General features: G+C 43.7%; 1 pseudogene; it reads left to right on the top strand.

Moving 5' to 3' along the window:
- The first annotated feature begins 49,441 nt into the window (after positions 1-49,441).
- Positions 49,442-49,559, top strand: LOC126177933 (5S ribosomal RNA; annotated as a pseudogene).
- The last annotated feature ends 22,530 nt before the right edge of the window (positions 49,560-72,089 follow it).

Below are 72,089 nucleotides of genomic sequence, written 5' to 3'. Positions count from 1 at the left end.
ACGACACGTCTCCATTCGTCCCTCCATTCACGCCTGTCGCGACACCACTGGAGGCGGGCTGCACGATGTTGGGGCGTGAGCGGAAGACGGCCTAACGGTGTGCGGGACCGTAGCCCAGCTTCATGGAGACGGTTGCGAATGGTCCTCGCCGATACCCCAGGAGCAACAGTGTCCCTAATTTGCTGGGAAGTGGCGGTGCGGTCCCCTACGGCACTGCGTAGGATCCTACGGTCTTGGCGTGCATCCGTGCGTCGCTGCGGTCCGGTCCCAGGTTGACGGGCACGTGCACCTTCCGCCGACCACTGGCGACAACATCGATGTACTGTGGAGACCTCACGCCCCACGTGTTGAGCAATTCGGCGGTACGTCCACCCGGCCTCCCGCATGCCCACTATACGCCCTCGCTCAAAGTCCGTCAACTGCACATACTGTTCACGTCCACGCTGTCGCGGCATGCTACCAGTGTTAAAGACTGCGATGGAGCTCCGTATGCCACGGCAAACTGGCTGACACTGACGGCGGCGGTGCACAAATGCTGCGCAGCTAGCGCCATTCGACGGCCAACACCGCGGTTCCTGGTGTGTCCGCTGTGGCGTGCGTGTGATCATTGCTTGTACAGCCCTCTCGCAGTGTCCGGAGCAAGTATGGTAGGTCTGACACATCGGTGTCAATGTGTTCTTTTTTCCATTTCCAGGAGTGTATTATCCTGTCTGTTTCGTCTGTCATTCTCAAAATTACCCATATAACGTCCGTTCCGATCATTATCCTTTTTTTAAAAAATCTATTGTAATTAATGTTACTGAAAAAATTGCAAGAAGTCCCGTCGTCGTTGTCATACTCAAGTTCTTGTAGCAACGTCTTAAAAGTCTCAATGTCGTCTTTACATCTTCCGGCTAAAGCAATTTGTCTTATCGATTGTGGCAGGTTAGTTAAACAAATGCGAATTAATTCAGTCGGGCTATAAGGGTTGGAAAGGAATTGATTCTTTCGAATCATGTCTTCAAAGTATTCTGCTGGCGTGCGGAACTCAGACTGTTTAAAATTACGCTGCGTAATAAGACTATGTTTGACTCTGTCTTGCGTGTTTTCGGACCAATATGCCGATAGAAATGCATGATAAAAATCATTTAGATTATTACAACCTCTAATAAGTGCGTGCATCCGCGTCGCCGGTTCGTTTTCTAAATATCCACACATAAATTCCAGTTTGTGAATTAGTGGCCAATTTGGTGGAAGTGCGTACATAAATTGATCTAACCATGAACGTGGATGTATGTCATTCTTAGAATAGCGAAAGATCTTAAATTTCCGAACAGTTAAGAAGTGTTTATAGTCAAAGTTTTCTCCTCGTGGCGACAAAGACCTACCGCGTCTGTCCCTGTCCCAATGTCGATTATTGTCAAGTTCGCGTGCCTGGAGCTCTCTTGTTGCTCCTCGTAAATGAAATAAATTACTTTCTTCAAACCCCTCTGCTATCTGTGATTCTAAATTTCTTCTGCTGTCTTTTCCTACAATTCGCTTTCAATTTGTTTGACTTGCTTTCCTAATGCCTCAAATTCCGTTTTAATGCGTTCATTAAATTTTCCCTGATTTTTAACATGTTTATTTATGTTCTGGTACTCTTCTGTTTCTGCAAATGGCAATGGAGCTGTATCATCTGAATCTCTGTCCCCATTTAAACTAAGACTTGTCAATTTATCTGAAATCTCCTCAACTCTTTCCGATAAGTCACCTATTTGTTCCTTCTGTTTATTTACGTCTTCCGTAAGTGTCGCGACTCGAGTTTCAGTATTAACACATTTAGTAGTTAATTGTTCATACTGTTGTGTTAAGTTATTTATTCTGTCATTTGGTACGGATTCCTCGATTCTTTCAAATATTTCTTCCTTATCGTGTGCACGTTTTAAATTTAACTCTGAAAATTTTTGTACTATCGCGCGATCTCTTTCTTCCTGTTCTCTATCCTGTTCCTTTTGTCTGATTTCTATTGAAATTAATCTATTATTGTGAGCATTCAAAATCGGTTGTACTTCTTCTCTAATTTCTTTCTTTAATTCATCTTTCATGTTTTTGAAACATGTCCCTATTCGTGAGTCTAACCGTGTTTCCATTGTTTCCATCTCTGTTTTAATTGTTCCTATTTGTGAGTCTAACCGTGTTGCCACTGTTTTTAATTCAGATCCTAACTGCGATCCCAGTGAGTCTAACCGTGTTTCCATTGTTCCCATATCAGTTTTTAACCGTGTTGCCAAAGTTCCCATCTCTGTTTTTCATTCAGATCCTAACTGCGATCCCAAATTTAATATAGCACCCATTAACTGCTGCATATTAACTGGTTCGAAATTCTTTTCGCCCCTAACATTTCCCGCAAAACCAGCTTCTTTCGTCATAGCTGTAAAGCTATCTACTATTCCAGAATCTTCTGTCGTTAATCTCGTATTCTGAAAATTTTTTGATTGTGAAAAATTTTGAACAGGTTCCAAACTATTTTCCCGACTTATTAAATTGTTTTCAACTTCATTATTCATCATACTGTTGTCCTGTGTTGGCGAGTTCGCCATGTCAACAATTTCGTCATTCTGACTATCCATCATTTTTGCCTTTTTCATCGATCGCGTAATCATTTACAAAATATACAAAACTCGTCCCTATACGAAAATTACACGGAATGACACTTTATCTCCAACAATACCATTCACACGAAAAGCTTTCCGACAAACACGATTAACGAACAATTGAAATCTTCATAATTGCACAAAATTGTCAAACCCGTGTACAAGACATAAAAAATTAAATTCTGCAAAAATACCATTAGAAGAAAGACAAGACAACTACAAATGTTCATTACCAAATCTACACATGCAATATAGACTACAATTACTAAACTACAAATTACTTCAACAATACTACTGTCTGCTATTTTTACTATCAGAAGAATTCCAAGGGACGATCCGAAGCAGCGGTCGCCACGTGCATGGGGGCTTAATTAAAAATTGAATGGCCGGCCGCGGTGGTCTAGCGGTTCTGGCGCTGCAGTCCGGAACCGCGGGACTGCTACGGTCGCAGGTTCGAATCCTGCCTCGGGCATGGGTGTGTGTGATGTCTTTAGGTTAGTTAGGTTTAAGTAGTTCTAAGTTCTAGGGGACTTATGACCTAAGATGTTGAGTCCCATAGTGCTCAGAGCCATTTGAACCATTTGAAATACTGAATGCAAATAATTTTAATCTTAGTCGCTGTCTGTCCGGTTACGCAGTCTCGCAACCGGTTGGCCCTGACTGGTATTAGTACGCAATCTGACTGCATAGAATAACAACAAGAAATGAAAGAAAACTTCCGTTAACACAATTAATTAATTAAGTCCCCAGCAACTATAAAACCTACGAAACAACAAAACACAAGTGTAGCTGTTCTGTGTGTGGAAGTGTGATTCAACGTACACATCTGGCACGGTTCTTCCTCAATAAGACCAGATATTTTAAATACCATTTACACTGAATTAATTAAATAAAACTGAAATACTATAATTGCACATAGAAACCACAATACAGTCTGATACAAGAACACGAGCCAGATGCTTTGTTGACTGAACCTGTTACCAAGAGGCATTATTGTTTAAGACATTGAAACAATTAAAAAAAGGAATTTTTTACCTTCATATATATTGACGAAAAGCACACTCTGGTCATTACAGCATCCCCAGTCCAACAATATCTGGTGTCTAGCCCATCAAAACAATATGACAACATCTGAACAAGCACTCTCCATGGGAACTTCTCAACAACGACTCACCACTGCTACATCTCAACAAGCACTGCCCACTACGACTTCTCGACAAACACTGCCAGTGGAGGCGGCTGAATAATACTCTTTGGCGCAATCTCTGGCGCTGTGACTCAGTGTAGCCACCTTTCAAGATGTTAAGTCCCATAGTGCTCAGAGCCATTTGAACCATTTTTGATGAGTGCCATGTCGCTGTTGTATCCTGTAAGCTGGCTCTGAACTGTTGTAACTGGTCCTTGATATTCTGGATACGGGTACTGGGACGAATTTTAGGTCTGAGCTGCATCTACACGTGGGCTATCAGTGACAGATCTGGGGATATTGCTGGCTATGGGAATACCTCATAATCATGTCGTCAGTTTTAGAGACAGGTGTCATATGTGCATGAGCATGGTCCTGTTGAAAAATGGCACCACAGTACTCTCGCCTGATACGTGATAACGCAAGACATCCGTGACTACCATAGTACTGTCAAATTCGCTCAGCCATTGTCAGCAGTGACCAACCCGCCAGGATATCCGCTGCTTCCTGGAGTCAGGTAGGCGCGCCGGCCCCGGATCGAATCCGCCCGACGAATTAAAGACGTCGGCCGATGTGCTGGCCAACCTGGATGTGGTTTTTAGGCGGTTTTCCACATCCTGCTAGGTGAATACTGGGCTGGTCCCCACGTCCCGCCTCAGTTACATGAGTCGCAGACACTTGAAACACATTCACACTATTTCAAGATTTACACTAGACACAGACAGCTGGGGTACACTAATTTCATCACGGGGGTATGGAGTCGCGGCAGGAAGGGTATCCAACCACCCCTTAAAATTCACCACGCCAAATCCGTACTGAACCCCGCCGACCCTGTGCACAATGTGGGATAAAGGCAGTAGCAAAAGAAAGAATGTATTGTCAGCAGTGACCAGAAGTCATAGCGAATGGCTCCTCACACCATGTCGCCAGCAGTAACACAGCTGCACCTCTCCAAACAGAGGAAGAATGGCTCCTCTCCCAAGGTCGCAGCTATGGTCATCCAAGGTAGTGCAGAAAGACGACTCGTTACTGAAAGCAATGCGACGCCATTCAACAGCAGTGTATGCTTCCCAGTTATGGCACCAATCCGAACACAACCATCTGTGTTGTGGTGTTGGCGGAAGCCTATGGATGGGGCAGTAATTCCCTACTGTGGCTCTTGACGGACTGCTGTTTGACACAGAATGCTACCGGGATACTGAGCACAAACACAGATTGGGGAAGGAAAGCTTGTAGTGGAGACCAGCTGGGAGTTGCTGGCTCACCTGTTAGGTGGCGACGATGCTTGGTACAGTCGGGGTCCACGCACTCAACAGATCAGCGTCATACTTGATGTCAGCCTGGAGGTCTCCCAGCGTTCTTCGTCCAGCCAGGACAATGGACAATAACTGCTTGGTGACCCATTCTCCCAAGACGTACTTGTGGGCACTGTAGATTGAAGTGTTGTCAGCAGCCATCGACTCCACAGGGGATGATGGTAGACGTGGAGAGTCCCCCAGATTCCCAACAAGAGGATACCTTCAATTGACCCCCTCCGGAAGCGCGCTACCGCTACGGTCGTAGGTTCGAATCCTGCCTCGGGCGTGGATGTGTATGACGTCCTTAGGTTGCTTAGGTTTAAGTAGTTCTAAGTTCTAGGGGACTGAAGGCCTCAGATGTTAAGTCCCATAGCGCTCAGAGCCATTTGAACCCAGTGGGTTGTTGCTCGAAGACACTCCTCACATCGGTGGCAGCAAGGATGGCAGAAACGGCAATCCATGGCAGCGGAGTGCATCAGGCCATTTGGCTGGCGTTCTGAGAGTTAAAGCCATCAGACATGTCACAGAACAGCTCGAAGTGGATTCACTGTAACTTACAAAACTATGATACTGACTAATCCTACTAGATCGGTTAGGTCGTCCCAATGACTTTACCGAGCTGTGATGTTGAGCAAATTAGTCGGCATTTTCTAGGCTTGTCAGTACTCTATACCGCAACGTTATGTCCCGAATGTTGCTCACGCATCTTAAACCTTGCACTTTCTGCAAAGTCTGGAGATTTTGGAGGCGGTCTTCCATGTGCGTTACACAGTCTTACTTCATCTGTAAGTCTTCTGCGGCTGCATTCTCCGCTCTCTGCTCGATAGTTATTCGACAATGCCCCGGTGGTGTGCTTCGTCATTTACAGCAATGGCTTTCCTTCGTGATTCATATTTCAATTGAGAGACATTGCATTAGAGCTTGTCTTAGCTCGGCTCTGTGCCTGGTGGAGAAAAAACTTAAAAAAAAATTCACGTTCACCCACAAAACAGTGCCTCAGAGTGTACAAATGTAGATGCAGTTTTAAATTGTGATGGAAAGGACTAAAAAAACGGCGTGCTCCACTCCATATCATCCAAGTTGGAAACAGGTCTTCCCACTATGGGATTGATAAGCCTGTAAATATGGAGAAGAGGGTAAGGTTGTCTTCTGAACAATTGGAAGGGTATACTCTGTAAAAGCATAACAACATTAGTTTCCGTTCCGAAACCTGAGTCTGCTGTCAACTCTGATTCCGTATTCTTAACCTCTCTGTAACACTACTGCTACAGCATGCTCAGACGGACTTAGCACATTTCCTCAGTAATGGAGGGGAACTAACAGGGAAACAAAGCTCTTACTCGGCCATTGAGGTTCCAGTGGGAGACAATTGTCAGAGAAAGGCGTCTGTGTGTGGGTTCGAGTGTCGTTCTAGCGTTTTCTTCAGACTCGGAAAAAATCTCAGTTTTAATTGCGGTCACGAAGTCTGAGGGCCACTATCATGAGAGTCTGTTGCTGGTTTACGTTTGACTTCTACTGCCTGCACTTACGGAGAAGCTATTCGGTCTAAATCCGTCACGTTTCAAGCGAGTACCAGAGCGCTGAGACGCGTCAACCAAGGTAGCAACTCCGAGAGGTCGTCAGCTACGTTCATGACGTACTTTGTCTACTCGCACAGTGTGTGTGTGTGTGTGTGTGTGTGTGTGTGTGTGTGTGTGTGTGTGTGAGATGGTGGCGACAGTAAGTAGGCAGGGTGAGAGTGGGAGAGACGAGCCAGCAGCCAGCAGCCACTGACGAGTGGATGAGTGATGCGGCTGTTGGGTGATTGATTGATGGCCAGACCGGCCTCGTCACTGCGTGTCTGGCGCCGAAGATGGCGGCAGTGCATTTCACGGGTCACCGGCCAAACCACTCGTGTCACCGACACCCGCCTACTGCCCTGTTACACTCGGAATTAACTACGGAACGCACGGGAGAGCCGCCTGCAGCTGAAGAGATTGCCTAAAAAGTAAACCAGTGTACACGAAAGGCGTTGAATAAGTAATGAAACACATTCTTCTGTCACTCAATTTTCGCTGAAAAAATGAGGAATTTTCTGTGGGAAATCGTGAAATATTCACGCTTCAGCCCCTAGAGCTACATAAAGTTCCGTTAGGTAGCGACGCTATACAGACGCTTCAGAATGGCGTCTGTAACGGAGGTACGTTCCAGGGAGATAGCTGTCATTGAGTTTATTTCGGCGATAAACCAGAGCATCATACACAGGGTGGTCCATTGATAGTGACCGGGCCAAACATCTCACGAAATAAGCATCGAACGAAAAAGACTACAAAGAACGAAACTCGTCTAGCTTGAAGGGGGAAACCAGATGGCGCTATGGTTGGCCCGCTAGATGGCGCTGCAATAGGTCAAACGGATATCAACTGCCGTTTTTTAAAATAGGAACCCCCATTTTTTATTACATATTCGTGTAGTACGTAAAAAAATATGAATGTTTTAGTTGGACCACTTTTTTCGGTTTGTGATAGATGGAGCTGTAATAGTCACAAACGTATGAGTACGTGGTATCACGTAACATTCCGCCAGTGCGGACAGTATTTGCTTCGTGATACATTACCCGTGTTAAAATGGACCGTTTACCAATTGCGGAAAAGGTCGATATCGTGTTGATGTATGGCTGTTGTGATCAAAATGCCCAACGGGCGTGTGCGATGTACGCTGCTCGGCATCCTAGACGACATCATCCAAGAGTCCCGACCGTTCGCCGGATACTTACGTTATTTAAGGAAACAGGAAGTGTTCAGCCACATGTGAAACGTCAACCACGACCTGCAACAAATGATGATGTCCAAGTAGGTGTTTTAGCTGCTGTCGCGGCTAATCCGCACATCAGTAGCAGACAAATTGTGCGAGAAACGGGAATCTCAAAAACGATGGTGTTGAGAATGCCACATCAACATCGATTGCACCCGTACCATATTTATATGCATCAGGAATTGCATGGCGACGACTTTGAACGTCGTGTACAGTTCTGCCATTGGGCACGAGAGAAATTACGGGACGAGTACAGATTTCTTGCACGCGTTCTATTTAGCGACGCAGCGTCATTCGCCAACAGCGGCAACGCAAACCGGCATAATATGCACTATTGGGCAACGGAAAATCTACGATGGCTGCGACAAGTGGAACATCAGCGACCTTGGCGGGTTAATGTATGGTGCGGCATTATGGGAGGAAGGATAATTGTCCCCCATTTTATCGATGGCAAACTAAATGGTGCAGTGTTTGCTTATTTCCTACGTAATGGTTCAAAAGGCTCTGAGCACTATGGGACTTAACATCGGAGGTCATCAGTCCCATAGAACTTAGAACTACTTAAACCTAACCAACCTAAGGACATCACACACACCCATGCCCGAGGCAGGATTCGAACCTGCGACCGTAGCGGTCGCGCGGTTCCAGACTGTAGGGCCTAGAACCGCTCGGCCCTTGGTAATGTTCTACCGATGTTACTACGAGATGTTTCACGGCATGACAGAATGGCGATGTACTTACAACATGATGGATGTCCGGCACATAGCTCGCATGCGGTTGAAGCGGCATTGAATAGCATATTTGATGACAGGTGGATTGCTCGTCGAAGCACCATACCATGGCCCACACGTTCACCGCATCTGACGTCCCCGGATGTCTTTCTGCGTGGAAAGTTGAAGGACATTTGCTATCGTGATCCACCGATAACGCCTGACAACATGTGTCAGCGCATTTTCAATGCATGTGCGAACATTAGGGTAGGCGAACTACTCGGTGTTGAGAGGAATGTCGTTACACGTATTGCCAAATGCACTGAGGTTGACGGACATCATTTTGAGCATTTATTGCATTAATTCGGTATTTACAGGCAATCACGCTGTAACAGCATGCGTTCTCAGAAATGATAAGTTCACAAAGGTACATGTATCACATTGGAACAACCGAAATAAAATGTTCAAATGTACCTACGTTCTGTATTTTCATTTGAAAAAACCTACCTGTTAACAACTGTTCGTCTAAAATTGTGAGCCATATGATTGTGACTATTACAGCGCCATCTATCACAAAGCGAAAAAAGTGATCCAACTAAAACATTCACATTTCTTTACTTAGTAGACGAATACGTAATAAAAATGGGGGTTTGTATTAAAAAAAAAAACGCAGTTGATATCCGTTTGAGCTGTGGCAGCGGCATCTAGCGGGCCAACCATAGCGCCATCTGCTTTCCCGCTTCAAGCTAGACAAGTTTCGTTCTTTGTAGTTTTTTCGTTTGACGCTTATTTCGTGAGATATTTAGCCCGGTCACGATTAATGGACCATCCTGTATATTCGTAGGCGTTTGCATAATGACTACGGAGACTTGGCAGAGAACAAAAGCGAGGCGTCTGTCATCATACAACAGTGGCGCAAACCTGCCCGGTCTCCCGCGAGCCGGCCGGCCGCACACAGTTGTGACACGCCTGCAGTGTTGGAACGTGCGGACACTCTCACTCGAGGTGATCGACGGATCGCAGTCAAACACCTCGCATCTCAACTGGACCTTTCTGTTTCCCCTGCTGACACCAATTAGGTTACTCGAAGGTGTGTGTGGCCGCTGGGTTCCTTGCCGCCTAACCGGGGAACATGGAGAACAACGAATGACCATCTGTGCGGAATTGCTTGTGCGTTACGAAGCTCAGCGTGACAACTTTTTATCGAAAATCGTCACAGGCGATGAAACGTGCACTCGTCACTTCGAAACTGCAACAAAACGGCAATCCATCGAGTGGTGCCACATCACTTGTTCTCCGTAGGAAATGTTCAAATCCACACCTTCAGCCGGTAAAGTAACGGCGACGGTCTTCCGGACCACTGGAGGTGTTGTTCTGTTTGATTTCATTCATCACACTGCAACGATTATAGTGTATTGTGCTTTCTTTTTCTTTCTTTCTTTTGCTACCGCCTTTATCCCGCATTGTGCGCAGGGTCGGCAGGGTTAAGTACGGAATTGGCATGGTTAATTGTAAGGGGTGACCGGATGCCCTTCCTGCCGCCACCCCATACCCCCTCGGGACGGAATTAGTGTACCCCAGCTGTCTGCGTCTAGTGTAAATCGTGAAATAGGGTGAATGTGTTTCAAATGTCTGCAAGTCGTGTAACTGAGACGGGACGTGGGGACCAGCCCGGTATTCACGTATCTGGATGTGGAAAACCGCCTAAAAGCCACATCCCGGCTGGCCGGCACACCGTCGTCGTCGTTAATCCGCCGGGCGGATTCGATCCGGGGCTGGCGCGCCTACCCGAGTCCAGGAAGCAGCGCGTTAGCGCTCTCGCCTACCCTGGCGGGTCTTTTTATAGTGTATTGTGCTAACCTTAGGATATCGCAGAAACGTCTTCAGCGTGTTCAGTGCCATAAAAATGCAAACGAGCTTCTGCTTCTATATGATAACGAAAGGCTTCACACGAGTCCGCTGCCGACCGAAGTGGCCGTGCGGTTAAAGGCGCTGCAGTCTGGAACCGCAAGACCGCTACGGTCGCAGGTTCGAATCCTGCCTCGGGCATGGATGTTTGTGATGTCCTTAGGTTAGTTAGGTTTAACTAGTTCTAAGTTCTAGGGGACTAATGACCTCAGCAGATGAGTCCCATAGTGCTCAGAGCCATTTGAACCATTTGAACGAGTCCGCTCGCTCGACAGCAGCTGGCAACAGTTCATTGGACTGTTCTCCCACATCCACCCTACAACCCGGATCTCTCACCTTCGATCTATTTGGACCAGTGAAAGATGCATACTGCGGGAAGAACTCTTTCGACCAGTAGATCGGTACCATGTGGGCACAAAGGTCCTCCCAATAAGGCAGTGTAAGGCCGTCGCATTGAACGGAGATTATATTGAAAAATAGGATTTTGTAGCTTAGAAGAGTGGGGAATAGCATGGTGTATGTAAATCGTAAACAAAACCAACCTGCTTTCAGAAAAAAAATGTCTTGCATTACTCACTGAACGCCCCTCGTACTAGTGAGCAAATCTTAAGGACGTAAGTAAGGTTTGCATCATAAGTCACAGCCGAGTAGCACAGCTCGATGAAACTTGGACAGTAAATACTAAGAACTGCTACAGTATAGCACATATGATAATTCAAAAAAATACATTGTGAAACGAACAGTTACAGTCGATATGTCCTGTGGATACGCCTTATTTGTGTTTAATGCAGGGGTTTCCATTGTCTTCTGTATTCTCATGCCGTTGATCATTGCTGATTCATGTGCCTTTTAGGGGCAGTTTCCCGCCCCTGGGGCAAAATAGTGCCATGAACTTCTGCCCGCTCCTCCACCCTCTTCGAAAAGGCCCTTGCACAACAAGAATGACTTCTTGCGCCGGAAGGCTTCGGCGGCCATAGCTGATGATTTTTACTCAAAATTCGAGCAGTGGTTAGGATTGTCAGTCAAAGAAACTACCCCTAGACCACGGGTGTAACAATGGAAGGCCACGACGTTGGGATCGCGGATTTACTTCAAACTTTGTACACCTTTCGTAGGCCGTTAAAACAACGTAATCTGCAAGTAGTAAGGTGCATTACCCTGGAAACTCCGAGAAAATCGCAAGAGAGAGTTTTATGCGTCAGTTATGGGCCTGATGTGTCTGTATGTTGGTTCCGGGCGTTAAGGGTCATGGGGACAAGCGGTTAGCACTCGAGCTACCTGAGACAAACCTGTGTGAGGCGACGGTTCGACTTCCGCTCGAGTCATTTTTGTAGTACAAGTGTAAATTTTGTGATATTCAGATAATTTGTACATATACTATTTGTTCGCTACATTAGCAACGTCTCACCGCTAAGCAGGTGAACTGTCAAGCCTGCCTCTGCGGCTGTAGCTTGAAGCGTCGAGGTGCAAAGTAGTTCTGGGTACGATTCCGGACTGCATGTATATAAGGGTTTCGCAAAACACGACAGGCATAAATTTTTCAGAAAAACGCTACGCGTTTCTTTATTTACTTGTCGATAGTTATTAATATGTTTCTTCTAATAATTAAATTGAATTAAAATACTAAATAGTTAAGTAACAAGAAATTCACTAAAACGTCATGCAAATACACGTATTTTTTTATTATATTACCTCTCAAATGTCATATAAATTAAATAATATGACCAGTGATGAAAAAATATAGATAAAAACTAAGTATGAGCAGGAGTCTAACTGTTGCTTCATATACGACGCCCGAAAGCTAACCACTGTACCATCATGAACTTGAGCGTCTGCCACCAACGCACATACACATCAGTTACATAATAGACGCCTAAAATTTCTGTTGCGATTTACTCGGAGTTCTCAAAGTAGTGCACCTTACTACTTGCACATTGCGTCGGTTTAATGGTCTAATGAAGATGTACAAAGTTTATCTGATCCGAATGCCATGGCCTCCATCTGTAAGTAACATACACTATGTGACCAAAGAGTCCGAACACCCCCAGAACACACGTTTTTCACATTAGGTGCATTGTGCTGCCGCCTACTGCCAGGTACTGCAAATCAGCGACATCAGTAGTCATTAGACATCTTGAGAGAGCAGAATGGGGCGCTCCGCGGAACCCATGGACTTCGAACGTGGTCAGGTGACTGGGTGTCACTCGTGTCATACGCCTGTACGCGAGATTTCCACGCTCTTAAACATCCCTGGGTCCACTGTCTCCGATGTGACAGTGAAGTGGAAACGTGGAGGGAGACGTACAGCAAAAAAGCGTACAGGCTGACCTCGTCTGTTGACAGACAGAGACCGCCGACACTTGAAGAGGGTTGTAATGTGTAATAGGCAGACATCTATCCATACCATCACACAGTAATTCCAAACTGCATCAGGATCGACAGCAAGTACTATAACAGCTAGGCGGGAGGTGGGAAAACTTGGATTTCGTGGTCGGGGGGCTGCTCATAAGCGACATATCACGCCGGTAAACGACAAACGACGCCTCGCTTAGTGTAAAAAGCGTAGAACGATTGCACAGTGGAAAAACGTTGTGTGGAGTGACGAATCACGGTAAACAATGTGGTGATCCGATGTCAGGGTGTGGGCATGGCGAATGCGCGGTGAACGTCATCTGCCAGCGTGTGTAGTGCCAACAGTAAAATTTGGGGGCGGTGGTGTTATGGTGTGGTCGTGTGCTTCATGAAGGGGGCTTGCACCCCTTGTTGCTTTGAGTGGCACTATCACAGCACAGGCCAACATTCATGTTTTAAGCACCTTCTTGCTGAAGAACAATTCGAGGATGGCGATTGCTTCTTTCAACATGATCGAGCTACTGTTCATAACGAACAGCCTGTGACGGAGTGGTTGCCCGACAGAAACATCCCTGTAATGGACTGGCCTGCACAGAGTTCTGACCTGAAAGCTATAGAACACCTTTGGGATGTTTTGGAACGGTGAATTCGTGCCAGGCCTCACCGAACGACAATGATTTCTCTCCTCAGTGCAGCACTCCTTGAATAATGGTCTACCATTCCCAAAGAAACCTTCCAGCACCTGACTGAACACATGCCTATGAGAGTGGAAGCTGTAATCTAGGCTAAGAGCGGGCCAACACCATATTGAATTCCAGCATTACCGATGGACGGCGCCACGAACTTGTAAGTCATTTTCAGCCAGGTGTCCGGATGGTTCTGATAACACAGTTTAGCTCGACGAAACTTGGACCATACATACTAAGAACTGCTACATTATTGTACAAAACGTAACTAAAAGAAACACGCAATGGCACGAACAGAAATGATATTAAACTGAAGTCATCGCAATTTATGGTGGTCCCCTGCACATTACAAACGATGGAACATGGTTCGTAATAGGTTCTCCGATCACCACACACAACAGTGCACGAGCTGCAAGGTGCCTCCATGGTAGCCACAAGACTGGTAGGGAGTTGAGGTGGTTGAGCGTTCCATTCCTCCATCAGAGAGGTTGGCAAACCGCTGGATGGTGGTCGTTGCCCCACACGTGCGCGATGGCAATTAAGTCCGAGCCCAGGAAAGCAGTCCATACGCCGAATATACTCCTGTCCCAAGAGCTCTTCCACTGCGCTGTTCTGTGGGGTCGCGCATTGTCCCGCATAAAAATGAAGTCAGGGCCCAATACACACCTGAAGAAATGCACATGCAGAAGGAGTACGGTGATACAGTCAGTACGCCCTTGCAACTTTATCCTCCCACACCATAATGTCTGGACCACCAAAACGATCACGAGCGACAACGTTCCTGGCTCCGTTACGGGTTCCCATCTCTCTCCATAGGAGGGTACGTCCAGCATTACGAACATTATCGTTTTGGTGGCCCAGGTGTCATCGTGTGGCGATGCGTGGCGCCTTTATACCGCTCCTGTCTAGAGCATGTTTATCGGGAGAATGACCCATGCGTGCATAGTGACAGAGGTCTGAAACGGGTTCAGTCAAGTACGTTCTAATTTTCATGTGCTAGAGGACAGCAGCGTACAGGACTAAACAAAAATAATTATAATGTACGTGGGTAATCCTAAAAGTAAGTTCTCCTATTTTTTATAAGTACATAGACCTGCTTATTTCTACAATGTTTTACATCAGTTTACAGCTTAAACATTTAGCTATTTTTCGACATAATCACCATTTCTGTCGATTCAGTTTTGTAGACGCTGTGGCAGTTTTTGTATGCCCATGTCATACCAGCTCGCCGCCATGCTGTTCAGAAAGTTATGAACCTCTTCTTTCACGTGGTCGCCGGAGCTGAATCGCTTTCCGGCCAAATGTTCTTTTAACCTAGGGAACAGGTGATAATCACTGGGCACCAAGTCAGGACTATAGGATGGGTGGGTGATTATGTTCCACTGAAACTGTTGCAGGAGAGCAACAGTTTGCCGAGCGATGTGTGGGCGAGCGTTGTCATGGAGAATGTGTACGCCCTTGCTCAACATTCCTCTTCTCCCGTTTGAATTGCCCGTTTGAGTTTTTGCAGTCTCACAGTACGTGTCAGCGTTAATTGTGGTCCCAGCGATTCAGCTCCGAAGACGAGGTGAAAGAAGAGGTTCATAACTTTCTGAACAGCATGGCGGCGAGCTGGTATGACATGGGCATACAAAAACTGCCACAGCGTCTACAAAAATGCATTGACAGAAATGGTGATTATGTCGAAAAATAGCTAAATGTTCAAGCTGTAAACCGATGTAAACCATTGTAGAAATAAACAGCTCTATGTACTTATAAAAAAATAGCAGGCCTTACTTTTGGGATTACCCTCGTAGTTAAGAATTTTGACCACCAGAGTCCAGTAGAGCTCAGAGACATTCAAGAAAGATATCAATAGAATGTTTTTGTTAATTGTTTCTTGAAGGCTTATTTGTTTATTTATGTTTCTACAGGTTTGTATATGCTTTTAGTAGTGTGAATGATGCGTGAATGTGGTCTAAAGTGAATATGTAGATCATTGTTCTACTGATGAACGCTGTATGAAAAAGTCTGAAGACAGTGTGAATGTACACGACGGGGAATTTTCTATCATAATATGTTAACCAAGTTTATGGTAAAGGAAAGCTGATTCAAGAGTAAACGAAAATAGTTAATAACGTAAAGTATAAACAAAATATCAGAATGTTAAATATTTATTTCGGAAAAAATACAGTTAGAAAGTGTGTTATTTGTTGATTGGTTACTCATGAGAAGAGCGGAATAACTCAGGAGAATAATGTTTTTCTATTGGCCTTAAAGAAAACTGACAAATCAGAACGGAGTATTCTTCTGGCGTCTTTTCTCATGGGGAGATTGAATGCTTACAGCAGTCTAAGAGAGTCGGAGCCCAACCTTTCAATATTACGGTCGTGTGTAGTATGAGCTCCGAAGGAATCTATAATTTGGAGGTTTTAGCTGTGCTACATATTTCAAAAGTGTTTTAAAGTGAACGCATATATATTCCGGTGTGTTTTTTTGAAAGTAAGGATTTTTAAAGTAATTTTGTGTATGAGAAAAGACAGTAATTCCGTGACATATTCAGCAGATCTGTGACTAAAAACTTGAGTGCATTAGACACCGATGAACGTAATAGTGTGACGAGCATTTTTATTTAAGAACAATCCGTGCTTAGTAGGTATACAGATTTCGGGAAATACGTTACCATGAACTTGCTAACGTGAATGAAAGGGTCTGTCCATGACTGCGTCAAGATTAGCACGGGCTTGGCAGTGAACGTGTACATTATCAAGGTTCAGAATATACCGAACTTTTGCCAGTATTTCCACCTTTCATTCAAAATTAAGACATTTTCCCGATTCTTAGAACAGTTACGTTGTATGCAGCCTGGTTCGAGCTGCAGTACGGTAGGTTTCTGCTAAGCTTTCTTACCGCCGATCTGCTGCAACGAGTCCACAGGTAGGTGCAGGTAATGGACGAACGTAACCGGACCGCTGCATGTGGGGAGGCATAATTTTGCGCGGGCGTGCCGATATCCAAATCTTTGAACACAGTGCCTTCACCAATCAACGTACTACTTCCCCATGCTCGTCTCTTCAGGGGTGCATTCAGCCCTGACTTCACTCTTCTGGATGACAACGCGCGACAGCGTCAATAAGCGCAGGTAGTGGAGCCCTTGGAACGAGAAGCTATTCGGGGAATGCAGCTTGCCTGTACTCGGACTTAATCCAATCGATAGTGTGTGAAATGCGTTGGAGAGACGCAGTAAAGCACGTCCAGATGCGCCTATGGCCATCAAGCAGCTGGATGAAGAATGCAAGACCCTACCGCAAAAACTCCTCAACAACGTTGTCACCAGCATGGGATCACGCTGCAGAGAACCCATTGCCATCCTTTCTTTCACGTACCCTATTAAGAATCATTTCCGCTTTTTATAATGTCCAAAGAACCATCATGAATTGTGATGTCTTCAGTGTCATTTTGGTCTTGGAATACAGGTGTCATTTCTGTTCGTCTCATTCCGTATTTCTTTCAGTTACCTTGTGTACAATGATGTACTTGTTCTTTCTATGTATGCTCTAAGTTTCACCGAGCGGCGTCACTTTGACCCTTAGTCTAGGCGTAGCGTCTTTAATAAGCGGTTGGAACCTAGCCGTTACTCAAATTGATAGTAAAAATTTTCAGTAATGGCGGCCGAACTATTCCGGCATAAGAAATCACCCTCGTTCTGCCAACGACCTCGTCAAAGAGGGCGGAAGAGTGGCCAGAGGTTCATGGCACTTTCTTGTCCATGAAATGGGAAACTGCCCCTAAATGGATTCTTAATGAGCAATGATCAACAGCATGATGATGCAGAAGGTAATGGAAGCTACTGCATTAAAGATACATAAGATGTATCCACAGAACACGTGGCTTCTAATTGGAAAAAGTGACATGATGATCTCTCCATTGGCAAAAGATTCCGGAATAGTCCCTCATTCGGATCTCCAAGAGAGGAGTGCCAAGGGGGATGTGACCGTGAGAAAAAGATTGAATAACCAACGAAAGGATAACGTTCTGCGAGTCGGGGCGTTTAATTCAGAAGTTTGAACGTGACAGGGAAGCTATAAAATCTAAAAAGGGGAAATGCAAAGGCTTAATCTGTGGAAAAAATTAATATAGTATTTGAGTCAACATTTGTAAAACTCTAATTCCTCTTTCTCGCTAAGAAAGAGAGAGAGTTTTCGTTTTAGCGAATCAAAATTTACGAAGTAAATAAGTATTTTTTATTTATCCGTAACCATTTTCCACGAAAAAATGAGAACATTGATTTTCTTGAATTACAGCGCTAACTACCAAGAATCAAAACAAATGTTTAAGACTAAATGTACGTAGTTTTTTTTATGTAGAATCTGATTCTGCAATAAAAAATGGAGGTTCCATTTGAAATTTTAAAGTTGCCTCCCGCCCCACCCCAGGGGACTGGGGTGGCGGGCTAATTTTAGCACCAGGAGATGTCCCCCTCGAAAATAATCAACTTCGGACTCTACACATTTTTTCGTGTGAAGCTTATTTTTCGAGTTATTCAGGTTTGTCAAAATTTACACCCTGTATAAGCTGTCTCTAGTTCAGTCTGCGCGTTTTTACACTCGCTAAGAAAGCCTGTTACGAGTTACGTGCATGCTCCCTCGTTTCTGGGAAAGAAAACATTCGGTAAATGGATTGAGGTAAACAGTTCTGAGACTAGATGCGGCAGATTGAACCCTGATGAAAAGCGTTTATGACGACGCCGAGGTATATGCCAAGGCAAGATGAAGTTGACGTTGTAGGCAAAATGAAAATAAAGAACTTAATGAGAAGCAGTTCACTTCTTTTAGTAGACGACTCATGTCAGACGCTCTGGACATTAATACACTGCTGTCAGTAGGGTATTTCTCTGCGTAAAGCTGCAAGCCGCTGCTATGAATGGCGTGAAGCTCATTCACCGTACCACGTGCTGTGTTACACCGGTTTATGGTGCATTTCCTGGGACCCGAGGGATACGCCTGTTTACTTTGTTGTCATTAATAAGAATTATAGCGTCAGCTATAAAGATAAAAGTAAAGCAAAGCAGCGTATGAAGGCTTACAGGGCTCGGCCGACAGTTTTATTTTGATGCGACCCACACGTCTAGATTCATTACTTTGCATCAATAAGGCGACTGAGTAAGCAGATTGTTTTTACACGAGCCATACAAAAATTAGACTGGTGTCATGCAAATAAGCGGCACGTGCCGTTCACAACGAGCACACGTGTTCTCGCGGCAATGTCATGTGACAATCGGGCGAGTGACGCTGTTTACTGGCTGAAATTTGTGTAGCAGACTGCCGAAATTGCAGCACTGGGAAGGATAGCAAACAAAACAGACGTGCTCCATTCTTTAATATTTGCCTCCACCTAAAAAGAAAAAAGAAAATATTTTATGATGAGTGGACGCCAACTTTTTTTTAACAAAAAGGAGAGGCCATCTTGGCGATAAAGAATTGTTGCTACTAACATGATTATTCGCGGCACATGCAAATTAGTATGTGGAAAGTGTCATCTTTTGTCTTGCCTTGCACTTAGCTGACCTGCTGTCGCACTGGTGAGACACTTTCCGTACCTTTCGCTCGCCATAGTATTGACGATATTCTCTGGATAGTAAATTTTGACTAGGAGCGATGGGTAAGCCTATGATCTTTTAAAGTCGTGAGTATATTTTAGACATTCCTTTATTAAACTTAATATCCAGAAAACATGTGGTGACACTGTAATTTGCTTTATCCCTCGTAAGTTCATCTCATGAAACGGCTTGAAGTCGCGGAACCGGTCGTGTCTTAATAAACAACAATTTTACCATCTTTAAGCGCAGTTCTTCCTAACAGCATTTACTTGTTGCGTTAGCAAGTACTCTTTTTTGTGCTGTCCTGAGTACATGAAAGTATGTCTTTAGAAAAAAGCTTCCTGAGTATGTGCTCACTCTACAGCCGCCCATAGTGGCCGAGCGGTTCTAGGCGCTACAGACTGGAACCGGGCGACCGCTACGGTCGCAGGTTCGAATCCTCCCTCGGGCATGGATGTGTGTGATGTCCTTAGTTTTGTTTAAGTAGTTCTAAGTTCTAGGGGACTGATGACCTCAGAAGTTAACTCCCATAGTGCTCAGAGCCATTTGAACCATTTGCACCCACTCTATAGAAAGTTTTGACCTAGAATGTAATATGATCCACTCTAAAGGTGAATCGTGTACAAGAAGCACGCGTGGCTCTGCCTGATACCTTTTGTACACAAAACCTAAAATACAAAGATCCAAAGCAATTCTGTCGTTGGAAATTGAAATGCTGCGTTGCTGGGGCTTCCCGTCGGGTAGACCGTGCGCCCGGTGCAAGTCTTTCGAGTTGACGCCACGTCGGCGACTTGCGTGTCGATGGGGATGAAATGATGATCATAAGGACAACACAACACCGAGTCCCTGAGCTGAGAAAATCTCCGATCCAGCCCGGAATCGAACCCGAGCCGTTAGGCATAACATTCCGTCGCGCTGACTACTCAGCTACAATAAGATAATCAACAAGCTGTTTCAGAAGTTCCACCCAGTCACTTACATCGACTAACATTACTGCTGAAGGCAGAATACCGATGAAAGTTCATGCTTCGACTTGAGGGCAAGATACATACAGCGTCTCAGAAGCTTTCGTCCGTGTAAACATAAACTCATCAGTGACACAGGAATGTAATCATATAAGCTTCAGGTCAATATGTAATTATTTCGAGTTGAAACATAACCACTGATACAAGGAAGAGTACAGTTGTTCGTATGTGCTACACGTAGAATATAAGGCCACCAAATAGCAAAGAACTGAACAAAGAATTCTAGAGGCAAGTTTCCGTTTCGGGGCGTTGCTGCAGCCTACACAGGTGTGCAATGTAGCACAACCCCGATGCAGGTGTACAACATGGGTGTTTCCGTAACAGCGTGCAATAATTTAACAGGATATAGAGGATGCCCCACTAAACAATCTGAGGTAGGGAACCTGGGGTGGGAGAGGCCAGCTTAAGGTGATGTGGAAGTAAACATAACTACCGCTTTATCGAGGATTCCTGTCTTTGCGAGCTCCTGCGGTAAATGCGGCTATGTGAATTCAAATGTTCAAATGTGTGTGAAATCTTATGGGACTTAACTGCTAAGGTCATCAGTCCCTAAGCTTACACACTACTTAACCTAAATTATCCTAGGGACAAACACACACCCATGCCCGAGGGAGGACTCGAACCTCCGCCGGGACCAGCCGCACAGTCCATGACTGCAGCGCCTTAGACTGCTCGGCTAGCTACGTGAATTACGGCGACGTTATTACCAAATGGGTCCATACTGGACCAACCTGTTCTTATTCATTTCTTGGCTGGCGAAGGACAAACACCGGAAGACGTCCATCGGAGAATGAAGAATTTGTATACCTGCTGAAAACCACAATTGTGGAATGGTGAGCAAAGTTCCTCGCTGGTTCCTCGGCGGTCGATCTGAGAGATCAGAAGTTGCGCCAGCTAAAGTGGAAGGCAGTTACTCCTGTTCTCTTGTCGCTTGATAAAGGCCTTGAAGGGTCGACGATTCCTGTCGGACGAGAATGTGCAACAGACAGTTGCGGACTTCTTCCCGCAGCAGGGTACGGTGTTTTACTAAATGGGTATCTTCGACCTGGTACATCGTAGGGATATAGCCTGAATGTTCACGGCGGTTTTGCCTTATTGGCACGCCGATTCTGGACCGTACGGGCGTTCGAAAGGAAACTTTTTGAACGGCTCTTATGCGTTAGAAAATCCTGGAATCATTTAATAATCGAAGGTATGACGTATGTATCACGCTGTCAGTGTGTGGGTGTTATGTTGACGAGTTTCGCAACGGATTGATCTGACAAGTACCCTTTGGCTCCTGCAAGAAGCAATTTCCACCCCACACTACTACAGAAGTCAGACAGACGCTCCTAACGTACCAAAAAGAAATGCTTGAAAAACCCTCAGCAATAAATATCTTCTGAAGTCGTCCGCTGTAAGGGAAAGACACAAAAATATTCTATTTTCTTACGTAACTAGTGGGATAGTTGGGTACTGGAGTATTGCTAGTTAGTGTAAGAAAAACATTAAACGAACGGAATACCGGCCTTAATTTGAGGAAGAAATTTCTGAGGATGTACGTCTGGAGTACAGCATTGTATGGTAGTGAAATATGGACTGTGGGAAAACCGGAACAGAAGAGAATCGAAGCATTTGAGATGTGGTGCTATAGACGAATGTTGAAAATTAGGTGGACTGATAAGGTAAGGAATGAGGAGGTTCTACGCAGAATCGGAGAGGAAAGGAATATGTGGAAAACACTGGTAAGGAGAAGGGACAGGATGATAGGACATCTGCTAAGACATGAGGGAATGACTTCCATGGTACTAGAGGGAGCTGTAGAGGGCAAAAACTGTAGAGGAAGACAGAGATTGGAATACGTCAAGCAAATAATTGAGGACGTAGGTTGCAAGTGCTACTCTGAGATGAAGAGGTTAGCACAGGAAAGGAATTCGTGGCGGGCCGCATCAAACCAGTCAGTAGACTGATCACCAAAAAAAAAAAAATACAAAGTGTGGGAAAGCTCTTTTATCCCTTTTCTTTAAGAATGTTATTTACTCGGCAGAATGGCTGAGAGCCGCGCCTACTCAACTTGAATAATTATCCAACTGAATTTTTCTAAGTACGGTCGATGCTGTCGCGTGAGAAATGTAATGGAGTGACGTGAATGAAGTATGTTATTTCTAATGGAGGAAAGATGGGGCTCGCCTACGCTGTAGCGCACAATACCGTGAGCTGCGACGTCTGCTGCCTGCGTCGTTCGCACCTGAAATGCAACAAAACTATCTCTTTCTATCTGGACTGACCTTCGCCAATCAAACTCTCACTACACCTTGATGAAGTCAAGGACTCCTGTCTGCCCCTAGTCTAACTATTGGCGCGGTATACCGGTCAGATAACCAGTCCACCGTGATACCACTCAATGTTCGCTCGCTGGCGTTAACTAATACTCTGTGTTCACACCGCACATTAAGTGTCGTAGCCAACACAATGAACAAACGTTTAATCGCAAGCGACTCAATATAGAGTATCACTCCGATTCGCTAGCGACAGAGGTGCTCTCTCAGTGCAGAACTGAATAGAGACTTTGTTCCTCGCTCTCTGCGTACATGCACGAGCGTACTCGCTCCCGCTACGTGTTTCCACAACCAGGGCGACAGCGGGACGACTTCCCTCCACGCAAAAAGCGAAAGGGTATATCAGCCGTTGTCTTTGCCTCATTCCTCCGGTTCATTGCGTCAGAAATAGTCCACCAATCAGTGTTACTCTTACAAACGGGAGAATGGCTAAGTCAACCAATCTGGAAATATATAGCATCTGCGTTAGGCATTTACTGTTCACTTGGGAGAACTCTGAAACACACCAGGTCCGTCAAAAAAATGCGTATGCTGCGGCTCTCCCAACAATACAGCGGATTTTGCTTTTAAGGTGAACACGCAGACCATTATCCCTTTTCTCTGGCAAAAATTGTTTTGGTCTGTGGGCTGAACCACCCTCCTACGGACTTTCCAGCGGACTGGTTGCCTCCGCCGAACAAAAACTCATGTGGCCATCGTGTCTTGAATGTTTGTGTTCGCCGGCATCGATTTTTTAATCTCGGTGCGCACTTGCGATTTATTTATTAGATTTACATATCAATTAAATGGGAATGTGTAAAACTGACTCTACCCTAACGAGTTTGGGCTCGAATGAAACGTCTTGATACGCAGAATACGATGGTGAGGTCGGAATATGTAAGAAATGAAGGTCAGGAGACCACGCCACCTTACAACGCCTATTATTTGATGGGTTTATGAAACCCCTAATCTGTACCACGTGAACCGAAAGCCTACTACCTCACCGAACAACAGACAGTAAGTTTTAACACAAGTAGAGACACATTAACGACCTGAAAATGCTGCAAGCAAATTTTAAGCCAAGCTGACAAAATGTAAGCCGCAATCTCGCTATACTTTTTTACTCGTTGCATGAGAACGATCACCAGAAAGCAACTCCAAAGCCACTTACTACCTCAGTCGCCCATAGCAGTAAGTGCAAGCAACAGTCTGAGCAGCTTGCAGAGGACCAGCCGGAAACAGAGGGAGAAGCAGGCTAAACTGCTTTGTGTCATTCAAACAGGGCACACGCTGATGCCACGTGGTCGCTTACCAAACGACGCACCACGAAGGATGAAAACGGCACCCTGGACCGTCACTCCTGTTAGTGGCGGGCTACAGTCAGGTTGGTGTCCCATCGCAACCCAGGGCTTCTCCAGACACGTCTTCGCCAATGATCGGGACTCATCTCCGAACACAGTTCTGTTCAGATTCCAGGCTGACTGTCGCTCGCCTTACGCCCCGACAAGCAGGAGTGACGGTATGCGGTGCCATTTCCTTACATAGCAGGACCCCTTTGGTTGTCATCCACGGCACCCTTACAGCAGAGTGGTACATTGACAATATTCAACACCCTGTTTTGTTGCCCTTCATGGAAAGCCATCCTAGGCTTACATTTCAGCAAGATATGCCCACCCACACATGGCGAGACTTTCTGCCGCTGGTCTTCGTGCTTGACAAACCCTACCTTGGCCAGCAAGGTCGCCGGATCTCTCCCCAATCGAGAAAGTTTGGAGTATTGTGGGCAGAGTCCTCCAATCATCTCGGGAGTTTAGGGAAATAACAAGCCAACTGGACAGAATTTGGCAGATACCCCTCAGAAGGACATCCAACAACTCTGTCAATCAATGGCAAGCCAAATAACTGTTCGCATAAAACCCAGAGGGGTTGGACCAACGCGCTATTGACTTTCTCAATTTGTGAAGTTCTTTCTCTTCAATAAACCATCCAATTTTTCGGAAACTGTAATCATTTGTTTGTATGTACAAGTACATCACATCTACCGATTTCAGTCCTATTCAAGTAATTCCTTCGCGGTGCGTCTTTTTTTATCTTATAGTGTGTCTTCAGTAATCAATCACTTGGTACAGAACACCTTCGTTGTATATGATTCAGATTACAGAGAGCAAAGAATTATTTGAAACCTGGCAATGTGACAACCATCTCCCACTTCTGCATATACAGAATACTAGGAAGAAACCATTTTTAAGTAACTGATTTTTGGCTATACATACTGCGAAATGTAGGACACAGAGCTGCCGTTTCTGGTGCCTACAGTGCCTTCAGTCCGGCAGAGCATAAAGTCGAAATGAGCTTGGATGAGAGGTACGGGTACGTCACTGCACACTGCTGCACTCCTGTACCACGGGTGATGAACCGTAGTGGTCGACGTCTGATGGCGTGCCACGCTCTCGGTAACCCATGACCAGATGTTTCTAGTGTGTGGATGTGAAGAACTTAGTAGCCAGGGCAACAGTCGAATGCCTTCATTGTCGAGGTAGGTACATCAATACATTTTACATGTTACTTTGCGTTATTGTCTTGAAAGACAGCTTCGTGGAGACCTCGAAAATAGTGCACAGCCAATAGGCTTCATACGTCGTAAATATAGCGTTGCTTTCAAAATTGTCGGCTTCCTGAACCGTAGGCAGCTACACTGACAGAAAAAATCGCAACACCAAAAAATTAATTGTAGATTATTGAAATTTCTGGAATACATCTGAATTGGTAACGCATTAAACTGATTAACATTGCAATATCACGAGTTTAAGTGACGCCAGATAAGCCATTGCAAATGTGAAATTCTGGTACATTAATATACGGTGTAATCGCCAGAATATTGAATGCAAGCATGCAGACGTGCATGCGTTGTGTAGTACAGGTGCGAGATGTCAGTTTGTGGGATCGAGTTCCGTGCATGTTGCACTTGGTCGGTGAATACGGGAATGGTTAATGCTGTTCGTGGATGACGCTTTAATAATTGATTGCTAAGACACGGACGTCTTGATGTGGTATAGTATTGTGTCGTTCCATAACAATATTTTGTTTTGTTTTGCCCTTAGTGTAAAAAGGGGGCCCACTGTATTTTATGCCTAATTTATTTGTTAATTTTGCTCTTTTCACTCAGATTATTAAGTGTATGTCAGCATCATTTGATTTTGAAAATGACATTTCTTTGGCTCATCTTAACGTAAATTCTTCCATTAATTATTTTAGTATTATTGGATTGGTTTGTTGATCTTGCACTTTTCACTTAGAATTTTACATGTGCTTGGCAGCACCATCCGATTTTGCAAATGACATTCCTGTGGTTCATTTTAACTTATATTTTCATCACGAAATGAATGATTTTGTATGGTCATCACTTGTTTGCCTAGGAGGTTAATTTAGACATATCCTATGTTATTCACTTGCTATGTCGTTTAAATGCCATCGCCTTATGCCAAGTAGCCGCATATTTGATACACTCATAGCGGGAATATTCATTCATGCCAGAGAGCAGGACGGTGCAATGTTTTTTGTCCTTTTCTATAGCACAAACTACTGTTTGCAATTGTTTCCATTTTTCTGTTACGTAAGCATAGAACATAACATTGCTAAAAGAAATGAACCAGAATTGTCCTCCCATGAGAAGAACATTCCGGATCATTTCTTTCCATCCACGCATGGGGTGATGAAACGGTACAGTGGTTTCCGCTCTATAAGCAGCAGGTTTCGCTGCTCCGCAGCCAATTTTATAACACGACGCGGCCGGCCGCGGGTGAAACAGAACCCATGTGGACGGGTGGAAAGAAATGTGTCAGGCTTCATAATACATATTTATATGTGCCGTGTATTATGCATTTCTTGTACGTGAATGTGAATCTGCACATGAACTTTCCTAATCCTCCTCACACCTTTCCGTAAAGCGTGGCCAAATCTTTGTTGGGAAGTAGTCCTGTAGTATAGTAGTGCCAATCTTACTCCTGGGTAGAGGATCAGAGAGACAGCACAGGCAGGTAAAAAGTCAAAGACTTTCCAGTGTCACAAGATTTGGGGTGGAGAGGTTGGTCACGGCCAAGAGGTTCGACCACCCCCTCCACCGGGGCCCAGGAAGACCTCCGGGTGCCAACCATATTCGTGGAGGAGTGTTACAGAAGACGGGTAAGTGAGCAGACGTGCCCTCAGTGCGTCTGTCTCAATGTTCACGCATGGAAGAGAGGTATTTGAATATTTGTACTAATTCTTTTATTTCCAGCTTCGGATTGTGTAAGGAAATGAATGATCTCGTTAATTTAGGAAATTTGACCCCCTGTGTTAATGTATGTGGTCCCCAGTTTGCCCGTTATCCTCCTCACATAGTGGATGTCCTATGTAAAATATTGGGAGACTTTGGTGGTATACATTTGGCCAACACAATTCCGTCTTGCCCGTAGAAATGTGCGTGCAGATTAGTATATAATATACCCGAGCTATAAGTTGTAAAATTGTAATATCTGTAAAGTGGAACAATTGCTGCAATCTCTGTAAAGTCGAGTGATAATGTTTAAAATAAATAGGTAATCAACTGTCATCAATCTTTAACATACCTTAAAAAATCACAAAGAAGTCAAGTTAAAGGAGTTCATTTAAAAATAGAAGATATAGAATGCAGGGACCCACACATCAGCGTGCGAGCCCTCCAGCCCCTTGCCTAGTATCGTACAGAAAGGGCACGCTCTCTAGGTAGCGCTCTCAAGCTCCCCTCCCCAGTTATCCGTTGCGCAATTTTTCATTCAGGGCTTGACGACGTCAACTTTCATCTGGCGTCCCTAGGCAAGGAGGTTAGACGATAAACTTTCAACATCGCTGGTCCCGTTTTCATTAGAGAGGTTAAGTCACACGTCGCCTCTTTCTGCTAGCACAAATCATTGTTGCCATAATCTAGAGAGTGCTCTGTCCTATCTTTCCCTGAATATATAATAATAAATATTTTTGGACTTCCCTCTTCTGTTGATCAACTGAAGTATTTCTTCTGTTGCTCAATGTTTGTTCACAGTTACCTTCCTAATACCTGTATCTGTCGTTCCAACATCTGTGAGTGCGCTTTTTGGCGGTGTCCGCTCCTCTTCAACTAACTGTCTTCTGTGGTATACCTCATCCTAGTATCCACATCTTTAGTGAACTTATTATATTATTCGTTGGTTCTTCAGTGTCCCACTTCCATCCACACTGATTCGTCCATACGAGTCTCCTAAACTTCAGTCGACACTATCATTAATTGTGATCTGAGCCTATATCTGCTCCTGGGGACGTCTTACAATCCAATGTCTGATTTCGGAATCTTTGTCTGACCATGATGAAATCCAGGTGGTATCTTCCCGTATCCCCAAGTCCATTCCAACCATACCTCCTCCTCTTGCGATCCTTGAACAGAGTATTCGCTATTACTAGCTGAAAATTGTCTTTCCGCTCTCTCATTCCCACTACCAAGCCGTCAGAACATTTATTAGAATATTATTAAAAAATTTGAAGTAAATCGCTCAAGAACTTTTGGAGACTTTTGCTAGTATATATATATATATATATATATATATATATATATATATATATATATATATATATATATAGCCTGGGAACACTTTTCCCATTTATTGCACAAGAACTAGACATTGTACAGATGTCATAAATATTGCATTTTGAAGAGAAACTCTGAATTTTTTTTACAGACATTCTATATGCGGACCATGAGTGACCCTGCAGACATCAACACGGTAATCGAATTCCTGCCATACCCGTCCCAGCATAGCATCGTCGACTGTGGCAGCCTCTTCCTGTATTCTCTCCCAGAGCTCTGCTATACCACGTGGTAGAGGTGGTACATACACCAGATCTTTAATGTGTCCCCACAGAAAAAGTCACACGGAGTGAGATCTGGTGATTGGGAAGGCCATTTCATGACACAACTGTCCCGTTCTGTAGCACGGCCGATCCATCGATGCGGCAGCTCCGTGTTCAAGTACCCATGAACTTCACGAAGAAAATGGGGTGGAGCCCCATCCTGCTGAAAGATGAGCAGAGAGTCCGATTGCATTTCAGGTATCAGCCAGTGCTGCAACATTTCCAAGCAGGAATATACAGTGACAGTATTCTCAGTGAATAAGAATGGCCTGTACAGTTTTCGACAAGACTATACACAAAAAACATTTACATTTGGGGAACCACTCTCAAATTCAGTGCATTCGTGTGGATGCTTTGTACCATAGATTCCACAACTATGCCTATTCTTTTTCCCATCAATGTGAAAAGTGGCTTTGCCACTAAAAATTAAGTGATGAACAATGCCATCCCCAGCCTCATTCAATTGTTGCAACTGCGAACTAAAATCAAAAAGCTTGTCTTTGTCATCGTCATTGAGCTTCTGCACTAGCTCCAACTTCAAAGATTTCATAGACGGCTTCTGTTGCAGGACTTTCCACACTGCCATTGGAGCCATTTTGAGTTGACGGGTGGACGACGCATTGATTTCTTTCGACTCCTTATGAATGTCTCTCTTGCACGCTACACATTCACTTCACTCACACTGGGACGTCCGCTTCTCTTTGCCGGGCACAAGCAACCCTTCATAACGAATTTGTTGTGCCTGTGGTAAATGGCCTTTCCTGTTGATAGCTTCTTACCTTATTTTTTTTTCTAAACATCAATTGAACAGCTGTAGCATACTTATTTTTGTCGATCTCCAACACACAGGAAGCTCGCTCCGCACCTGAACTCGCCGTATTTGCGATTAGCGCTGACTTTCTGCAAGTTATTACACTGCGCTGTGGCGGTATATTTGAAAAAAAAACTTTCAGGGTTTCTCTTCAAAATTACATATGTATGATATCTGTACAATTTTTGGTTCTTGTGCAATAAATAATTGAAAGTGTTCCCGGACTTTATGATGATGATGATGATGATGATGATGTTTAGTTTGTGGGGTACTCAACTGTGTGGTTATCAGTGCCCATACAAATTCCCAACCTTTGTTCAGTCAATCTCGCCACTTGCATGGATGATGATGAAATGATGAGGACAACACAAACACCCAGTGATCTCGAGGCAGGTGAAGATCCCTGACCCCGCTGGGAATCGAACCTGGGACCCCGTGCTCGGGAAACCGGACATATATATATATGAGGGTTGGAACTTTAACAGTGGCAATTATTTATTTACAGATCACACAAAATAGATACGCATTTCAAAGTTTTACTGACCTCCAAAGTAGTCACTAGCATTATGTATAACCCGTTGCCAGCAAAGTGGAAGTCGTAGGATAATCTTAGCAGTGCCAGTTATGTTGACAATTCGAGCGGCATGGTCTATTACCCAACGAATTTGTAGCAGCTCTGAAGTGAATGCCATTGTAGCGGCACCACCGTTAAAGATAGGAAAAAGTTAGATTTGGTGCAATATTTCTGAGTGTACAAGTTGACAGTAACTTACGCTTACCAGTATTTGTGAAGTAGAATGGAGGCCAAAGGGTCATAGACCCTCTGAAAAGAGTAAACGCAGCGGTTTGCATGGCTCAAGTTACAGACAGAAAGGGCCCACTGGCCCAACCCAGGTGTTGTGAGTACATGACTCGGAGTGGCACGTTAGCAAAACAGAGGTGCACAGCCACGTATAGGTAGGCGCTGGTTCACTAACAAGGCATTCAAGTGTGACAACTCTCCTGGACGGTGGGGCATGTCACACCACTGGCTACACGCAGCAGCAGATGGGGCGTCAGCGTTCCAGTCCATGGCAGGTCACTGGTTCGACCCTCTGAGGCCATCCCGGGGCACGCAGCCAGCCAGCAGTTGGCCACGGCGCACTACTGTGGGCAGTCTTGTTGGCTCCCAACACACGCCGGAGGCATCCCAAGGCGAGGGCCGCAGATTCAGACGCTGGATCGCGCGCGCTTGTGGTCACCGCGATCTTAACCACACCAGTGAGGAAACAAGCCGTGTGCTGCCTTGAGCGGGCTGCACTCAGGTGGCAGGGGAGTTGACTGTCAGCGCACCCTGACGTCGTCGCAACTGCGTGGCCGTAAAAGGCTGACACACAGCAGGGTGTTGCACAGGTCTCTGAGGCAGCCATTGCACACCAAGCCGTTTTGCAGACAGCAAAGTGGTGTCTCAGCATTGCAGGACCCGGTGACGTAGACCAAAGGGATTGGAGGCACTGTAGCTGGAAATGATAAATCACTTGGGAAACTCGGACGGGCTTTAATATGGCGCATCCTGACAGTTTCCATCCTCGTCCAACACTACGATCTACATTTGGTGTCAGAATAGCGGGCGTCGTCAGTACAGTACGACGTTCAAGCCCAATGCCTGCATTACAGTCACAACATGTGGTGAATGTCGACCAATTTTTCTGTTTGAGTGTTGGACGTTTTCTTTCTTCGTTTTTTGTTTGTGTTTTGAGCATGGCTCCTGACAGGACATTTTAGATGTTTTGCAGAGGCACATTATTTTTTTTCTCAGAATAAGTGTTAGTGTGTTTGTGGCAGTAAGCTGTTGTTTTTCAGGGCATTTGATTACTTTTGTATTAGTGTATGATTATACTATGATGATATGAAGCTGTAGGAAGTCAAGTTATTCTTGTACTTAAATGTTGTGTTTCTGGACTAACTGGGAACAAAAGCAATGCAATGACTGAGTCAGGGATGCGAGGTGTGTCGGAACAAGAAGAGGTACGGATTGTGTTGTAAAAGGTAGCACGATTGGTTCAAATGGCTCTGAGCACTATGCGACTTAACTTCTAAGGTCATCAGTCGCCTAGAACTTAGAACTAATTAAACCTAACTAACCTAACGACATCACACACATCCATGCCCGAGGCAGGATTCGAACCTGCGACCGTTGCGGTCGCTCGACTCCAGACTGTAGCGCCCAGAACCGCACGGCCACTCCGGCCGGCGTAGCACGATTGACAGCAGACAATTCGCAGTTGAGAAGTGAATTAACATCTAGAACTGAGTGGAAAACCGTGTCAGATCAGTCGTTTTTGTCTAGGGCGCCGCAGCAGGAGATTGATCCAGCCGCCGCGAGTTTAATTATTCTGTTTTCTGGCAACGCATCTGAGTATGTGCGTTTGTTTGTGGAGGACGTGGAAACTTCAGCTGTGATGAATGGTTGGTCTGATGAACAATTGTTACACGTAGCCAAGATTAGATTAATGGGTAACGTGAAGACATATGTAAGGTGTTCATAGGCCTTAAGGAAGGCAGGACAGTTTGAGCAGTTGAAGGAGGGGCTTTTACAGAGGTACAAGAAACAAAATATCTCTCGGTACTTCATGGAGACGTTGAGTACAATGACAGAGAGACAGGGGGAGACGGTAGAGAAATTTGCAGACAGGATAAGAGAAATTAGCGAGTATACTTACGAGTTGGGTCAGAGCGATGAAGCAAATGGCGTTCTGTTGCAGGAGGCCGAGCAAAAGCACTTGATGTATTTTTGAGGGGGTTACCGGTGCACATGTCGTGGAAAGTGCGTGAAGGGACTCCAAAACATTTGCATTCGGCCATTCAGGTGGCAATCCAATGTGAGAAAATAGATGTGGCAATGGGGGTACAGAATAGACAAGCAGTATTTACAGTGGATATAAAATGTTAAAATGTTATGAGTGTGGTTGTACAGGACATGTACAGAGACAATGTATCCAGTCACCGAGTCATAGAGGAAGGGGTGGAAATCAGCAGCGTGGAGAATGGAGAAGTGGAGCTAGTAATGGTGGACAATCATTAAACGGCAGAGGGTTCCCAAGACTCACCTAAGGGAACTCCCGTTTAATTTCACTGCTACGAATGCGTAGGCAGAGGTGGAATGTTCAGTGGTAGGATCCATAGGAAATAAAACGTTTAAGATTTTGTTGGGCACAGGGGCGCAAGTGTCAGTGGTTGCAAAGAGTTTAGGTTGTGTGGAGTGGAGGATAAGAAGGTCACACCTTTGGGGTCAGTGTCAGTTGACTTTCGCATAGGGAAAGTCCGATTTGATGCATGCATGGAGGTAGTACCATGGGTAAGCGAGGGCTACGACACAATCCTAGTAGTAGATTTCTTGCATCAACATCATGCCAAAATTGACCTTGGACAACGAACTGTGAAACTTGGTGGAATGTTATTTCAGCTAGTTGTCGATGCAGAGCTATCGCGAGGGGCGTTCAATGTAATGAACAAATCAATTGAACCGCGAACATTAGCATTAAGGCTTAATTCCCATGAGTGTGTGTCTAGTGGCACTGGGAAGTCGTTTTGGGTAAGTGTAGAGTCAAATCTACCTGTGGGTACGTTATGTGTTATTGAACCATTGGAGGATAATGAAGTTTTGGATCCATTAGGTTGTTTTGTGAAACGTAGTATTGCACGCCTACAAGAGGGAAACGACGTGCGAGTAGTCCCCGTGAACGTGGATAATTTTAGCGCTGTAGACGCGAATTTGAGAAAAGGAGTTTTAGTAGCGAATTTGGATGTGCCAGACGACAAAGACTGGTGTTCGAGAGGCAGGCGTAGTGATCAACCACTAACTGCCGATAGAACTGTACTGCGTAACAAAGTTAAGCATTTCAAAGGAAAATAAAAAGAGCACGTGGAAGAACTGTTGTGGGAATTTAAGGATTTCTTTTTTTCTACAAGAGTCGTTACCAGAAACTCCATTAGTTCAACATAGGATACCAACAGGTAACGAAGAACCTGTTTACCATAAACCATACAGAATACCAAGGTATTTGCAGCCGACTGTGGAGAATTTCATTGATCAACAGCTTGCAGACGGTATTATAGATGCTGAGGACCAGGCATTGTCGTTGTGCCTAGAAAGTCTATGGATGGAACTGAGAAATACAGGTTCTGTTGTGTGACTACCGATACCTCAATAATAAGACAGTAATGGACGCATACCCCATTCCAAACATATCGGAGACTTTGGATCACTTAGGACAGTGCCAGTATTTTTCTACGATGGATTTGACAAGTGGTTATCATCAGTTAAAGGTGGCTCCAGAGGATCGTCCAAAAACTGCTTTCTCTACTTCTGGAGGCCATTACCACTACATGAGAGTGCCATGCGGTATGAAAAACGCTCCGGCAACTTTCAGAGGTTGCTAGACAGTGTGTTGAGGGGTTTGAAACCACGGCAGTGTCTTGTCTATTTGGATGACATTATAGTGTTTTCAGGTAGTATGGAGCAGCATAGACAGCGGTTAAGGAAAGTCTTCATGAGGTTAAGGGCAGCTCGTTTGGCGTTGAGCCTGGAAAAGTGTCATTTTGCATTGTAAGAAGTGAAATATTTAGGTCATATCATTAGTAAGGACGGAGTGCGAACAGATCCGAGGTTGGTACAGGTTGTAAGGGATTTTTGGGAGTCGGAAAAAGTTAAGGAAGTGCAATCATTCGTAGGAATTTGCAATTTCTATCGAAAGTTCGTGAAGGGTTTTGCAACCTTAGCACAGCCATTGACATGATTGTTATGGAAGGGTGTGAAATTTGAGTGGACAGAAGAGTGTCAGAAAGCGTTTGACAAATTGAAAGAAGTTTTAACACCAAGTCCGGTTCTTGTGTTTCCAGATTTTGAAAAGGAATTTATTCTAACATGCGAAGCATCAAATCAACCATTAGGGTGTGTTCTTAAGAAATTGATGGGAAAGAGCATCCTGTAGCCTATGCATCTAGTTAGTTGAATGCAGCAGGGAGGAATTACTCAACAACAGAGAGGGAGATGCTTAGCATAATCTATGGAATTACATATTATAAATGTTATTTACGTGGGAGAAGATTTCGGGTAGTGACAGATCATGCTGCGTTGAAGTGGTTGTTGGGATTGAATGATCCGTCCACTAGACTCGCTAGGTGGGCTGTGAGGCTTAGTGAATGCGACTACGAGGTGGTGCACAAGCCTGGGAAGAAGCACGGCAATGCATATGCACTGAGTAGAAAGGCGGCAAAAGTAGAAGTCATAGGTTGTGACCTACCGAATTTAATATGTACGATGGTCTTCTGTGCAGGGAAACGAAGTTAGGGCCAAGGGTAGTAGTGCCAGCGAAACTGAGAGATGTTTTAAAGGAAGCACATGATCACATATTATCTGGTCATGGCGGATGTAGAGTGACGAATAGGAGAGTGGCGGACAGGTATTAGTGGAGAGGTAGGAAAGTGGATGTGGATCAGTAAATCAAGAATTGTATACCATGAGGGCAGAGAGCAGATTTGAGTCGTAAACGGATACAGCTACAACGATTGCCAGAATCAACATGTCCATTTTCTATGTTGGAAATTAATGTCTTAGGACCTTTTAGGTGAAAACCATCAGGGAACCATTTTTCGAGGTATGTGGAGATGGTGGCTATGCCAAATCAACAGGCAGCAATGGTCGTTCAAGCATTAGTAAATAACTGGATTTTGAAGTTTGGTGTAGTCGAGACAATAATTACTGACCAAGGAACCAACTTCATGTTAGATTTAATGAAGGAACTGTGTAAATTGTTGAATGTAAAGAAGTTGAGGATGAGTGCGTCGCATCCACAGGTGAACGGAAGGACAGAACGGGTACACAGAACAATCGGGAAGATGCTGAGTTTTTATGTGGATTCTCATCACCGTCAGTGGGACGAGTATTTGAAGCATGTTGTATGCACATGGAATGCAAAAGTCCATACCAATACCGATTTGTCTCCGTATGAGGTAGTGTACGGGCGAGAAATGCCGTCACCTTTTGATTTAGTGAAGCTACAGAAAGGAAGGACCGGTGAAACTGTACGTCAGTTTGCAAGGACAATTCTGGATGTTTAGAAACGGGTACAAAAGGCGAATACGAAGGCTTTGGAAAGGCAGGAAGATGCAGTGAAGAGGAAAGGAAGTTTACCACAGTATAGAGTAGGGCAATGGGTAATGTTATCCAGCCTCTATACACCAAAAGGGAAAACGAAGAAGTTCGTCAGGAGGTATCAAGGGCCATACCAAGTAGTTGAAACCACATCCCTCATTAATATTAAGCTTCAGCTGCCAACCAGAACAACGATAGTACACATTGTTCTGTTGCGGCCATTTAATGGTTGTCTGGATGTGATTCCAGGCACATCACAGGAAGGGAAGAGGAAGAAAGAGAGAGTGAAGAGAGGTGTTGAGCGGAGAGGAAACCAGGAAGATACAGCATGATGTACCGTATGCTTTGTGATCCAGAAAGAAGTGGGGTATTTGTGATTTTTTTGTTTACTTTTTATGTGTCATTGGGTTTGGGTTGATTAATTAGGCATTGTATTTTCATTTGTTGTATGTATTTTCGAGTATTGTGAGCCTGCTAGGGACAGCAGTCTTTTTGAAGAGGGAGGAAGGGTGATGGTGATCACTGTCCTCAGGTCACTGAAAAGGGGAACATTGAGCATGTTGGTAGAAGTAAAAAACTGAGGAGGTATTGCTGACCTCATCAGTTAACAGCCAGTATGCCGAGATGACAAGGGAGGAATTATGGAGCTGTCATACAGGGAAGGTAACGGCATGTCCAGCCAGGGTGATAAGCACCAACCTAGACACGTGCACGATGCAGTTATTTTTAGCCAGGAGGGAAGAAATAGACTGTCCAAGGGATATCATGAAGCCAAAACTGAGCTTGCAATGGGTTAGGATGCACTGGATCTTCTCCACCTATGAAAAATTAATAGTAGTAGTAAGTTATTTTGAGCAAGCAGTGTTTGCCAAAACTAAACGTATAGAGCTCGACGGGAGTGGAATTTTAATCAATGGAACTGCAGCGTCAGTTTCATGAGTCATGCAATTTAATGTTACACAGCCACTGCTGTACTGGCCAGAAGCAACTTAAGAGTTTTTGCGAAAGCAGAATCTGACCTTGTTAAATCAAACTCTGGAGTCAGGTCTGTTGACATCCATAAACCAGTTCATTTCAGAGTAAGAGGGGTGCATATCAGCCGAGCAGCTTGTGCAGCATGTCGCTCAATATAGGAAAAGGCAACGACAAGTAATTATCGTTTTGAGCACCTCTGTGCCAAGTGCCATCGCAGCCTTACCTTTATTGTTTTAATTCTGATCAGGCAGAGAGCCAAGTCCAAGAGGGAACCGATGGTAGTCCAAATCCCAGTGGACTGGATACAAAGCACGTAAGACAGGTAGGTAAGGGATTGATCGAGCATTAAGTGGTCATCCAGTAAGGAATTTTTACATTTTGTCTCATGTCATGTATTTTAAGAGGACTAGACCACGTCTAAGTCTTCTAATAGTAGTAGTAAATATGTCATAAGTACGTGCCGTCCCAAATAAGTTTAATAGTAGTTAGAAGTCGACCCGGGGACTGGTCTTTCCGAAGGGGGGAATAATATAGCGGCACCACCGTTTAAGATAGGAAAAAGTTAGATTCGGTGCAATATTTCTAAGCACACAAGTTACAGCCAGGCGCGGGCCTGTTGACAGTAAGTTATGCTTACCAGGTGTTATGAGTACATGACTAGGAGTGGCGCATTAGCAAAACAGAGGCGCACAGCCGCGTATAAATAGGCACCGGTTCACTAACAATGCATTCAAGTGTGACAGCTCTCCTGGACGGCGGGGCGTGTCACACCACCGGCTACACGCTGCAGCAGATGGGGCCCCAGCATTCCAGTCCACAGCAGATCGCTGGTTCGACCGACTGAGGCCAGCACAGGGTCTGCAACCAGCCAGCGGCGGGCCACGCCACAGCTCGCTACTGTGTGTCGTCTCGTTGGCTCCCAACACACGCCTAAGGCATCCCAAGTCAATGGCCACAGATTCGGACGCCGGACTGCGGGCGCTTGTGGTCGCCATGATCTTGGGCACCCTGGCGAGGAAGCATGTCGCAGCAGCTCTGAAGTGGTAGGGACGGAGACTGCTGAGTTGACTGCCGGCACAGCCTGACATCGTCACAACTTCACAGCCGTAGAAGGCCGACACACAGCAGGGCATTGCATGGGTCGCTGAGGCAGCCATTGCATGCCAAGCCATTTCGCAGACAGCAAATTGGTGTCCTTAGCATTGTGGGACCCAGTGATGCAGACCGAGAGGAATGGGGGCACTGCAGCTGGAAATAATAAATCACTTGGGAACCTTGGACGGGTTTTAATACGGCGCATCCTGACGGTTTACATCCTTGTCCAACATTCCCCTACACTGTGAAGTGTTTCCTTCAGTTTAGAAATCGAGTTGAACTTACGATGGCTTAAGTCAGGGGAATGCAGTAGGTAGTATAGTACTTAGCAGCCCCATCAGTCAAACAAATCAGTAACAGCTTGCACTGTACCTGCGTGAACACTGTCCTGAAAAATGATGGGCAGGTCCTGCAGAAAGTGTCATCACTTCTGTCTCTAAGCTGTTCGTAGGTTGTGTTCCAAAAATGAACAGTATAGAGACAGAAGTGATGACACTTTCTGCAGGACCTGACCATCATTTTTCAGGACAATGCCCAAGCACGTACAGTGGAAGCTGTTACTGATTTGTTTGACTGATGGGGCTGCTAAGTGCTATACTACCTACTGCACTCCCCTGACGTAAGCCCTCGTATGTTCAACTGGATTTCTAAACTGAAGGAAACACTTCATGGCATTCGCTTCAGAACTGCTACAAATTCGTCGGGTAATAGACCGCACAGCTCGAACTGTCAACACATCTGGCACTGCTAAGATTATCCTACGTCTTCCACATCGCTGGCAACGTGTTATACACAATGCTGGTGACTACTTTCAAGGTCAGTAAGACTCTGAAACACGTACAGTATCAATTTTGAACGAGCTGTAAATAAATAGTTGCCACTATTAATGTTCCAACCCTCGCATATATATATATATATATATATATATATATATATATATATATATATATATATATATGTGTGTGTGTGTGTGTGTGTGTCTGCCCAAACATTCACTACGGTATCATGAAAAAATCTGAAGTAAATATGTCAAGAACTTTTCGAGAGTTTTGGTAACAACGTTAAACAGCGACCTGTTTTTGTATAGTAGTATAGATTACAATGCGGTGAACATCTCAAGAGAACTGCATGGTCGCAGAAATCTGAGGTGTTTAGTGTGTCGTTTGTCACTATTTCAATAGTAAGTACCAAATTCCGATGATTCAGTATTCATGTAACAACCATTTCAATGATATCTTAAGGTACTTGCAAAGCATCTTTTCTCTATGTACCACAAAAAAGGAAGTTGGTAATCTCGAGACGTCTCCTAGGTCTTCCAGAACTTCTGTTTCTTCTTTCCGTAATTCTGTTTGTCTGTGGTCGCACAAGGATACGTTGAACTTCTTCATTGTTTTGGAGGATCATTTGAAACGAGTACAGTACCTGTCTTTCCTTGTTAAATAGTATCTGGTAGTTAGCAAAGCATTTGCTAACTGTGTAGAAAGCCTACTCCTGAGTTTATTTTTTATTCAAGAAAATACTGAAAATAGTCGTTCAACTGTAGCATTCTATATGCGCAATGATAGTTAACGCAGCTGTAAACTTGCATGTATTCCAAACTCTGGCATTACTAGCTGTCTGTATCTTGCAAAGCCTGTGACCCGAAACATAAAGTGTCAAACCTTTTCCACTGATTATTTGACAGGGTGTTCCATTCTGACATGATGTCATCTGTTCTGTCAATTATCTTTGTACTTCTGAAGATGGAGACAAGTGGAAAAATATCTGGTCTCTGCTGGAAAGTTGCAATGGAAGAATGAAATATAGCCATCTTTTGGAAAAATACTATATTTTCTGGCTATCGATTTTGAAATTCTGTACAAAATTTTACTAGAAATTTCTTCTATCTCCCACAGACATCGGAATGTTCTTCTGCCTAAAGAACCTGTGCCGTAAATTGAGATTCGTAATCCAAGTACAAGGCTGAAGTATGCAGTAGGTGATTTTCAACATGAAAATTTGCGAATTCGTCATCAGTTTGTTCTTCAAACTGAGCGGCAACAACAATCTTCCTGAGTAGTGATCTGAAGAACAGAAAGACATCTTAGAACACTTTCTCAACGTCAATAATCTCACTTTGAAAAAGCAAATTGATTCTTCGTATGGATCTTAATTAATTTCGTTAGGATTTTGTACGCTGACAATTCATTATATTGTACGGTTATTAAAATATGTGCCATTTACTGTCACTTTTAGTGAGAGAAAGTAGTTTTAGTTATTCCTGTGGTTTCAAAATTGTAAATAGCAGAATACCTAGGTAGCCAATGTGTACAAGAGAGTGTTTGACTTTTATTAGGATTGCAGTTATCACTCATAGTTTTATATAACTGTTTGTATTGGTCCAGTCTCTTAGGATTGTAAACAAAACCAGCTGTATGTTTCTCTAATAAGGAATTCCAAATGATATTGGAAGACTGCTGCAGATTTTTCTGCTCAAAGATGAAGAGAATGACAAACTTACTTTATAACAATCATGTCAAGAGCTATTTCTTTCACAAGAACTGTTATAGAGCTATCGACTCCTACTATTACACCTGCATCGTCCTCCTCCATTCCTATCAAATTTTCCAATTTAAAATCATAGCTTTCTAATTTTGAATTTAGGAAATTCTAAATGGTGTGAACATCACCAGTGGTTAACTGCTGAATGAAAAACTATGTAGTTATAACGCATTTCTTCGAAACGGAAAGGTGCGTGACTAAAATCCAAAGCTGCCTTTAAGTCGTTACAATGTGTAATTTCATCAACAATTACAAAATACGGAGAATTTCCTATTTATAGGATTAAACACTCTTGCACACAAGGACCAATTACCGTTTTAATGATCATGGTACATTTTGTGTGTTGTATTTTTAGATTCTGCAAAGAAGTTGAATGTGCTAACATTGGAGCAGTTCTAGGTGGTTTACACTACTAATGGGGGAGTTTTGGGCAACATAAACAACAACTTTAGATTCTGCCCTTTTAACATGGCTGTCGATTTCTAGAGACTTTATTTTTTGGCATTTTTTGTTATTTTTTCCTTTTTATGTTTTTCTTTCCGACTTTTACCTTTTGCATCATCTATCAGTTCCTTATAAAGAGCTTTAAGCGTAGAATGGCTCGGTATTCTTGATCAGATGGGTCGCGGACCAACCAGACTGAAAAGCAACGAGGCGTTCGGCGTCTGTTACTGATTAATGGTAATCTCTTTATTAAAGGCATTAAACACGTAGAGAGCAGTAATTAGTATTTATTATCATCGACGAAACCCTCCATTAAAACTCTCCATGTCGAGCGACATATTCGTGCATTCATTCCAAAAGTGCACTGCGGAAAAATACTTGATAGAGAGCAGTAATTAGTATTTATTTTAAACGATGTGAACTTCCATAAAAACTCTATATGCCGAGTGACGTATTCGCGCATTCATTCCCGAAGTCCACTGCGGCAAAAATTACTAATGTTTAATATTTCACGCTTTAGTGCTTGCTAAAAAAGGAGTGACCTCGGCACAGCACACTAAGATGTAAACCGCAGTATGTAGGTGGCGGAACAAGCTATGTAACGTCGTCACGCTCAGCTTTGCACGTAAAATCAGATAAACCGGTGATCAACGTACCTATCGGCAAGGGATTTGAATAACACGTCTTCGTACGTTTGTGGAAATTCTTCATATCTCTGTATGCCATATTTACTTAATGTATACACACTACAACATTTGCAGACTTTGCAAGCTGCCGACTCTTTCAATTGCAATCAACACTTTAATGTAACGTTATCAGAACACTTGGAGGAGTTGTGGTGTAAATAACAATAGATTTATTCATTCTTAACATCACATGACAAAAGATAGCTAAAGAAACGCCACACAAACATTTTTATTTGACAAACGCTTTCAATAATATGGGGTCTCTGGTTAATAAAGTGACCAGCTGGGCATCAACACACCACACTAACCAAAACTAATCGCTTTGTCTGACTTCATAAATGTAAATCCGTGGTATGGCCCAAAAACTACGCTAGTATCAAGCATCTATACTGTACTATTCCATAAAGAAAAGTATGGTTCCCAAAGAACAGGGTGCTGAGAAGCATATATTGGAGCCTTACGCCATGGCAGCAAATACTTTACCCTTCTGCGGGTGAGACCCGCACAGCTTGCCATGGTCGCCAACTGAAGTCATGGACAGCGACAATCCGTTATCAAAAGCGCGCACCAAGAAGTATGCAAATACGTGGTCTCGCATTCAGTTGATTCGGAATGCAGGGCCTCTGAATCTCCAGTGGATTCCAGTGTGTAGGTGGACGCATTTGCTGAACTGCCAAATCAATTTGACTCTGTGACAGGACTATACGTGACAGAATATGTCAAACGTTTAACTGGCTGACTCAAACCAAATAAGTACCCCCACGCATCACTCGTCGTGTGCATGATGCAAGAAGCAGTGCCTCTGACTGTTCAGATGGTGATTGTCACAGGCTCTAAGTGGCACACTAGCAAAGGACACAAGTCCCACTGTTTAGGGAAAGACCTGCCGTTCTTTACTAGCGAAGTGCCAGTACTAGAGTGAGTTCTTCTTTTTCTCTCAGCTTGCCTCGCCAGCTCGGTAGCATAGCACATTTACATGCTTAGACTATACCCACTTTGCACAGACCAATCACAAGCTGGAGCTCGGCATTCGAAGCTGGGAGACCGCCCGCTGCTCTGCCATACAGAGTTAACCAACCGGCGACTTAAAAAATGGGAGAGAAGGAGAAAGATTCAGTTTCGCAGCCTCTTTCCCACGTATTTACGCCATGTCATCGCTAAAAGTATGGCGTGGATGGAACCACAGCCCTCCATAAAAAGATCGTTATCTCTCCTGTTGTGTCCATTTCGAACTTTCCAAAAAACTGCCATAAACTCACTAAAAGCCTCATGCCTTCACCAATATGTTTTGTAGCAAAGTCTGGACGCTTGGGTCCCACTGTCGTGTCCCACGGAAATTCGCAGAAACTCACAGCCGTCTCATCAGCTTCCTACCTAACAAGGGCCCATCCTCTGCTTTATTGCTGGTCATCAGTTCGTACAAAGCTCTGCTCCTAGCTGCAGCGACTCCCCGGCGCTAGTCGGCCTACCTGGACGTGGCCACCGACCGACCAGCGCTGCCCAATGTGTCTGCACAATAAGACCGAGGGACTTGGCAGTCCTCAAACGTTTTCACCCAGATTCTGCAGAAAAAACGCTCTCCTTGGCCCTCAGCTGCCGTATGCTTTTGCAGCAGTCAATTAACTTGGCACCCTCTTCCTTTGAATGCAGGTAAAGCTTACCGCTATTCCTTCACTAGAGCACACAGGCAAGAGCATTAACTACTGCCAACCATTTCATCATATGAATGAAGTCAGATCGTATCAATATAGCAACCAAGTAATAAAGACCACCTTCCCTAAGAACATTAAGCAGCATGACACCATATAAAAAGTGAGAGTGCGCTGCAATCTCTCAACTTTAGCACACAAGTTTCACTACACATTCCTTTTTACTGATTGACAGCTACTATCTCATCTGATCTATAATCTTTGTCTGGAGCCACTGAATAACCATGATCGGAATAATCCCTAATTCAAGAACAGATTAATTTGCGGAAGCTATAGTGAAGGAGAGCTGCCAATGAAAATTCAAGAATGAAATATTTCAGTGTTAACTAGGGCTAAATAATTTTAATTGATATGAATTTTTCATTTTCTAGAAGCCCCTAAAGATTCCTCATAAGGCACACTTCCCCCTATATGACCCCCTGAGGCACTTGTCGCTCTAAATTCCCTCCTAAGGCAGCTGATTCCCCCTACATTGGAGAAGGAAGCCCACAAGTTATGCAGCACGGGTTGTATGTCTTTGGTTATAAACTCAATATCCGTGTTTGCGTATCGGTCAACCACCTTCGTCTAACTGCCTGTTCAACAATCAACCATCTTCATCTAGCTGCCACCCATTCATTGTTACAGAGAAAGACGCTACTTGTAGATACACATCTGAAGTCTCTCTCTCTCATTACAGTAAAGTCTTATTAAACTTTTTTTATCAGTGGATAAAGCAAACTAAAACCTGTTTGGTCTTTGACAGTCACAGACGATGCACAAACTGTGGTGTACTACATTACACACGAATAGTAGTATACAAATTGAATTTATACATTCAGGGATATGACAGGAACGATAATTCGAAGCAAAAAAGGGTCTAGTAAATTTGGCCTCTGAAATGCATGCCTAAGTGCTATGAGTATCTCTTCATTTTCGATATTGTGCAACATGTCTTCATTTTCGATATTGTGCAACATCTCTTCATTTTCGATATTGTGGAACAAATCTCTTCAACAGCAAGTTCTTTGCTTTCCATAGTGTGAGAGATACTAGCATGAACCAAAACAAAACAAAAATTCTAGTAAACGTGGATTCTAAAATGTATGCCATAAGAGTAACGAGCACTTGTTCAGTAAAACGAAGTGTTTCACAGTAGTGAAGGTGAACAAGTTCTCATAGATCTTAAGATACACATTTTAGAGGCATTTTTCCTTGGAATATTCGTTCCTGTCATTTCCTTAAATATTGACGTTTCATCTGGGAAACCTTGTAGATATTTGCCCTTATAGTGTCATATCACGAAGAACAAGAGTAGCTGAACTTAATTGTTTGAACAGTTCAGTAATTTGATTCTTCCCATTCAAGTTTTCATCAATATATGCACCTGAAAATTATCAGCAGCTCACCCTGGTTACTGACGCCTATTCATGTGTTATATCAATTGTTGGTATGACTCTGTTTGTTGTACAAATTGGATATAATCAGTTTTCTGATAAAGAAGGGTAAGTTCATTTTCAGATAACCACTTAATAATTCTTTGGAAAACATCATTAACAGTCTGTTCTGTCGCTTTCTCTCTAATGGAGTTTATTATAATACTTGTATTGTCTGCATAAAATGGCAATTCTTCTTAATGAATGTCAGGTGGAAGGTTACTCACGTCCATAAGGAATAGGAGAGGATAAAAAACTGAATCTTGTGGGACGCCTTTCGTTATTTATGACCAGTCACTAAGATTTTCTCCCGTAACAACATTGTAGAATTATTCAGCACTTTTTTTATTCCAATTTTTAAGTGTGATTCAAACCAGTTGTGTGTAAAGCCATCATTTCAAAAAAATTAAGTTTTTGTGAGAGAGTAACATAATCTACACCATAAAAATCCTTGGAAAGATCTCAACAATACCAGCTGGCAGTATTTTATTATTTAAGGCTTTTAATATTTGGTGATTGAATGTGTAAATAGCATTATCAGTCGAAGAACCCTTCTGGAAGCAAAGCTTTGATGTCCTATCTATATTGTTTCTACTTAAATGTGAGACAACTCTTGAATACGATGCTTTTCTAATTATTGGAAAAAGATGTCAATAAGTAAACTTGACGACAGTTAAGTTTTCCTTGTCACTTTTCTGACAAAGAGTTTTAACAACTGCATATTGTAATCTGGCAAGAAATATTCCTTGTGCACGTGATGAATTACATATATCACTAAAAACCTTTCAAAATTCTGTTTAATATTCCATCAAGACCATATGAGCTTTTTTCTTTTGGAATTTTTTAAAATTCTGTTAATTTCAGTGAAGGTTGTTCGTACTACTTCCAGTTGCTTGATGTTCTGTAGGGTTTTCTTAAAATATTACAGCAATTTTTAGAACCCAAGTAACGATGGAACTTGACTTATTCTGGCCTTCACATAAAGTCCTCTCTTCCTGATGTATGAGATTTTAATCCTCTTAGTTTTTGTAATGCGTTTTCTGGATACGTTTTTAGCAAAGCAGCTTTCAAACATTGACACAAATTTACTGTAGAATACATTGTGTTTCACATTAGCATCACATTAGCTCATCCCATGTGTCCTCTTTTAACTTATTCTTCTGTCGTTATTAATAAACCTCACTGCTTTGTGTGAACCTGACTCTGAGCTGTAAGGTGCTGCTATATTGTTTATTCCTACTGACTGTTCATCATGATCAGATGGCCAATTAACAAGTTGGTATGCATTATTTGTTTCAGCTGGTACTACTGCCTTGTTGGAGAAATGGTTCGCATCCTGGTCGGGTTCCTTTTTCTTTATCTTTTAGACGTCAATTCCCTACTTCTCGTCGTTTATAAGTAGAACATCATTTTGTCACATGAAAACTGCCTATCACATGACAGTTGGATCTTACTAAACTGCTCGCATGTGTCTGCTAATCGTGCAGTTTAGGACCTTAACTGGTCCTGCCAAATTCACATAGAGCAACTTCCCGACGGAGTCCACAAACGATGAATACGTCGATATGGGTGCATCTGATAACCCAGCTGGTGCTGGTCGCACGTATGCTGCGCAGTACCCTCAAAGGAGCTATCCCAATAAGAATCTTTTTCGTCGCATTCGGGAAAGCGGTAATTTTCTTCCACAGGTGTTGCATGGAGATCGTCCAAGAACTAGACGTAGTTCACAAACAGAGAACGCGATTCTTGAAACCTTTCATCTGTCACCTCGGCGAAGTGTCCGTGATACTGCAAGGCTGTTCCAGGTATCTCAAAGACTGGTTGTTCTAATGTTTCACGATAAAGAACTGCATCCATACCATTACACTTTAACTCAACACCAGCAGCCGGGAGACGGTGTTGTGAATGACTTTTGCACCAAGTGGAAGATAATGAACATCTTATAAATAACGTGATATGAACTGACGAATCTAGCTGCACTCGTGAAGGGATTTTTCAGCCTCCACAACAATTATTATTGATCGGAACACAATCCACAAGTCACACGTCAACGTGGGTTTCGGGCACTCTTTGGCATAAACCTGTGGGCAGGAATCATGAGAGGAGTGGTTTTTGGCGCTTACCTAATGCCGGACAAGTCGAATGCGATGTTTTATTGTACGCTTCTTTGCAATACTTTGCCTGTCGCATTAAAAAACGTTCCACTTGTTGTTCGTCGACAGCTATGGTTTCAACATGATGGTGCACCACCACAGTTTGGAATGACTGTGCGTAACTATTTAAATGAAGCGTTTCCAGGGAAATGTTCTGGCCACCACGTTCCCCGGACCTAAGCCACTAGATTTTCATTTGTGGGGGCGACTCCACCTGTGGATGAAAGCGACCTAATAGCTCGCGTGCATGCCGCCCAGCAATGGTGGATGCAGGTGTGTTGCATAGGGTCCAGTAAAATATAATGCAGGGATTGACGAAGTATTTTACAAATGCACGGTGGTCGATCTGAACAACGTTGCTCGTACATGATATACTGGCTCTGTGAAGACAAGCCTGGACGTCCAGCGAACAGAATGGAATTATTGCGTATAGTGTAAAGTGCAGTCTAATCTAGCCTACCTATTCCGATTTTTGTACCTCATAGGACATAGACAATGTTATTGTATCCACTATTATTTTCTGTTGGCTTTATTAGTTTCATGGAAGAAACAAAATGGTCTTTTACGTCTGTAAGAAGTTCATGTTGTGTCTTAATGTTCAAATAAAGTTAACAGCATCAGAAATAAATACACAAGACATCGAAGATATAATGGACGCTGGTGTCTGGAGTGAAATCGAGGTTCTAACTTATCTCACTGGTTTTTCATTGAGTTCAGATCGGGACTCAGGGAAGGTCAGTCCATTTCAGGGACCGTTGCTTTGCAGGTACGTTTTATGACACGTGCATTGTCGTCCTCATACAATCATCGTCTGCGAACTGTTCCTCTACCGTACGTAGTACTCAATGCTGTAAAATGTATTCATATTCTGCCCCACTTAGCGTTTTATCAAGTGCAATAAGGGGACGACACCCTAACCACGAAAACACTTCCATTCCGTAACACCACATCCTTCGTACTTCACTGTTGGCATTACACATGAAGACAGCTTACGTTCTCCAGTCACTGATCAAACACAAAGCCTTTCATCGGATTGCCAGGGGATGTACCGTGTTCATCCACTATACGGAGGCGTCGCTCTTTACGCAACTTCAAGTGGCGCTTAGCACTGGCTACAAAACTATACAGCTTATGAGGAGCTGTTCGACCATTGCAACGCCATTCATCTACAGCTGCTTGGATACTCTGCAAATCACACTTAAGGGCCTGGCAGAGCATCTATCGAACGACCTTCACAATAAATCTCCACTATTCCACTATCAAACAGCGCGCGGAAAAAACGAACACCTATATCTTTCCATGCTCTCTCTGATTTCCCTTATTTTGTTATGGCGATTGTTTCTCCCTACGTAGGTCGGCGTCAACAAAATATTTTCCAATTCATAAGAGAAGGCTGGTGATTGAAACTTCGTCAGAAGTTCCCTCCGCAAGCAGAAACGCCTGTTGTTTTAATGATGTCCAGCCCAAATCCTGTATCATTTCAGTGACACTCTCTCCCCTATTTCTGGACAGTATAAAACATGCTGCCCTTATTTGAACTCCGTTAACCCTATCTGGTAAGGATCCCACACTACGGAGCAGTATTGAGGACAAGCGTAGTTTAGGCACTGTCTTTAGTAGATCTGTTACGTTTTGTAACTGTTCTGCCAATAAAACGTAGTCTTTGGTTCGCCTTCCCCACAACATTATGTGCGTGTTCTTTCCAATTTAAGTTGTTCATAATTGTAATTTCAAGGTATTTAGTTGAATTTAAGACCTTTAGATTCTATCGATTTATAGTCCCTTATGTGGATGACATCAAACGTTTAATTATTTAGGGTCCATTTCCAATTTTCGCAACATACAAATAACTTTCCTAAATGGTTTTGCTATCTTCTTATATTCTAATGGTTTTACTAGACGATAAACGACAGCATCATCTGCAAACAACGTAAGACGGCTGCTCAGATTGTCTCCTAAATCGTTTATAGACAAGGAACACCACAAGGTCTATAATACTACTTTGAGGAACGGAATAAATCACTGCTATTTTAATCGATGACTTTCCGTCAGTTATTACGAACTCTGACTTTTCTGATAAGAAATCGCGAAATCAACTGCATAACTGAAACGCGCCTTCCCCACAACTTTTTCTGCGTGTTATTTCCAATTTAAGTTGTTCGTAATTGTAATTTCAAGTTCTTTAGTTGAATTTAAGGCCTTTAGATTCTATTGATTTATCGTCCCTTATGTGGATGACCTCAAACTTTTAATTATTTAGGGCAATTGCCAATTTTCGGACCATACGAATAGCTTTCCTGAATGGTTTTGCTATTTCTTTTATATTCTAATGATTTTACTAGACGATAAGAGACAGCACCATCTGCAAACAGCGTAGGAAGGCTGCTCAGACTGTCTCATAAATCGTTTATATAGACAAGGAACACCACAGGGTCTATAACACTACTTTGCGGAACGCCATAAATCACTGCTGTTTTAATCGATGACTTTCCGTCAATTATTACAAACTGTGACCTTTCTGACAGGAAATCGAGAAACCAATTGTATAACTGAAACGATATTCCATAAGCACGCAACTTTATTACAAGCGGCTTATGAGGTACAGTGTCAAATGCCATCTGGACATCTAGAAATATGGAATCAATTTGAAATCCGTTGCCAATAGCACTCAACACTTAGTAAAGAGCTATTGTGTTTTACAAGAACGATATTTTCTAAATCCGTGTTGACTGTGTATCAACAGAGCTTTCTCTTCGAGGTAATTCACGATGCTGGAATACAATACGTGTTCCAAAATTCTGTTGCATATCGACCTCGATTATATGGGCCTGAAATTTAGTGGATTACTCCTACTACCTTTCTTGAATATTGATGTAACCTGTGCAACTTTCCGGTCTTTGGGTACAGATCTTACGTCTAGCGAGCAGTTGTACATGATTGTTTAGTATGGAGCTATTGCATCAGCGTAGTCTGAAACGAAACTAATTGGAATACAGCCTGGACCGGAAGACTTGCTTTTACTGATTTAAGTTGCTTCACTACTCCGATGATATCTACTTCTACATTACTCATGTTGGCAGCTGTTCTTGATTCGAATTCTGGAATATTTACTCCGCCTGCTTTGATGAAAGGCAACGGCCTTGCCGCAGTGGATACACCGGTTCCCGTGAGATCACCGAAGTTACGCGCTGTCGGGCGTGACCGGCACTTGGATGGGTGACCATCAAGGCCGCCATGCGCTGTTGCCATTTTTCGGGGTGCACTCAGCCTCGTGATGCCAATTGAGGAGCTACTCGACCGAATAGTAGCGGCTTCGGTCAAGAATACCATCGTAACGACTGGGAGAGCGGTGTGTTGACCCCACGCCCCTCCTATCCACATCCTCCACTGCGGATGACACGGTGGTCGAATGGTCCCGGTAGGCCACTCGTGGCCTGACGACGGAGTGCTTTTAGTGTGCTGCTTTGGTGAAGGAATTTTGGAAGGCTGTGTTTAGTAACTCTGCTTTAGCAGCACTCTCACCGATAATATTTGGTTGGTTGGTTGATCTTAGGGAGGGGACCAAACAGCGAGTTCATCGGTCCCATCGGATTAGGGAAGAAAGTCGGCCGTGCCCTTTTGTAAGTATGCTGTTTAGGTTTTTTTTATTGGTAACGCCACGTAGCGCACTAGATGAAAATCACTGGCTGTGCTGTGTGCAGTCTGTGGCTGGTTTGCATTGTTGTTTGCTATTGTAGTGTTGGGCAGCTGGATGTGAATTGGGCAGCTGGATGTGAACAGCGCGTGGGGTTGCGCAGTTGTAGGTGAGCCGCCAGCAGTGGTGGATGTGGGGAGAGAGATGGCGGAGTTTTGAGAGCGGATGATCTGGACGTGTGTCCATCAGAGACAGTAAATTTGTAAGACTGGATGTCATGAACCGCTATATATATTATGACTTTTGAACAGTATTAAGGTAAATACATTGTTTGTTCTCTATCAAAATCTTTCATTTGCTAACTATGCCTGTCAGTAGTTAGTGCCTTCAGTAGTTAGAATCTTTTATTTAGCTGGCAGTATTGGCGCTCGCTGTATTGCAGTAGTTCGAGTAACGAAGATTTTTGTGAGGTAACTGATTCATGAAATGTATAGGTTATTGTTACTCAGAGCCATTCTTTTGTAGGGATTATTAAAAGTCAGATTGCGTTGCGCTAAAAATATTGTGTGTCAGTTTAGTGTTGATCAGAATAAGTAAAGAGAGAAATGTCTGAGTACGTTCAGTTCTGCTCAGCTGTTTGAAAATCAAATAACGTAAGGGGTTTACCACCACAGTAATTCACAAATTGTTCTAAGGGGACGTTTCACTTTCAAAGGAACTATCCCGGCATTTGCCTGAGGCAATTTAGAGAAATCACGGAAAATCTAAATCAGGATGGCCGAACGCGGGTTTGAACTGTCGTCCTCCCGATAGGGAATCGTGTGCTAACCACTGCACCACCTCGCTCAGCATCAATAGTACTTCCACTGCTATTGCGCAGTGAAGGCATTGACTGTGTCTTGACGCTAGCATACTTTACATGCGATCTACGGGCAGACATTGTGCTAGCTGGTCTATTTTGGAACTCACGAGTGATTCCTTCTGCTGGTTGCAGGCGATTTTTTTACAATGCTTGACATGCTCCGCAACAGCTGATCGTTCCGTTTCTCCTCTTCTACAATTGCCCTTGTGCTCTTCCAAACGTTTAGAAACAGTTCTTTTAGTGGTAGCCACATAAACATCTCCACAGCTGCATGGGACCCTATACACTCCAGCTTTTTCCAATGGTTTGCGAGCGTCCTTGGCAGGCTTAAGGTATTCCTGTATCTTCCTTTTGGGCTTGTCGACGGCGACGGACAGCGGCCAATTGCAATGACGTTTTCAAAACACGTGACGTCACGCCACGGCGCGGGAGCGCGCGGACAAGGAGTTTAGCGGCAGTCAGTAGCGAGCCATTGGGTGTGTTGGACCTTCCATCGAGCTACGGACCCCCTTGAAGATGTCTCCCGCAGTCGGAGACGAAACGTTGAGAATTGACACAGAATTCATCAACCGACCACGGCATAACAGCCCGCATAATTATAGTGGACAGCTTTGGAAGTGTTGAGCTGTCTCTGAAGGATCTGTTACAAAGGTGACACGCAAAGACTAGTCCACTTTCGAAGTCACTGGGCTCTCCTAAACGAACCTTTCTGCTGTTATTGCTTCTTCATGGCAACTCAAAAACCCCCGCCTCCTTTCAAGCTGGCGCGGTCCGGCTGTGGTGACATCTAGTGGTCAGTTCCTGATTACATAGGAGTTCCCGGATGCTTTGATGAGATTGTGTAATTCGATGCAGGTGTGAAACTGTGAAAAGCTTAATTGACTCACGCAATGAGTCTCGCGCATTTCGTAGCACATTTACTGAATGGAGTCGCAGGCTGTAAATAGGTACCGCTAATTTCGAATATCTATTTTCGAAGAAGCGGCCGTAGAACGCAACGCCCTTTTCTGGAACGAAACGCCGGCAACTGCACTACCTCATAAAGTTAATGGACGTGCCATGACATATTACACGGAAGTGCCGACGCTTGTACGGGAGCCCCTTCGACCTTTGTGGAGAATTCCGTGTATAAACAGGGGCGAGCAGGGGCCTGATCAGGCCATTAGAGGCGACGAGATCTGCCCCATGGGGAGCGAGTCCTCCGCAGAGCCTCTGGGAGCTGGCCGGCAGGCCGACCCGCTGGCTTATTGATTGTTCCGGAGGCGGCGCGATAACATCGCGATAACCGCCCCCGCCGCCGCCCACCGGTGCTGGCAGCCAGAAAGTGGGCGGCGAGTGGTCGCAATAAAGGGTAGAAAACGGGAGCAAAGGGACACAGAGTTTAACTGCCCCGTCGACGTCGTGGTCGTTAGCGACAGATCACGGAACTGCAGCAAGCGATTATTCAGGGTGGAGTGGTGCGGATTTGAACCACGTGTAACACTATCGTTTCTAGTCGAACACTTGGTGTCGTCCTGTTCGCTATTATGGACACCAGATTGAAACATTTCTCATCTTCTATGAAGACCAATTTCCTCCGTTCTAATCACATACGTTAACACAATAATGTTCTTGACACTCATGAGAAAGGGAATGATCTATATTGCTATATAAAGACAAGTCGTTGTTATGAGAGATCTCGAAACGTACTTGACTGATTTAGTCCAAATTTCCATGCGATACTCTAATGAACATTCGGATGTTTTTTTCTTTATTGTATTTCGACTCCCCCCGAAGGGGGCGGGCTGGCAGCAGCTTATTACGCTGCTCTGCTTTTTAAAATGTAAGAAAGAAGATAAGAAACAATAAAATCAGGCGATAAAACGGTGACTGAAATTGTAAAAACGGCGGAAAATTGTGGAAAGTTAAAACATAAAGCAAGGGGTCGGCAAAGCTAATAAAATGTACAGGAAGCAGACAGGGAACATAGTAGACAGACAATTAAAAAACATGGCGACAGTCTGGTTTCTGTTCACAAGCGAGATAAAAATCACACCCAGCGACAATATGATGGCCGTTCGCAACACTTCAGAGAAGACACATAACACTGAACACTCACTGTAAAACACTGTACTAAAATGCGACACAAAGATAACACATCATAGCCGAGGTCAGATGAGAGGGGGGGGGGGGGCGGGGGACCTGGGCAGATAGGGAGAAAACAAGGAGTGAGGAGAGGAAAAACGAAAGGGGGAACCAAAGGAGGGAGAGATAATGCGGGGGGGGGGGGAGGGAATGGGAAAAGGCAGAGGAGGGAAATGCAAAAGGACTCGGGGGAGAGAAGGGGGGGTGGGAGGGAAGAGGATGGAAGGGGGAAGAGGGAGCCCAGGAAAAGGATGGAGGAAAGGAGGGGAGGTGAGGATCAGGGTTGATAGGAGGGATAAATAGAGGGAGAGAGAGCATCATCTGGGACGGGAAGTTGATGGAAGCCACCTTGGGAAAGGAGATGAAGGGTGTAGAGATGGAGGGTAGGGGGGACACAAGAGTGAAGACGTGGCAGGGGGTGGGGATGGGAGAGGAGAGGAGCAACCAGGGGGTGAGGGGGATCAAGGTGGCGGGGAACATTCGGACAGAGACCATATATTTTATAAAATATAAAGTGGTCCAACTAAAACATTCATATTTCTTTACGTAATACACAAATACCTGTGGCAGCGCCATCTAGCGGGCCAACCATAGCGCCGTCTGGTTTCCACCTTCAAGCTAGACAAGTTTCTTTCTTTTTAAGTTTTTCGTTTGATGCTTATTTCGTGAGATATTTGGCCCAGTCACGATCAATGGACAGTTGTTACCCGAAGTCGCGAAAAGTTCTTGACCGGTTTACATAAAATTTTTGTCATACACTAAGAAAGTTCTGCGCTGTGCTGAGAACACATTTTCTCTCTGAGCCTGTTTTGGTTGAAAAATACGGAATGTGTTGTGGGGCATCGTGGAATATTCCGGCTTCAGGTCCTATAGTGTCATGAAGTTCCCACAGATGACTGCGCAATACGTAGCCTTCAACATGACGTTTGTAACGGAGGTGGGGTCGAAGCAGAATGTCTACGGAGACCTGAAACTAAACTAAACAAAAGCACGGTGAGTCGATGGGTGATACAACTGTCAGCATCGCGACAAGGTCGCGCAAAACTATCCGATCTCCCGTATGCTGGCCGCCCGCACACAGCTGTGAGTTCTGTAATATTGGAACACTGCCACATAAACGAAAAAGAACTTTTCCATCTCCATGACAACGCAAGGCCTCACACACGTCTGTGCATCTGAGAGGAGCTCACAAAAGTTCATTGGACCGTTCTGCCTCATCCATCTTACAGCCCGGACTCGCACCTCCCGACTTCCATTTCTTTGGTCTAATGAAGGCCGCACACCGCGGGAAGCAATATGTGGATGACGGGGAGATTACTGGTGCAGCAAGACTTTCGCTCCGACCTCAACCAGTAGATTGCTACCATGCCGGCATACAGGCACTCACAGTAAAGTGGCGTAATGACGTTGCACTGAACGGACATGATGTTGAAAACAGAGTTTCAGCCAAAGTGTGGGGAATAATATGGTGGAATCCTGAAATAAATCAACCTGCATTCAGAAAGAAATGTGTTGCGTTACTTATTGAACGCCCCTCGCATAATTTCGACCAAAAATTGTATATATAATAATGTGCTTTTTTATTTATGGCTTATCGGGTTGCCACTAGAACATTAATACAGAATATGACTCGTCCGAAACTTTGTAATCCTACCCAGTCCCAGTTTAAACTACACGAAATACTTTCACTGAAGCTACTATCCTTACTAAACCAGCAGGTGGAGACATCTCTGTCATACTCCATATACCAGTGATCCCAATCGATCAATCCATTGATTTTAAGCGATTTCAATTCCCAATGAAGATTTTGTTCATAATAATAATAGACAAGCCCAAGGCCAGATATAGGGGGAACAGGACACAGAAGAGGAAAAAGGGGGGGGGGCGGGTAGGAGTTGACCAGAGAGAGGGGGAACGAAGTGATGCACAGACAGTGGGAGGAGAGTTAGTTAGTTAGTTACATGTTCCATAGATCATTTGAACGAGCCTTTAATCGACATGATGTGGAACGAGTCCTGCTCATGCAACTTCAATTACTTTCTTTTTCTTTGTTTTTAATTTTCTTACTGGCTACCAGTTTTTAAGTAGAAATTAGTCAATCTATAGAAGGTGTTTTCCAGGAGAAATCATTTTAAATTAAATTTAAAACTTGCTTCGCTAGCTGTCAGAGATGTTACGTTATTGGGCAAATGATTAAAGAATTTGATTCCTGTATACTGCATTCCTTTCTGAGCCACTTACAGCTTTAGCAATGGGTAGTAAATGTCATTTTTCCCTCTAGTGTTGTAAGTATGTACATCACCATTCTTCTCAAATTGTGACGGATTACTTATGACGAATTTCATTACCGAATGCAGGTACTGTGAGGGTGCAATTAAAATACCTAGCTCCTTGAAGAGGTGAATGCATAACATCTGTGCGTGAGCCCCACGTATTCTTCTTACTGCTCGCTTTTTTGCAACCAATATTTTCTCTCTATGTGATAAATTTCCCTAGGAAATTATTCCGTAAGACATTATTGAGTGTAAATATGCGAAATATGTCAGGAGCCTGATACGTTTGTTTCCAAGATTAGCAATTAAACGAAAAGTAATTGTTTGAGAATCTCAGTAATATGTCGCTTTCAGTTCAAGTTTCCATTAATATGTACATCCAAAAATTTGGAGCATTCTACCCTACTCACTGACTGTTGCTCATGTGATAGGTCAATTATTGGTATGACTCTGTATGTTGTACAGAACTGAATGAAGTGTGTTTTTTTCGAGATGTAGAGAGAGTGCATTATCAAAGAACCACTTAATAATTCTTAAGAAAATATCATTTACCAACTCTTCTGTTGCTTCTCTCTAATGAGATTTATTATAACTCTCGTATCGTCTCAAAAAGTGCCTATTTTACTTGGTTAATGTTAACTAGAAGGTCCTTTACATATATAAGGAACAGGAGTGTGCCCAGATACTTGTGGCACTCCCTTTGTGACTTTTCCGCAGTCACTTAAGTTTCCTGCCTTTCCAACATGGCCTGCATTTTTCAGCACAGCCTTTTGCATTCTGATCGTTAAGTAGGATTCAAACCATCTGTGTATAAAACCGTTAACTCCACAAAACTTCAGCTTTTCTAAGAGAGTAGCATAATCCACACAATCAAACAAGTTTTAAAGTTCACAAAAAATACCAACTGGCCATATATTATTATTTAAGCTTCTTCTATTTGACGAGTAAATGTATAAATAGCATTCTTAGCCGAGCAACCCTTCTGGAATCCAAACTGTGATGTGCTAAGTAAATTGTTTCCACTTAAGCGCGTAACCACACTTGAGTAACTTACTTTTTCGATGATTTTGGAAAAAGGTGTCTGTAAGGAAACTCGACGATAATTGTTTAAGTCTGCTTGCCACCTTTCTTGTGAAGTGATTTAACAACAGCGTATTTTAACCAGTCTGGAAAAATTCCTTTTACCAGGGCCGCCTTGAACTATTTATTAAGTTGGAACAAATTTTCAGGGTTGTATTTGAAATACCGTTAACTCCACGTGAGCATTTGTTGTTTAGAATTTTTGTAATTGTATTAATTTCAGTGGAGGCTGTTGGTGCTCTTCTAGTTGGTTAAAATTTTATGGAATAACATACTTAATATACTCTCTTGCTTCTTCAACTGAACCTTTTAATCCTGCATTTGCCGCTACGCTTAGAATGTGATTTTTAAAAGTATTACAACTTGTGAATTATCAATCACAACATTGTCATTTAGTTTAATTGTTATGTAATCTTGTACACTGACTGGCTGTCTTGTCTCTCGTTTGACAGTGTTCCGTATAGTTTTACTCTTATTATCTGCATTATTCATTTCTGTCAGGACGTGTATACTTCTGGACATTTTAAAGTCTTTCCTTAATACTACAGTATTTTTTGTAGTATGCAAGTAATGTATGATCTTGACTTGCACTGACCATTATATAAATTTCTCTCTTCTTCTTAAATAAGATTTTAATTCCCTTTATTATTCAAAGCTTACTTGTTTTTTTAATGGATCTGCTGGATATCTCTTCAGGAAAGCATTTCTCAAATGTTGACATAAACTTACTAAAGAAACACAAATTTACTATGGCATAAACTGAATCTGTATTAGGCAATCGGCAGGTGACAACTGAATGTCGCAGACAAAGATTATATGACTACCAACTTACACAGATATTGTTTATACAGAATACAAAAGAAACGATAGACGCAAGAAAGGTGTCGCCGTTAATGGTCCATCAGGACTGAACAAATCCGCGAAGAGTATTAACAAAGCTCCATAGTTGACCTATACTTCTCTTTTATGTCCCTCACATTCTCGCGAAATGCAGATGCATTGACGGATTGCTTGCTGGAGGAGTCACCACTCGATCTACATAAATTGTCCTCGCTTAGGACATCTAAATTGGCAGCCACTAACCCTTTGGACAGATCTGCTTTGAAAAAGCCAAAATAATCAACACTCACCAGAACCACATAATCTGCATCGATTTCCTGTACGCGAGCCGCAGTTCTACTCTCAAAACAATCCGATGTGCCCAGTTTGTCATTGTGTTCCAGCGTCTCTATAATACACGACACGTCGTCCGGTAGATCAGTATCCACACTCACCTAGAGTAATTTCCTTGTAACACTCAGTACTTCATCATGCGAACTGAGCTTTAATGAACGTGTACACAGTTTATTTGGCTCCACTTTCTTGATCGGATCACGCAGCGATAGTGAATCACTTTCAGCTGTCCTACCCAGCACGAACATCGCCCCACTCAGTCAGATTCTATGCTGGGAAAGATCGGTTTTTACGTGGTGCTTATTCAGAAAATCTAGCTCTAGGACTGAGCACTACCCCCACCGACATCTACACCTAAATACATACTCTGCAAGACACCGTATGGTGAGTGGCAGAGGGTAATTTGTAAAAGTATTAGTCATTTCCTTTCATGTTCTTCGAGCAGAAATAGAGCGAGGGAAAAACGACTGTCACCATGCCTCCCTACGAATCGAAATTTCTCCCATCTTATGTACGTGGTCTTTACGCGAAATATACTCTGGCGCAGTAGGACTGTTCTGCAGTCAGCTTCAAATGCTAGTTACATTCTCAAGAATGTTACTGGCAGAGAACGTCGCCTTCACTTCACGGATTGCCATTTGAATTCAGATATCATTACTTGTTTCTTCATCGAATATGTTGGTAACAAATGTAGCAGCCCGGCTCTGATATGTTTCGATATTTTCCTTTAATCTAACCTGGTGGGTATCCAAAACACTCGAGCAGTAGTTTTCTACAAGTGGTCTCCTTTACCGACACTTAATTAAAATTCTCCCAATAAATCGAAGTCGACCATTCGACTTCCCTACTACAATCTTTACATGCTCGTATCATATCATGTCTCTTTGCAACGTTACGCCAAGTAATTTAATCGACGTGATTGTGTCAAGCAGCACATTATTAATACTCTCGCTACCGCTACGGTTGCAGGTTCGAATCCTGCCTGAGGCATGGATGTGTGTGATGTCCTTAAGTTAGTTAGCTTTAAGTAGTTCTAAGTTCTAAGGGACTGATGACCTCAGCAGTTAAGTCCCATAGTGCTCAGAGCCATTTCAACCATTTGAACTAATACTCTACTTGAACATTACAGGGTTGGTTTCCCTTTCGTCTGTGTAAACAGAGAGTAATACTTAAATATATTCCTGAAAATTTCTTGCTCCGGTGCAGAAGCTGAACAATGCTGACCCCAGTGATGCCACATCATTGTACCGTAGTCTACGTAGCCTATGTCCTCGGGATTTCAATATCTTCCTACCCTGGAGGTACAGACTAGTTACCGACACCTGAGCCTCTGTATCCACCAAAAACTTCTGTTCTGTTTTCCTCGCCCGCCAAGCAACAGGCTGCGCATGTGCATACGCTTTTTAAGGATTCTGCTCAACTGGAACCGTCGTCCGATGATTGAGGAATTCCCGTTGGCGTTTAATGAACACTTAACCTGACGCTATTCACTTCACTTCCTGCTTGGACGCTCTTACGCCCGATGCTCCGCCACTTCAGTCGTCTGATTGGTTTGATGTGCCCCGCCAGGAATTTCTCTCCTGTGCCAATCTCTTCATCTCGGTGTAGTAAATGCAAATTGTAAAATTGGAAATTTGTGTTAAGTTCCTATGGGACCAAACTTCTGACGTCATCGGTCCCTTGGCTTATACAGAACTTAATCAAACTACCCGTGGTGTAGGGGTAGCGTCTTTGATTCATAATCAAAACGTCTTCGGTCCCGGGTTCGATCCCCGCCACTGCCTAAATTTTGATAAATAACCAGCATTGGCGGCCGAAGACTTCCGGCATAAGAAGTCAGCCTCATTCTGCCAACGGCTTTGTCAAAGAGATCGGAGGAGCGGATAGAGGTTCAGGGCACTCTCTTGTCCTAGGGGTGGGAAATTGCCCCTAAAGGCAGAAGAATCAGCAATGATCAACGACATGAGGATGCAGAAGGCAATGGAAACCACTGCATTAAAGACACGTAAAGTGTGTCCACAGGACATGTGGCCTGTAATTGAAGAAGTGTCATGATGATATCTCCATTGGCAAAAGATTCCGGAATAGTCCCCCATTCGGATCTCCGGGAGGGGACTGCCAAGGGGGAGGATACCATGAGAAAAAGATTGAGTAATCTACGAAAGGATAACGTTCTACGAGTCGGGACGTGGAATGTCAGCAGCTTGAACGTGGTAGGGAAACTAGAAAATCTGAAAAGGGAAATGCAAAGGCTCAATCTAGATATAGTAGGGGTCAGTGAAGTGAAGTGTAAGGAAGACAAGGATTTCTGATCAGATGAGTATCGAGTAATATCAACAGCAGCAGAAAATGGTATAACAGGTGTAGGATTCGTTATGAATAGGAAGGTAGGGCAGAGGGTGTGTTACTATGAACAGTTCAGTGACCGGGTTGTTCTAATCAGAATCGACAGCAGACCAACACCGACAACGATAGTTCAGGTATACATGCCGACGTCGCAAGCTAAAGATGAACAGATAGAGAAAGTGTATGAGGATATTGAAAGGGTAATACAGTATGTAAAGCGGGACGAAAATCTAATAGTCATGGGCGACTGGAATGCACTTGTAGGGGAAGGAGTAGAAGAAAAGGTTACAGGAGAATATGGGCTTGGGACAAGGAATGAAAGAGGAGAAAGACTAATTGAGTTCTGTAACAAGTTTCAGCTAGTAATAGCGAATACCCTGTTCAAGAATCACAAGAGGAGGAGGTATACTTAGAAAAGGCCGGGAGATACGGGAAGATTTCAATTAGATTACATCATGGTCAGACAGAGATTCCGAAATCAGATACTGGATTGTAAGGCGTACCCAGGAGCAGATATAGACTCACATCACAATATAGTAGCGATGAAGAGTAGGCTGCCATTAGTCAGGAAGAATCAATACGCAAAGAAGTGGGATACGGAAATACTAAGGAATGACGAGATACGTTTGAAGTTCTCTAACGCTATAGATACAGCAATAAGGAATAGCGCAGTAGGCAGTACAGTTGTAGAGGAATGGACATCTCTAAAAAGGGCCAAGTTGGGAAGGAAAACATAGTTACAAAGAAGGTAGCTGCGAAGAAACCATGGGTAACAGAAGAAATACTTCAGTTGATTGATGAAAGGAGAAAGTACAAACATATTCCGGGAAAATCAGGAATACAGAAATACAAGTCGCTCAGGAATGAAATAAATAGGAAGTGCAGGGAAGCTAAGACGAAATGGTTGCAGGAAAAATGTGAAGACATCGAAAAAGATATGATTGTCGGAAGGACAGACTCAGCATACAGGAAAGTCAAAACAACTTTGGTGACATTAAAAGCAACGGTGGTAACATTAAGAGTGCAACGGGAATTCCACTGTTAAATGCAGAGGAGAGAGCAGATAGGTGGAAAGAATACATTGAAAGCCTCTATGAGGGTGAAGATTTGTCTGATGTGGTACAAGAAGAAACAGGAGTCGATTTAGAAGAGATAGGGGATCCAGTATTAGAATCGGAATTTAAAAGAGCTTTGGAGGACTTACGGTCAAATAAGGCAGAAGGGATAGATAACATTCCATCAGAATTTCTAAAATCATTGGGGGAAATGGCAACAAAACGACTATTCACGTTGGTGTGTAGAATATATGAGTCTGGCGATATACCATCTGACTTTCGGAAAAGCATCATCCACACAATTCCGAAGACGGCAAGAGCTGACAAGTGCGAGAATTATCGCACAATCAGCTTAACAGCTCATGCATCGAAGCTGCTTACAAGAATAATATACAGAAGAATGGAAATGAAAATTGAGAATGCGCTAGGTGACGATCAGTTTGGCTTTAGGAAAAGTAAAGGGACGAGAGAGGCAATTCTGACGTTTCGGCTAATAATGGAAGCAAGGCTACAGAAAAAACAAGACACTTCCATAGGATTTGTCGACCTGGAAAAAGCGTTCGACAATATAAAACGGTGCAAGCTGTTCGAGATTCTGAAAAAAGTAGGGGTAAGCTATAGGGAGAGACGGGTCATATACAATATGTACAACAACCAAGAGGGAATAATAAGAGTGGACGATCAAGAACGAAGTGCTCGTATTAAGAAGGGTGTAAGACAAGGCTGTAGCCTTTCGCCCCTACTCTTCAATCTGTACATCGAGGAAGCAATGATGGAAATAAAAGAAAGGTTCAGGAGTGGAATTAAAATACAAGGTGAAAGGATATCAATGATACGATTCGCTGATGACATTGCTATCCTGAGTGAAAGCGAAGAAGAATTAAATGATCTGCTGAACGGAATGAACAGTCTAATGAGTACACAGTATGGTTTGAGAGTAAATCGGAGAAAGAAGAAGGTAATGAGAAGTAGTAGAAATGAGAACAGCGAGAAACTTAACATCAGGATTGATAGTCACGAAGTCAATGAAGTTAAGGAATTCTGCTACCTAGGCAGTAAAATAACCAATGACGGACGGTGCAAGGAGGACATCAAAAGCAGACTCGCTATGGCAAAAAAGGCATTTCTGGCCAAGAGAAGTCTACTAATATCAAATACCGACCTTAATTTGAGGAAGAAATTTCTGAGGATGTACGTATGGAGTACAGCATTGTATGGTAGTGAAATATGGGCTGTGGGAAAACCGGAACAGAAGAGAATCGAAGCATTTGAGATGTGGTGCTATAGACGAATGTTGAAAATTAGGTGGACTGATAAGGTAAGGAATGAGGAGGTTCTACGCAGAATCGGAGAGGAAAGGAATATGTGGAAAACACTGGTAAGGAGAAAGGTCAGGATGATAGGACATCTGCTAAGACATGAGGGAATGACTTCCATGGTACTAGAGGGAGCTGTAGGGGGCAAAAACTGTAGAGGAAGACAGAGATTGGAATACGTCAAGCAAATAATTGAGGACGTAGGTTGCAAGTGCTACTCCTAGATGAAGAGGTTAGCACAGGAAAGGAATTCGTGGCGGGCCGCATCAAACCAGTCAGTAGACTGATGACCAAAAAAAAATAAAAATCAAACTAACTTACGCCATGGACAACACAGATAGCCATGCCCAAGGGAGGTCTCGAACCTCCGAAGGGGGCAGCCGCGCGAAACATGCAAGGCGCCCAAGACCTTGCAGTTACACCGAGCGGTAGCCTACGTCCTCAGTCACTTGCTGGATGTTTTCCAATCTCTGTCTTCCTGTGCAGTTTTTATTCTCTTCAGCTCCCTCTAGCACAATGGAGGTTATTCTCTGCTGCCTTAACACATGTCTTATCATCCTGTCCCTTCTTCTTATCAGTGGTTCCCATACATTCCTTTCTTCGCCGATTCTGTGCAGAACGCTCTCATTCCCAAACGTACATTTTCAGATCAGGACGGCTGGACGCGGGTTTGAACCGTCGTCCCCCCGAATGCAAGTCCCGTATGCTGAGCTCTGCGCCACACCGCTTAGTGGAGACATGTTTCTAATACACTTACTTTCCAAGCAATAATCTAAATTACATCTAATTGATGTTCATTACCTATCACTTTCATGGTTTAAAATATCATCAAAAGTTATGCACTAAAGTTCTTTGGTATTTCTGTAGTTTTCCTTCCGCTTTATGTACAGAACATCTTCTGAAGGTATCATTACCCAAGTTCCTCACATTAAGAAAGCTGTTACCGTTACACACATCAACAAATGTTTTGCATCACCTCGGTTCCGAGAGTTCCAGAACCCGTACAGAAAATTGGAATAGAGATCAACATAAACATCATTTCCGCCCTTTTTATTGCTCATGAAAACCACACGTTGTATGTTGTACCCCCAAACAGCGAGACCCTCAGAGGTGGTGGTCCAGATTCCTGTACACACCGGTACTTCTAATACCCAGTAGCAGGTCCTCTTGAAGTGATGCATGCCTGTATTCGTCGTAGCATAATATCCGCAAGTTAATCAAGGCACTGTTGGCCTAGATTATCCCGTTCCTCAACGGCAATTCGCGTAGATCCTTCAGAGTGGTTGATCGGTCACGTCGTCCATTAACAGCACTTTTCAATCTATCCCAGTCATGTTCAATAGGATTCATGTCTAGAGAACATGCCGGCCACTCTAGTCGGGCGATGTCGTTATCCCGAAGGAAGTCATTCACAAGATGTGCACGATTGGGGCGCTAATTGTCGTCCATGAAGACGAATGCCTCGCCAATATGCTGCCGATATGGTTACACTATCGGTCGGAGGATGGCATTCACGTATCGTACAGCCGTTACGGCGCCTTCCATGACCACTAGCATTATGTCGGCCCCACATAATGCGACCCCAAAACGGCACGGAATCTCCATGATGCACTCGCTGTACAGTGTGTCTAAGGCGTTCAGCCTGACCGGTTTGCCTCCAAACACGTCTCCAGCTATTGTCTGGTTGAAGGCATATGCGACACTCATCGGTGAAGAGAACGTGATACCAATCCTGAGCGGTCCGTTCGGCATGTTGTTGGTTCCAAAGATAGACCTCGCCATAGACGTTGGGAAATGAAGTTGTGCATCATGCAGCCTATTGCGCACAGTTTGAGTAGTAACACGAAGTCCTGTGTCTGCACAAAAAGCATTATTCAACATGGTGGCGGTGCTGTCAGGGTTCCTCCGAGCCATAATCCGTAGGTAGCGGTCAGTCACTGCAGCAGTAGCCGTTGGGCGGCCTGAGCGAGGCATTTCATCGACAGTTCCTGTCTCTCTGTATCTCCTCTATATCCAAACAACATGGCTTTGCTTCACTCTCGATACGCCTGTACACTTCCCTTGTTGAGAACCCTTCCTGGCACATAGTAACAATGCGGACGCCATCGAACCGCGGTATTCACCGTCTAGGCATGGTTGAACTACAGACAACACGAGCCATGTACATCCTTCCTGGTGGAATGACTGGAACTTATCGGCTGTCCGATCCCCTTCGTCTAATTGGCACTGCTCATGCATGATTGTTTGCATATTTGGGCGGGTTTAGTGACACCTCTGAACAGTTCAAATGGCTCTGAGCACTATGCGACTTAAGTCGTCTAGAAGTTAGAACTAATTAAGCCTAACTAACCTAAGGACATCACACACATCCATGCCCGAGGCAGGATTCGAACCTGCGGCCGTAGCGGTCGCTCGGCTCCAGACTGGAGCGCCTAGAATCGCACGGCCACTCCTGCCTGCCATCTCTGAACAGTCAAAGGGACTTTGTCTGTGATACAATATCCACAGTCAACGTCTATCTTCAGGAGTTCTGGGAACCAGGGTGATGCAAAACTTTTTTGATGTGTACATTTACCATTAGAATAGGATGTTTGCAACTCCTATGATATCACTGACGTTCAAAGTAATATTTTGTGCGTGGATAAATTAAAACTAAAAAAAATCTGAAAATTGAAAATCAGTTGTTTGCGCCGTCTATTTCCCATGTATTCATAACGAAAGTTGCGCGTGGCCCGATGCTTCCAGTGTTGTAGAGTCACCTTTGAACACGTGTAGAGATTACATCAACCGTAATGAAAAATAAGGATTCGACTCAGCGATTGTCTCTACCGCACGCGTGTCCATGTAGCAGCTCCCCTGAAAAACAAAAAACCCTCGAAAGAAGCAATCATCGTGGGAGAGCAGACGTCAACAGCATTCCGCCACGTGGCCATTGTGGTTACGGGGCACACGTGTGCCTCTCGCATTGAATTACTCGGCGCGGGGGAAAGTTGTTGACAAGGAAAATATTCTTCTACACGAGGTATTCTCCAGAACGACAACGTAATTTTAGTGCATTTCGTTGTGGCTGCAAGCCGCAAACGCGTGGAAAATATATTTCATCGTTTGGTAATAAAACAGAGCAATTAGCGGTCGCTGTCTGCTACGTACTCGCCCATCCATTCAGCCTCTGCGCACCAGTCAGAGACAAATAAAGTCTCAGCGACATTGTGATCGCGCTTTGAAAGACGTCGTCAACAGCGTTCACCCGTGAGGATATTATCGGATGAGACATCGTTTCTCAGTCCCCAGGGGGGTCCGTAAAGATAGGGTTCGCGAAAAATATTTTCCATAACGACGGGTTTCGAGGTTAGGTGTGTTACATTTTCCTTAATTTCTGCGACACTGACATAATAATAACGACAATAGTAATAATTATAAAAATTATTATTATTTTAAAATTAAATTTATTCTATAATGCCCTTGTTACATATGGGTAACATCGGGCTTTTATCACATTGTGACCACAATAAATTAACATTAACCGTGAATGCATGATTTGCAGTTATGTAATAACGTTAAGAATGCACTTGCTTTCTCTACAGTGGAAATTTAGTCTGTGTTCTAACAACACTAATAAAAGTACCGCGACCCCACTATGCAACGCTAACATGGCTGACAGGCGTTTGATTTTCGACAATAGGCTGCTTCTTCTTTCCTTATGTAAAATGCAGTAAGTTGCCAGTCGTGTATCAGAGTAGCTCCGTTCACATTACAATGGATAACTGGTTGAAAAGTTGGAGTTTGAAAGGGAAACAGGATTTAACGAAATGACAATTTTGTGTCAACAGGTCATTTAGCTTCCAGTGATGTGTATCAGTCCGACAAAAGTGCCTTTTACAACGCAAAATGCATGAAAGATTAAATCTGGCTGCAGACTTTAGTTTATGGCAGACATTTTCTCAAAAATTAACCGTTTAAATTTATCTCAAAAATGGCTCTGAGCACTATGGGACTCAACATCTGAGGTAATCAGTCCCCTAGAACGTAGAACTACTTAAACCTAACTAACCTAAGGACATCACACACATCCATGCCCGAGGCAGGATTCGAATCTGCGACCGTGGCAGTCGCGCGGTTCCAAACTGAAGCGCCTAGAATCGCTCGGCCACGGCGACGGCCTTAAATTTATCTCTTCAAGGATCAAATATACACGTTTATATTTGTAGGTAGTGGAGAGCGGGCGTGGTAATTACGACAAGTAACTCGCACTCCCCTTACCTACTATGAATACTTCTACTCTCGCAGCGTAAACACAACGCGTGTACCATAGAGCGAGTACTACGAGGTGCATTCAAGTTCTAAGGCCTCCGATTTTTTTTTCTAATTAACTACTCACCCGAAATCGATGAAACTGGCGTTACTTCTCGACGTAATCGCCCTGCAAACGTACACATTTTTCACAACGCTGACGCCATGATTCCATGGCAGCGGCGAAGGCTTCTTTAGGAGACTGTTTTGACCACTGGAAAATCGCTGAGGCAATAGCAGCACGGCTGGTGAATGTGCGGCCACGGAGAGTGTCTTTCATTGTTGGAAAAAGCCAAAAGTCACTAGGAGCCAGGTCAGGTGAGTAGGGAGCATGAGGAATCACTTCAAAGTTGTTATCACGAAGAAACTGTTGCGTAACGTTAGCTCGATGTGCGGGTGCGTTGTCTTGGTGAAACAGCACACGCGCAGCCCTTCCCGGACGTTTTTGTTGCAGTGCAGGAAGGAATTTGTTCTTCAAAACATTTTCGTAGGATGCACCTGTTACCGTAGTGCCCTTTGTAACGCAATGGGTAAGGATTACGCCCTCGCTGTCCCAGAATATGGACACCATCATTTTTTCAGCACTGGCGGTTACCCGAAATTTTTTTGGTGGCGGTGAATCTGTGTGCTTCCATTGAGCTGACTGGCGCTTTTCTGGTTTGAAAAATGGCATCCACGTCTCATCCATTGTCACAACTGACGAAAAGAAAGTCCCATTCATGCTGTCATTGCGCGTCAACATTGCTTGGCAACATGCCACACGGGCAGCCATGTGATCGTCCGTCAGCATTCGTGGCACCCACCTGGATGACACTTTTCGCATTTTCAGGTCGTCATGCAGGATTGTGTGCACAGAACCCACAGAAATTCCAACTCTGGAGCTGGTCTGTTCAACAGTCATTCGGCGATCCCCCAAAACAATTCTCTCCACTTTATCGATCATGTCGTCAGACCGGCTTGGGCGAGTCCGAGGTTGTTTCGGTTTGTTGTCACACGATGTTCTGCCTTCATTAAACTGTCGCACCCACGAACGCACTTTCGACACATCCATAACTCCATCACCACATGTCTCCTTCAACTGTCGATGAATTTCAATTGGTTTCGCACCACGCAAATTCAGAAAAGGAATGATTGCACGCTGTTCAAGTAAGGAAAACGTCGCCATTTTAAGTATTTAAAACAGTTCTCATTCTCGCCGCTGGCGGTAAAATTCCATCTGCCGTACGGTGCTGCCATCTCTGGGACATATTGACAATGAACGCGGCCCCATTTTAAAACAATGCACATGTTTCTATCTCTTTCCAGTCCGGAGAAAAAGAATCGGAGGCCTTAGAACTTGAATGCACCTCGTACACAGAACTGATCTGGCAAAGACACAGTTGTTCCTGCTTCTGTAGGGCAGCGATATTATTGGGGGGAAGAGCCAGTGGTTCTACGTCCCCACATATTGTGCAAGACCGTATCGAATCATTCATCAAAAATCTTAAATTTGGGAAACGTGTTTCAGTAGGTGTTAGACCGAATGCTTTGATACCCTTATTGACTTCCTAGTGGAAAATCATCTTTCTTTGTACGAAATATCAAGAACACGGTTAAAGAACAATAGAAAAAACCTTAAGAAAATCTATCAGGGAAAGAATATTTCCCTGCTGTGTCCAGTAATAACAAATGGATTCGCAACGCCTTAGAAGAGTCAACAATTGTAGAATCCATATTAACTCTAAATAAAAAAGAGCAGCTACTTCAAATTTCCACTGATTTTCAGTCACAGAAGAGTTATGAATCTTTTTCAGTAATTTGTTTTTGGTTATGCTTAAGGATTAAAACTATGTGCCGGACCGAGACTCGAACTCAAGACCTTTGACTTTCGAGGGCAAGTGCTGCAGGAGAGCTTCTGCGAAGTTTGGAAGGTAGAAGACGAGGTATTGGCTGAATTAAAGCTATGAGGATGGTTCGTGGGTTTTGCTTGGGTAGCTCATATGACAGAGCACTTGTTCGCGAAAGGCAAAGGTCCGGAGTTCGGGACTCGGTCCGGCACACAGTTTTAATCTGCCAGGAAGCTTCATATCAGCGCGTACTCCGCTGGAGAATGGCAATTTCATTCAAGTTTAAAGGAGTTCCCAGTGTTATCGAATAAAGCCGTAACGGCTTTATTACAGTTTTCATCCACACACTTGAGCGAAAAGTCGTTTTCTTCATAATCCTTTTTAAAAAATTAGTACAGAAACTGATCTAGTACTGAAAGTGATATGAGAATTTATTTTACTTTTGTAGTCGCTGATTTTAATGCTCTGTGTCATGGAAAGCAGGCGCAACTTTCTCACTAAATTCCAAGGAAGAGGTGAATGATTACAATGAAAACTTATATTTATTATTGCGACTGGACTTAGACGTAGTGTAACTTTCAAGCCGTAACTAGAGTAGCTTTAAGTTTAAATCGTTAACGGTTATGTTAGTTTAAGATCGTTAAACCTTTTGCTTGGAATTAAATTATATGCTTGTCTACTGTATGTATATTTAAGAGCCAATGGTTCATCCAATTCATACCATTGCAGAAGGGATTGCCGAGTGGAAAAAGATTGGGAACCGCTGCATTAAGAAGATACGGAAATTGTTGATTTCAGCGATCCCTTTATGGCAACTGCAAAAAATGATCTCTCACGTAGTACGTACCTTTTGTTTTTATGTAAAGCGTGGATTCTCTACTAACTAGAATGCACGTACCACTTCAGATGAGCGAGATCTGTTGTGGTTAGTCTGTAAATGGCAGTACAGATTTGGTTCTAGAGAAATATGTAGTGCTCTACACGATTTGTATAGATTTGATTTTTCATCCCTCACGCATCCATCTCATACATCTACATCTACGTGATTACTCTGCTATTCACAATAAAGTGCCTGGAAGAGGGTTCAATGAACCACCTTCAAGCTGTCTCTCTACCGTTCCACTCTCGAACGGCACGTGGGAAAAACGAGCACTTAAATTTTTATGTGCGAGCCCTGATTTCTCTTATTTTATCGTGATGATCATTTCTCCCTATGTAGGTGGGTGCCAACAGAATGCTTTCGCAATCGGGGGAGAAAACTGGTGATTGAAATTTCATGAGTAGATCCCGTCGCAACGAAAAACGCCTTTGTTTTAATGATTGCCACTCCAATTCACGTATCTTGTCTGTGACACTATCTACCCTATTTCGCGATAATACAAAACGAGCTGCCCTTCTTTGTACTTTTTCGATGTCATCTGTCAGTCCCACCTGATGCGGATCTCACACCTCACAGCAACACTCCAGAATAGGGCGGACAATCGTGGTGTAAGCAGTCTCGTTAGCAGACTTGCTGCACCTTCTAAGTTTTCTGCCAATGAATCGCAGTCTTTGGTTTACTCTACCCACAATATCATCTATGTGATCGTTCTAATTTAGGTAATTTGTAATTATAATTTGTGTGACTTATTTAGCTGAATTTACAAATGGTTAAAATGGCTCTGAGCACTATGAGACTTAACTTCTGATGTCGTCAGTCCCCTAGAACTTAGAACTACTTAAACCTAACTAGCCTAAGGACATCACACACATCCATGCCCGAGGCAGGATTCGAACCTGCGACCGTAGCGGTCGCGCGGTTCCAGACTGTAGCGCCTAGAACCGCTCGGCCACCCCGGCCGGCGCTGAATTTACAGCCTTCTGATTTGTGTGACTTATCGCTTAGTCGAAATTCAGCTAATTTCTTTTAGTACTCATGTGAATAACTTCACACTTTTCTTTATTCAGGGTCAATTGCCACTTTTAGCACCATACAGATATCTTATCTAAACCATTTTGGAAGCCGTTTTGATCATGTGATGACTTTACATGACGATAAATGACAGCATCATCTGCAAACAATCTAAGACGGCTACTCAGATTGTCTCCTATGCCGTTTATATAGATCAGGAACAATAGGGGTCCTATAACACTTCCTTGGGGAACGCCGGATATTACTTCTGTTTTAATCAATGACTTTCCGTCTATTACTACGAACTGTGACCTTTCTGACAGCAAATCACGAATCCAGAATCATAACTGAGGCGATATTCCATAGGCACTCAGTTTGGTTAGAAGACGCTTGTAAGGAAAGGTGTCGAAAGCCTTCTGAAAATCTAAAAATATGGAGTCTATTTGACATTCCCTGTCGATAGCACTTATTACTTCATGAGTATCAACAGCTAGTTGTGTTTCAAAGAACGATATTTTCTGAATCCTTGCTGACTATGTGTCAATAAATCGTTTTCTTCGAGGTACTTCATAATGTTCCAATACAGTATATGTTCCAAAAACCCTACTGCAAATCGACGATAGTGATATAGGCCTGTAATTCAGCGGATTACTCCTACTTCCCTTTTTGGGTACTGGTGTGGCTTGAGCAATTTTCCAGTATTTAGGTGTGACCTTGGAAGATCGTTACGATGTTAAACATAGAAAGCAGTTGTGGATTGTGGTTGCTCTAAAAAATTTCTGTACAGTTTTCTGAGAAAGTGCACTACAGTTACGACCGACGGCAAAGCTATGCCGTTCCCTATAAATAGATAACCGAAACACGACATGAGTATTAGCAGTGCAACGACCGATTCACAGAAAGAAAACTGTATTGAATGTCTTAATATGGTCGCTAATAAACCACGAAAACGCGCACAGAGCTTCAACCATCGACGTTGAAATAAAACTGCATTATAGTCTTGTATTCCATGTACAACTTTTTACAACCGATACTTCCCTCTGTTAGCAAATCTGTTATTTGTTGATGCCTCGGGATGTGCCGTATTAGCCTACCCCTTCCTTTAGTTAAGCAGTGCCTCAAACCTCCTTTCTTATCAATCAGTTCACTACCTCTTTCTTAGTTACTCGATTTAACCATTCAGTTTTCAATATCCTTCTGTATGACCACATTTCGCAAGCTTCTGTTCTCATATTCTCTGTGCTGTTTATCGTCCATGGTTCTTTTGCACTTTTACACATATACTTCCAGAAAAGATGCTAATGGCCTTTCTGGAGTTCTAACACCGGTTCCCGTCAAATCACCAAAGTTAAGCGGTGCCGCTCTTGGCTAATAGTCGGATGGGTGACCTTCCGGTCTACTCAGTTCTATTGGCGAGCGGGGTTCACTCAGCCCCTGTGAGGCCAATTGAGGAGCTACTTGATTAAGAAGTAGCGGTTCTGGTCTCGGGCTCGATGTGCTGACCACATGCCCCTCCCACCAACGTGCCGTGAATCCAGAGGACGACACGGCGGTCGGTGGGTGCCGTTCGGTCTTCCGAGGCCTGTTCGGACGGAGGGAGAGTTTTCACTGCTTACAGTGTCAGGTGTTTGATTAAACCCGTCTGCAACTTTCAGAATCTCATTTCTTAGTCTAATTGCCTTATCGTCTAGGCCTAATTCCACACTTTCCACTACTCTTGTTCTGCTATCTTCGAGCCGCGCGGAGTGGCCGCACGGTTAGAGGCGCCATGTCACTGACTGTGCGCCCCCTCCCGCCGGAGGTTCGAGTCCTCTCTTGGGCATGGCTGTGTGTATTATTCTTAGTGTAAGTTAGTTTAAGTTAGTTTAAATAGCATGTCTAGGGACCGATGACATCGGCAGTTTGGTC

This window comes from Schistocerca cancellata, chromosome 3 (genome assembly GCF_023864275.1).
Source record: "Schistocerca cancellata isolate TAMUIC-IGC-003103 chromosome 3, iqSchCanc2.1, whole genome shotgun sequence".
In the NCBI taxonomy this organism is placed as follows: Eukaryota; Metazoa; Arthropoda; class Insecta; order Orthoptera; family Acrididae; genus Schistocerca; species Schistocerca cancellata.
The sequence above is the reverse complement of the archived record's forward strand: the minus strand, read 5'-3'. Positions and strand labels throughout refer to the sequence as shown.